Raw genomic sequence first — 72,089 nt, 5'->3', positions numbered from 1 at the left:
CAAAGGGCACAAAATACAATCATAAATTCTGCATGATTAAACTTACATCAGGTCTTTTCTTCTCCAGCACATTCTCTTCAAATGCGTATTCAAGTTGCAGGCATTTAATTGCCTGTTGGAACAAAACAAGAGAAACTTGGAAATACAAAATAAAAATAAAAAGTAAACATCTACTCAATATTTCACAATGTAAGCAGACTGTTGTCTACCGTCTAGTCTAGGATATACTGTATGAACATACCGTATCTTCTGAAATCTTATGTAGAAGTCCTACAGTATACCAGTATACACAATCTATGTATTTTGGATAAAAGCGCTATATAAATGCACCATTTACCATTTATCCATGTGGTTTGTTAGTAGTCTTCACAACACGTGTTAATTGTTGTGTCGTCTACTGGCAAAGCAACTCAGAACCTCATACTTGGAAATAAAATGGCTGTGACCACGGTCAATTTACTGCAGGGGTCTTCAACGTTTTTCAGGCCAAGGACCCCTCAGCTGAGAGAGAGAGATGAAGCAGGGGCCCCCACTACATATTGGATTCATGTTAAATATGTGTTTTCAGATATTTTGTGACTTAAACCCTCAATACCTTATAAATTTGACCTTTGGCTCTGAACTTGGTCTGCTCTTTTTTCCCCTGCACACCAAAACTCTTCGCCGAAAATAGCCGATCTACAAGCTCGTAGATCTGCTATGTTCGGCTAATGTTACCCCCGGAATAGGGATGCAAGGGTTCAAGTGGTTCATGTAAAAATACAAAAATGGTAGTCCCTAGCACACAAAGATTTGGCAGCCCCCCTGCAGTATCTCTGAGGACCCCCTAGGGGTCCCGGACCCCCTGTTGAAGACCCCTGATCTACTGTATGACTGACATAAGACCCATTTCTGGTACCCGTGTGTGTGTGCGTGCGCGTGCGTGCGTGCGTGCGTGCTGTAATGCAGAGAAATACAGAAGTCTTCTTTTCTTTACTTTCACCAACAGTGTTTATTATTACTTGTTCTGGTAACGCGGTTTTGTCCAGTAAAAGATGTCTAGCAAGAGGATTCCTGTTCAACTCCAAGCAGACCATACCTCAGTGATCCACACGCGCGCACACACACACACTCACACTCTCACACTGGCACATACACATGCACACGCATGCTCCCTTTCTCTCTCACACACACGCACGCAAGCGCACACATACACACACGCAAACACACTATGCCAATGTCGCCTCACCCACCTACTTTCTCTGGCCTGCTACAAATATAACCATCATACAGTATTTACACACACACATTCAAATATATACAGAAAAACGTGCGCTCAAGGACAATCTCACTCACACACACACACACACACGCATGTACACACACACTCACACACACCTCATTCTCAGTACATACAGTACAGCCAGTCAGGAAGGTGCAGGTCAAGTGAGCATTAAGTCAACCGGAGAAATGTCCACAAGTCGTTGTCCTGTAGAGGAGCGGTTCCCATTCTTCACGCTGTTGTCCGTCCAACAGCTGCACTCCCCCCAGCCGCCGGATAGAGTAGGAATAATTATCCAAACAAGCAGGACAAGGCATTCGACAGCACAAGGCTTCAGACTCGTTCCATTACTTAAGAGGGTGATGGGCAGGGAACCAGCGCGGGACAGAGAGGGATGGAGGGCGAGAGGGAGGGAAGGTTTAGTTTAGCCATCCGACCATCTTCTGTTTCTTTGGAGCAACAACGGGAATGTCTGGTTGTCTTTCGAGTCTCAGTGTGTTGTAGAATACTTTCCTCTTAGTCTCTCTCCCTTTCCTTCATTTCTCATAGTTTTATCTGTTTGTTTGTGACCGTCTCTGACATCTTGAAAGCCCATATGAGGGCCGCGACCCCAGGCTGGGAACCACCGTTGTGGGGTGAAGTGTTGTAAAAGCTGACAGAGTCTCTGTCTCTGCCAGGACCTAACCTCTCCCCACAGCAAAGTCTCACTCAGACAATGTTCTGAAAAGACCCCAACCCTCCCGTTCCAGTGAATCAACAGGTTTTGTGACGTCGCCATCCATGGTAACGTCACAGTAGGGTAGTCACGATAACCTTGTTGGGTTCTTTTCTCTTTTTCATTTTTTTTTGGTAATATTGCCGTAATGGTCGGTTCAAGTGCGGAATGCATTTTGTCACATCTAGAATCCCAGTCCTTCCAAGGGAGCAGAAATGTGCGTATTCCCATGGTGCGTCTCATTAATGTGGTGTACACACTTAATTGGCTACCAAGATGTCTTACTACTGAATGCGGAAATGACGGGATCAATATGAAATTAAACATTAACATTGTTTTTCTATAGATCTACTGTATTCTCCACAAATCAGACACAAATGGCAATGTTGTTGTTTTTAACATCTTCTTGAAGCACCCTTTATAAGACAGGCTTTTGTGTTTATGCCAAGCTTACCTATTTATTGTTAGTGGCCTGTTTTATTTCTTTGTCATCAGATTTGGATGTCAAGACAAGTTTACTGTTTATTCCATTAATGTTAAGATATTCTTTTAAAGTGTTATACAAATAAAGTCCGTCAATATCATTAAGTACTTTTTTCACTTGAATTTCTTGTTCTAGGGCCCAGAGGCCAAAAAGCAAAGCAAATAAAAACAAGATTGCACTGCCACATGTGAGAGGAGATTGTCTTTGGGCCAATGAGCATGGAGAACAAAGCCACATGATTTCCTGTTTAAACCATAGAAAGTAAAAGGATCCTAGAGGCGACAAAATATTTCACTACTCAGGCTGGGGTTTGTTGTTCTTGTTGTTTTGTTTTTTTTGCAAGTTAGCATCTTTGCTAACAGTCAGTTTTTTCAGTTCAGCTGCTCAGCAATGACATCACCAGAGAGGCAGAGTCTCCACATCCCCAAGCCCTCCCCTTCTCCCTGAGAGCCAAGCAGAGAGTTGGAGGAGGGTGGATCATCTGAAACTCCACCCGGATACAGAGCCGAGCTGAGGGAGCTGATTGGCTGCAGTCTTGTCTCCGGAGTGAGACTGTATCCAATCACACGTGTCAGTCCTCAGGTCAGCTGGTCAGGTATCAAAAAAAGAACTGTGAAGGAAAAAGGGAGATTCATTTAATCCTTAATATGTCTTTATATCAAAGAATTCGCTTAATTTACTTTTTTAATGTAATGGGAGTTGAGGTAATTGTGGCGTATAGTACATTTTGAACTTTTAGCTACGGCCAGGGCCCAGGGGGATAGTTCACCACTTTGTCGGTCAGTCGGCCTGTCAAGCACAAATCGAGAGCTGCTCGCAGCCGACATGTGCGTTAAGTTCTGTTAACTGCCATTAACCACATGAAAAGTGTCCCTTTTCTGGACATGTCTTAATCTACAAGCTCACTATGTGACGTGTTGTGAGCGTGTAGATTGGCTATTTCCAGCAAAGAGATTTGGTGTAGGGGGGAAAAAAAGGAAAGTACAGACGGCTGGGGGACCCCAGTCAACGAAGTATATATACGGTGCCTGCTAGAGCAAAGTACTTAAAGGACGACTTCACCGATTTTCAACCTATCTTCATATAATTGGTCCTCACTAATACTCATGATAAAATGGTACTATTTTTTTCTACTTGGTCTGTGTCTCAGAGGAGGGCTGTGGACAGTTCAGAGTCCCGTCTACCAGTGACATCATCGATGGGGAATCCAAGCTAATAGAAACTGCAGGCTTTCTATTCCTGGAAAGTTGCAATGCAATAAAAGAAGCCATTGTTCTCGTGTTAATACAAATCTAAATAAAAAATGTGAAATCTTGTTGGGAAAAAAAAATCATGCCTAACGATGATGTCACTGGTAGACGGGTTTCTGGACTGTCCACAGCCCTCCTATGAGACACAGACCAAGTAGAAAAAAAATAGTACCATTTTATCATGAGTATTAGTGAGGACCTATTATATGAAGATAGGTTGAAAAGCGGTGAAGTCGTCCTTTAAACCCCAACTGCAATAGTGGAGCTGCTCAGCTCCCAGGTGTCATTGAACGCAAGTGCATACTGTGAAACGACAGCACATGCTCAGTGTTTATGCATTAATCCCCCCAGGTGCCAATCACTCACATCAACCTATCAGGCTCCAGCGCTACGTTTGAGACTCCACCCCCGGCTGGCCATTCTGGTCCCTCTCCTTGATTGACAAGTACATCTCCTCCTCAGGATCGTAATAGTAGAACTTCCTCAGATAGACAATCAGTGGTCTAGAAGGAGGACGACCGACAGACAGACAGACAGACAGACAGACAGACAGACAGACGGAGAGAGTAGAATAGAATATTAAAAGGTTTGGTTACAAATGGATAAATTAACACTTCACGATTTTACTTAGTGTGAGCTGTGAGTAAGTCAGTTATGAATGGTAATTTTCTCATAATGTTTTTCTCATATATGCTCAGTGCTCACATTATCCTGCTTACATTCATTTGCTAAGTCTCCATAAATATTGCTAAAAATACTAAATGTTAGAAAGGAAAGGTCTTCAATGGTTCTCATTCATTCAGAGTAGCTACTGTATAGTAAGGTATTCTTGTCATGATCGGCGTCACTACAAAAATTACTATGACAGCTACAGCTCGTTAGGGTTATAGAGAATGAATGTACCCGCAAGTGACACATCTAGGCCAATCAGAAAGGTGTCAAATGAATTCAGGCTGCAGGCCGAAATGGTCAAAATGTGACTTTGTGCGGGCCGGATTACTTTTAGTCTGTGCATGCGAGCTCCCAACGCTGAAATGCTGTCATAGTTTCTGGTCACACAACACATGAAACATGATGGGTAACATCTTAGGCCAGGGGTCCTCAGAGTTACAACAGGGGGGCCGCCAAGTTGTGTGTGATAGGATTATTATTTTTTATTTTTTTACATAAACCACTTGAACTCTAGCATCCCTATTCTGAGGGGAACATTAGCCAAACATAGCAGATTTTGAACTGTTCATGATCACTAGTGTAACTATTGATCACGGATTGATTATAAAAGGTTGGATTTTCAGTGTGCGGCACCAGTCCGCAAACAAGTGAAATACTCCTTTAGAGAAAGACATGTTGCCTCTACGGAATACAAATGATTAAAATCAGTCGTGGCGACAGAGAACTTTAATCCATGGCTGCTAATAATATGGTTACAATCAGAATTGTTTATAATTATAAACAATTTTATAGTAGCATTTTTCATTATGACCCTCTTCTCCATGTTAAATAAATATCTCCATCTGCAGGTGGCATAATGTAACTGCTGCACAGCAGAAAGTCAGAAACAGTTTTGTTGACTTTCATTCTGTCCAGTGATGCCACTACTGCGACTGAGCAGGAATGCAAGAGAATCTTGGGAAATGTAGGGCAAAGTTATTGTGCGCAGCTACCACTTTGGTCAAAGTTGCCACTGAAAAGCCATATTACATAGTGTTGCTTTATACATTGCACTTATTCTGTGGTGAAACTTTTTGGGCTCACGGTTTGGTCCAAATTAAATCCATAATTGTGTGCTATTTCCTCAGTCAAGTTGGCCACAGTCAGCCTTGAAAGCGCTGGGGGAACAATGTACACAGTTGTGCACTCCTTCTCAACATGCCTACCTACTAGATTCATCAGTAAGTGCAGGTATGTAATTATAAGTACTACAGATGCTCAGGTGGACAAAATTCAGCAGAAATGGCACTCTGTACCAGTGAGTACCGGGCCCAATTACAGCACCGTCTGTAACAACTCTGTCATGTAGAAGGGTAGACTTTTGTTAATATTATTTTCAAACAAAAGAGCATCAAATTGCAGATGGCTGAGTCCACTGGCTTTAATAAAATGAACAGTTCTGATTACTACACTGGCATCGTCAATTCCAGGCTTTTGCTGAATAACACCTCAGCACCAATTCCACAAACCCCTCTGTGACGGTCAGAGAAGCATCAGCACACAAATTAATATTCCCACTTGAGCTTTATGAGTCATGTCTAGAGACATGGTCTAGAGAGGAGGCGACAAATGACATCACTTGGTATTTTAGCTGACTGTAAAACTCTCCTGCAAGGTGGCTCACCTGGTAAGACAGCACACCACATAAATAATAAGGCCATAGTCCTTCCTGCAGCTGGCTCGGGTCGGATTCGGGTTTGAATCCGGCCCGAGGTGCTTTGCTGCATGTCACCCCCGTCTTTCCTGTCTCTCTCTCATTGATACCATCAGAAATGAAGTAGAAATGTTGAGGAAAAGAAATAATAATAAAAGAAAAAATGATCTCCTGAAAGGTGCCCGATTCTCACGCAGCACGACACGCGAGCTTGTACATCGACTATTTTCGGCTTTAACACTAAAATGTTGACGTCCTCTGAAATATAAATGTGTGCGTGTGTGTGTGTGTGTGTGTGTGTGTGTACACATACGTTGGTAAGGGCAGCTCCTGGATGTGGTCTATACGGACCAGCTGTCTGATACAGAAGCGACAGAGGTGTTGCAGGGATTTCACACTGCTGAACCTGGACACTGGATACAACAACTGGACTGGAGTAGGGGGCAGGCCTGGGAATCACACAAACGCACGCACACACACACACACACACACACACACAATTTTAGTCAAAAACCCTCTGTAGCAGCAGTTCTCAATTTCTTGACTTGATTTTTCAAGTCAAGGACCCCCCAAATTGAAATGTATTTGGCCGCGGCCCCGTCCCATCTGAAAAGGGTTTGTGCCACGGACCCCCAGTAGAGAAGATTCAAGTTAAATCTTCTCTTCAAGATGTTCAATATTTTTCAAAGATTTTCTAAAATAGCTGATGTGAGCTTGTAGATCTGCTGTTTGTCAGGGTTAGTTAATAGGCTATTTTTGAATAGCCAAAGACATCTAAAATGACACAGATGCGTTCCCGGATTGAATGGATTAACAGCAGCAGCATCTGACACAGTGCGTCAGCCACAGCTCCACACGGATCAACCGCAACTATAGCAGCAGCACAGCCACCATGCCCCATAGCTTATGGCAATATGAGTGAAGCTTCTTTCACTGGGGCAGTGTTCATTTCATCGACTAAAACTATGACAGATTTTTTTTTCACTGACCAAAACTAAATAAAAAAGCTAAATAAAAACCAAGGTATGATGACTAAAACTACGACTAAATACATTGGTAATTTCGTCAACAAAAAAAAACTAGACTAAAATGTTAGGGAGGGATTAGCGGAGATCCAGTAGAACTAAGACAAGTCATTTTATGCCTGGTTGTGCGTGGGTGTCGAGCTCTGAAAATAGCAGATTTACACGCATTGTGAGCTTGTAGATGAGCTTTTTTTCCCCTGCACACAGCTAAGTATAAATCAGGCGTTACGACGCCATCATGGCCCGCCAAAAATATGTTTTTGTTGACTAAATCAACTGTAGATTTAGTTGACAAAGGTCTTATGATATTTAGTCAACTAAAACTAGACTAAAACTAAGGCATTGCAGATTAGCTAAAATAGGACTAAAACTGAATAATTATATTGAAAAGACTATGACTAAAACAGTAAAACTACATCAATATTTGCTGTCAAAATTAACACTGCACTGGGTTAGGGGCAGGGCTAGAGCAAGCCCACCATTACGATAAATATTACCGGTCATTTAAATTCTTAATGTTTAAAATACTTTGTGTTTTTACGATTTAGAATCAGATTTTTATCTTTAAAGATTTGAGCCGACAGCTTTTAAAGTGAACGATTGACATGTCTACCAAACAGAGTATATGCACAAAGAACAACAGATACATGGAAAGACAGATAGACAAATGAGTACACGGAAACAGAGTATATGCACAAAGAACAACAGACAGACACATGGAAGGACAGATACAGATGAACAGATGAATAGACGGAAACAGAGAGCCCTGTTTGGTGGATGGTTACCAGGGACACGGGAGCGCAGGAAGTAGAGGAACTTTCCATTCTTGGAGTGCATGATGGCTCTCTCTATGAACTCTACCACCGAGTGACAACGGTCTTCAAACTTAGGATGACACCACAGACTAAATGTACCTGGAGGACAGACACAGAGAGAGTGAGAGTGAGAGTGAAAAGATAAAGGAAGAAACCACAATAAAGTCAGGCATTTGATATGTTATTTCTAGGGGTGTGATCATTCAAACATTTAAATTAAATTGGTGTCTCGTTAAAGAAGCACAACAACCTTTTTTATATAGAAAATAAATGACACCTTAATATATATACACACACACACACACACACACACACACACAACTAACATGAACAGATTCTGAAAATGGAGCTTTGCTTTATATAGGAAAAAAAGGTGGAACACAAAATACAGAAACAATCTGACTTAGACAGAAGTCACCAAGAAGTATATGTTTTGAACCAATGTTTTGCCTGAATGTGTGCGTGCGCGCGCCTTACCCCTGTAGTGCTCCATGCGCGTGTGGTGTGTGACTCCCTGGGACCTGAAGCTGAGGCTGAGGATGTATCGAGGATCAGAACTGTCCCGAACCAGGAAGGAACCATCGGGTTTACCCTTCAGCTTCATCTCCGCATCCTCCCAGTTCATGGGACCCCAGTACCAGCCACACTGTAAAACACATCACCTCAACATTACACTCATACGGGTATTACGGCACATGGCCTGAATCCGCCATTCCTTCAGCGGGTCAAACAACACAACTTTCACCATTGGAATTGCATTACGGAACATTTACACATTGTATGGATTTCCTTTTGTTATAGCGCAAAACTATGGTGACGTATTGTAGTGCAGGTAATTGCAACAACCACCGATCTTTGAAGACAGCCAAATATTAAAAACTTTCTAAACGCGATTCTGCCCATAATCATATACCCAAAAGAGGGACACCAGTTTAAAAGCAGTTTAATGATTTTCTCACAAGTTTTCATCTGCTATTTTGGACCTTTTAAGACAAAAATAAGTAAAATCAGTCGTTTTGGGATGGTTTACAATAAAACAGGTGCAAGTATTTACAACATATATCATATCAACAACGCAATGGCTGTTGGTAATCAACACTAGCAAAGCATGAAATATTTCAAGATTTGAATGAATTAAGTACATTTAAGTACTACCAGGAGACAATAGGTCGACACAATACAGTAGGTCTTCCAGGAAGAAGACCTATTGTCTCAAAACGTTAGTGTATTAAATAAAAAAAGTTATTGCATCGTGGCTACTAGTTGTGTGAGCTCCTCTCCTTTATAAAGCGTTTTAATTAGTGACATCAGCTGGTGTGTTGCTTGGTTGGAGTGAATACACTCTGGGTCAAATTGACTTGCCGGTACTTAGCATATCGTTTTAGATGCATTCTGTTCCCACAAATGTTTTATTTAGGTTCACTAGCCTAGAACACATTTTGCTTGTCATTTTAAGCCCACTTTGTCTTATCTTGCCCTCGGTGCAATGCAGGCAATGCCTTATGCAATATTACACCAGTGTGCTATGTTTGTTTTAACGCAATGTGTCCACAACCTCTAAATAGAATAAGACATTGTTCCCACCTGGGTGTGGGGGGGTGGGGCATGGCAATGCACAATCAAGGCGCAGGAGTATGTTTCATTTGAGCATAGCAACTGTGCATAAGACAAATCAAAACTACATCATAAGCCTTATGTAAGACATCATATTGCTATTTTAAGGGCACAACATCTTATATAAAGTGATGCGCGCCCACATGGGTGGGCACACAATTCAAGTACACGTGCTCGACACACACTGGAGCGCATACTAGCAAGGAACATACAAATAAAAAGTTTGTTCCATTCCTAAACTTAGTCTAGCGACGCAGATATCTCCCAGTAAAGTCCATCAAGTCCGTCAAGCCTCAGCAGCATGATTATGACAGTAACATACCAATGAGTAGACTTGTGAGAATCTGCACGTCACCAGAAATATCAACTTTCTTGTATTTATCCCTCAACTTGATCCAACAGCTGTCTGACCATTACATAAAACCTTGCTGCCTGTTTACAGTGTGAGTGAGGAATGAGACAAACACATCTAAAACCCAAATAAGTGCACTTAATTGTAGTAGACAGATTTCAGATTTCAAGTACACTGGCGGAGGAGAAAGAGGATGATTTGGGATTGACCATTATCAGTTTCCCTTCACACAATTTGTAATAATAACTGTCTAAAAATGGTGTTTACAACGTATCTGATAAAATAAAATAAAAATTGACACAAAAAAAACAACTTCCAGGTCAGCACCATGGACAGTGCCGACAGTCACTGAACTAGTGGTACAGTATTCATGGGTCTCCCAAAACTCTGAGATTACACCCGAGACCCGGCGTACAGATTCGGTTCCATGTTTTATTATGGTCTATTGGCTCCGGGTTGGGTCCTATTCTATTACCAGAAGTCCAAGGTCTGTTTTTCATTATGTGTAATACCCGAGTGGATCAAAGATGATGATCAGAAGAGAAATGGATGAAGACCTGGGTAACTTGCGGATGAGAAAAGTTGAGAAAAGTTGAGCTGCGTACCAGTGAGTTGCGTCAGAGCAGAGGAAAGGTGCATAGTAAAGATGGATCTAATTGTTATATGCACTACTGCAACTATTTGTTTAATCCTTCATTTAACATGCAGTTTAATTTCATAGTCACTTATATTCATAACCAGGGCAGGAATTTCAGGGAGGCCACGAAATTTCAGGGAGGCCATGGCCGTCATTGCCCCACAGTTTGGCCTTGTACCCCACAAAAAATGACATGCCCTGAGGCCACAGTGGCCTTAAAGCCCCAGCGGACTGTACCACTTTCTCCTCTGTCTCTTTCTTCTAGTCAATATGTAGACACCAGTGTCTCTTTCTGTCCAGTGTCTTTTGTTGAGATTTTGAATTCTTCACTTCCCTGAGTGAAGAATTCACTCACTTCACTTCCTCTTTAAACCAATCCAGTGACTTTGATTGGTGCAGGGCTGAGCATGGATCCGATTGTAAATACCATAATTTATTTATTTCACAGCAGATAGTCTACATATTACATTTAAAATCATCCATAACCCTTAAAGTCAATGAATTCTTTGCAATGGACTAAAATCTTATTTATTTGATGGCCTTCCTGCCCTGGCATTTGGCCTTTGTGCCTTCAAAACATGGACAACATCAAAGGCCAAGTGGCCTTGCCCCTAAAATGACGAAATTCCAGGCCTGTTCATAACAGAAGAATGGATCAATAAATGTAGGCTGCTACATAGCTGATAGATTCCATTATGGAGTAGCCTATAGCAGTGGTTCTCAAAGGGGTTGTCCGAGGACCCCCAGGGGTCCTTGGGGGACTTCCAGGGGGTCCCGAGCATAATTAGCTAATATAGCGTTTTTAACCCTAAATTATACTTTGGCTATTTTGGAAAAATCTGGGTCCGCGGCCAAAATAAAATCATTTTGATGGTTCTTGACATTAAAACGTTTGACAATCACTGGCTATCAGTGTCTATCATCTACTGGTAGAACGGCATTTTAATAGCAATTATAATCATTGGGTTTGTTTGTATAGAATACTCTCTCAGATCCCGGGTCTCTCTGGTCTCTCAGACAATGCCGGGTTGGTTCTCCAATATATCAACACCAAATGGATCACCGAACAAATGTCATAACATACAGTAGCAATAGACCAGGGTCTATTAGTCATCCCTCATACCAGATTAATAACCAAAGGCGACAGAGCCTTTCAGTATGTAGCTCCCAGACTCTGGAATGCCCTTCCACTGGTCCTGAGAGCTGCAGGCATTTTTAAGAACCACTTAAAAACACTTCTGTTTAAACAAGCATTTGCGGAATGTCCATGATTTATTTTCTTCTGTGTGTGTAATATGTCTGCTGTTTTTGTTCCTGAGTTATATTGTACAGTTTGTGTTTATGCTAGTGCTATATAAATAAAATGTACTTACTTAAGCAATGTGAACAAGTGTAAGCGGGATATAAAGGTAGTCTGATTGGTTTGCTGTCTGTTCCACCAAAACCACACCTATGATTCATTAGGCTCATTAGTCCACAGACTTAAATTGCAAAGGGGCTTTTGCATGTCTGTCTCCAAATTAATGAGGTGTCGTTGCCAGGCACATAAGACATTGCGATAAGGCATTGTGCATAATAATGACAAAATAGGGCCCTGTGTGCCTCTCTCCTTTATGCGCATTTCACTGGATTTGCTAGTGCTCACTCAATTTGTGGGGGCCGGCTCTGCGCGGAATTTCTTTGCCTCCAAGAAGCAGGCGCACATTAGCAGGCTATGTTAAAGGACTCGTGTGATGGGGGCGATGGCCTTAAAGCTCCCACACAATGACGGCAATAGTCAAGCTCCTCCCTGCATCTCGAGTCTAAAATAGAAATAGAATCTACAATAGCACCGCACCTGGAATATCACAACCCACACTGTTGTGCTTGTACCAGGTGAATTTGTTTACAATGCACAAACAGATACAGTACAGTCAAGGACAACATTCAACGCACTAAACAGAAACAGAGAATACAATGAATGATTGTCATTTTTGTAATACAAGACACCAAATCATTTGTCCTGTCCTTTTTTTCTAGGAGTTTGTTTTGTTATGCAACTCCAGTCCAACCGCATTTCTTTTATGAGCAAGTCACCCAAATTCAATTTCTCTCAGTTGGAGGTGCATTGTGTCCTCCTCAAAATGTGACAGCATTCTCTTACTACATTTCAGCATCACTGGATTTAGCTTTTCTGTTTATTCTTGTGCTGGTTGAGCCAGTCCACAGCAACTTTTAAAGTTGAGCTGAAATTAAAAATGTGTTTTGAGATCACATCCCGGGTCATATGTGCTCCTACTTAACAATATGTGCCAAAAAGAATTATATATATCAAAATCCAATCATCATGTCACAAAACATGACGCAGTCTTACGTCAGCAAGTACCAACTATTTTCAACCAATAATAAGACATCCTCAATCAATCTTTCACACAAAGCTCAAATTAACATGCTACAGACACTAGAGGGCGGTGCTGCATGCAGTATCCAACATGGCAGCTGCGTTATAAACAACCTAATTTCACACCTACAAACGTACACCAAAATATTTTTCTGAAAACATTTTAAGTGAGAAACAGTCAATGCAGTAGCAACATCTTGATTCACATTTGATCAGCACTGCCTTGATAGTTTTGTTGTAGTAGATTCCATGCCCGAGGTGAGCAGCCATAATAATAAAGAACGATTTCGTCCCCACTCTTTTGGGGTATTTGTTATCACCGTATATTTCCACACATGTGAAACTTGTCCTCTGCATTTACCCATCCTAACTATTAGGAGCAGTGTGCGCTATTAGTACAGCACTCAGGGAGCAGGAAGGGGCTAAGAAGTTGTCTTGCTCAGATACACTTCAACACATAGACCGGGGCTGGGGCCGTTTCCCAGATGGCCTCTTTACCCATTCAGCTATGGCTTAGAAAAAATACATCACAACACAGAAGTTAGATACTGGCAAAATGTAATTTCAACCTAACTTTAAGCTCTGCTTCAAACACAGCCAGAAGGCAGTCCAAAGCACTGCTGCCTTTGTAAAAAATCAGACATTATTATTCCACGCACCTTGGGAGCGCACATTGCATTTAAGGTGAAGGGCAATTTGCGCTGCACCTCTGACGCACGCATATAAATCTGGGCCTCTGTCCTCTGTGGCAAAACATGACAGGAGAACAACTGCATGACCTACTGTACCTTCTCCAGCTCTCTGAGGCTGGTGGCAAAACTGCTGGCGTCGGGTCTGCTGAGGGGACAGAGGAGAGGCCGGGGGGTCAGCCTGGGAGGAGGGGGCTGGCCGTCTGGACGCAGGGGCACCGGCCGAGGCAGACCACGCAGGAAGGTGTCTGGAATCAACATACACACAAATATATCAAATCGTTGCTGTCGGGCAGAAACCTCCCATCTCCATATTCTAACTTTTTGTGTGTTTTTCGTAAATCAACGCCCTACTTGATCATAATACAGCGTCACAAAAAAGTATCAAAAGTAGCATATCTGCAAGCTCAACACGCGTTTTGAGCTTGTCGATCTGCTTTAGGACATCCGACAGAGACGATATAGAATTGAGAAAATACTGCACAGATATAAATAATATAAAACTGCACAGATATATAGAATATGATGCCTAAAATAACTATTATGTAAAACTTTACTCATGAGCTATGTACGTTTACAGAGCAGCGTTTGTTTTCCTCTCATAATTCTCACTAATTTAATATACACCGGAACTTCTGATCATATTCATTTTTTAAATGACAAGCAGTGAACAGATTTGGTTGTATGAAGGTAATGATGCTCTCTGGCACTGGTGTTTATCTGAACTGCTGTCATGGTGATTGCCTTTATCTGTATGGTAATTGCTGTCATGGTGATGCACGTCTGTATAAGGTATGTATCATTATGAAACTGTGGTGATCTGCATTGTAAACTGTCACTAAATAAACCCCCCTCATAGGACAATAACATTTATTTTATCATATTTGAGAGCTGTATGGGTTACCATAGGTTGTGAGCATATCCCCTTGCCTGTGTGTGTGTGTGTGTGTGTGTGTGTGTGTGTGTGTGTGTGTGTGTGTGTGTGTGTGTACCGTTGAGGCTGAGGCTGTGCTGGATGGTGCTTAGGGTGGGGGGGAGGGCCAGAGGTCGTGGGGGCAGGGACTGCATCGAGGCCCCCACACTGCGGTCCAGGAAAGGCCCCTGTTGCTGGGGGGGCCCACCAAAGTCATCTGGAGGAACAAGCATCGTCGTCAATATTTTTGCAATATTTTCCACTGCCCATACCGTACAACTAATCCCGAGTGCTGATTTGATTCAGCATTCACTCAGCATTTTGCAAGGATCATCAATTATAGTAGAAGCCCGGCTCCGAAAAGTCTTTGCTCTGAGAGAATCTGGCCCCGGGTCAATTCTATTTTATTGACCTGTGTTCCAATGCAGTGGTTTTCATGTCAAGGACCCCCACATTGTATTTGGCTGTGGACCCCCATCAAAAATGTTTTGTGCCTAGGACCCCCATACATGATGTGTTTTTTTTTTTTTTTTTTTTTTTTTTTAAATTTTTATCCCACGATTTTGTAACCCAAATTTTTTTCCCCCAGTGCCAATTGCCTATGTAATCCTGGGCACTACCTACCCTCTGCCAGCCTAGGGAGAGCCCAAGCTGAAGCTCATGCCTCCTTCAATGCATGAGGAGCAAGCAGGCCGCTTCTTATCACCCGACAGGGGGGAGTTTCCCTGGTTGGACATAGCGCGTGGAAGGAACACGTTATTCCAACCAGTTCCCTTCTCCTCCATCAGGCGCCCCGGCTGACCAGGGGGAGGCAGAATAGTGACCAGGATTACTACATGTTTTTGTGAGGGTATTAACTACCCTAGGAGACACGGGGAGAACATGCAAACTCCACACAGCGTAGGCCCTTTCACCAACCCCACCTACATACATGATGTGTGTTGATAAACAGCTTTTTTTTTTAAATAGCCTATCTACAAGCTCACAAGGATCTACAAGTTCACAAGCGTTGTGCGCATGTAGATCGGCTATTTTCAAATAGCCAATGTACAGAGATTCAAAGTGGTAAAATTGATTGATTGATTCAAAAAAATGTATCTGGGGACCCCACTTTGAGAACCACTGTTCTTATGCATCCATCTATCCATTTGTTCATATAATTATGTATCCACGAAGCTAGATGGACCACCCTTCCATTTATTCATGCATCATGCAGTCATCTGTCTATCCAATCACAAATTCTGTCTTACCCAGGTCACTCCTTTGAATTTACATAATACATATATAAAAAAAGGGGGGAAAATGCAGATCAGCATTTCTGAGTTATTTTACATTTACATTTCACAAGTAAATTACACCTTGCAGTGTCGACTCATTTGGAAAAATCCCCCTATTTGCAAATTGATGGAAGTGAATTAAGAGTTGGAGCTAAAAGCACCTCACATCACATTAAAAGGGACTTTTGATGATTTTATAGACATCAGAATGTTTTTTTTCCTCTTTTCTTTAATTTAGAGCAAACAGTGACATCACTTAGCTAATCTGTGTTGCGCACTCTGGCGTTACTCAACACTTCACATGCTGTTATACTCCACATGACAAGTAAATAAGTTTAGAGGTCTGAAATCGGCGACGTGTCCTGTTGTGACTAGAGCGAGCGAGTCCGTTTACCGAAGTGATGCAATTTCCTAAGGTGTAGCGCTCACTCTAGAGACACACAACACTTTAAAAACATGTTTTACTCCAAACTGAAAAAGAAAAACACTCTAATATCTAAGATCACCACAAGAACCCCTTTACGGTACGTTATGGGTAAGTTATGAGAGAAAGATTGGACAAAAAGGAAAGACAGAAAGAAAAGAAAAAGGCGAGAGGGGGAGAAGAGAAGTCAAGTGTACCAAGAAGACTGAGGCTTCGTCTGGGAGGCGGAGGGGGGGTCGGAGGGTGCTGACAGCTCACCCCCCTCCGAGAAATATCCACATCAACTAGAGACACCGTTTCACCTGCACACACACGTGCACGTGCGCACACACACACACACACACACACACACACACACACAAACACACACACACAGACAGACACAGTGTACACAGGTAGAAAGGAAAATCCGAGAGGAGAGAAGTGAAGAGGTGTTAGATGTTAACAGCTTTGAAAAAACAGAAAGTTAGCTGACTGAACAGCTGAAAAAGAATGCGCTATTATTATTATTATTATTATGAAAGGAGGAAGAGAAGAGAAAGAGCAGCAGCAATATGGGAGCTGACAATATTAAAGTTGACTATTTGACTAGCATTTACCAATATCTATGATCAGATATGGAGTTTCACCTGGGTAGTTGTTTTAACCACTTAAGGCCTATTTTATCATTTAAAAAAAAATATATATAAACAAATCTAAAGCAGCCGATCTCCAAGCTCCTAGCGTATGTGTCTTTGGACATTATGCCCAAAATAGGGACGACAGGTTGACTGTGGTTAATGGTAAAACTAAGTCTGCACACTGGTTCTCAGATCCACTTCTTTTTATTAGGACTTTATTTTCATTTTGTCCAGCACCTGCATTAGAGATTGGATGTGCATGCACTTTCTCCTTTGACTGTGGTTAATGACCAGCTCATCTGAATGTGACAAGAGTTGTTTATTTCTTTACTTCCTACCACTAGCACTGCAATGTAAATAGCTGATCTAAAAGCTCACAAGCTGTCGTGATATGACACACTGTGATTGTTGTTGCGTTGTTTTAATAGTTTTACTATTTTTGTCTTATTTTAGACAATTCTTGCCTAAAATAGGGACACCAGGTTGAAAGTGGTTAAAACAGCAAACCATCTGTTAGATGCAAAACAGAGCCTGTTGCAACTCTGTCTAAAAACAATAACAATTCAAAAGAAAATGTAGGAAACACAAAATTAAGGGATATTTACTCGCGACCCATAAAAATGTGTCCGCGACCCACAAACGGGTCCCGACCCAGTGTTTGGGAACAAGTGTTCTACTGTATCTATCAAAAGGGTAAAGGACGGGGCTTTAGAGAGGCGGGTAAACAAGGTTCTCCGGTACATTGGGATGACATTACTGTTCCTCTGTAAGCGGCAGCGGCACAGAGGAGAGACAAGTCACACAATGTCAGGTAAAAATACCTACACTGCCTGCACCCAACACAACACAGAGTTATACAGGACTATGTATGCACACGCACACACATACACATGTGTGCACACACACACACACACACACACACACACACACACACACACACACACACACACACACACACACACACACACACACACACACACACACACACACACACACACACACACACACACACAGGACGATATGAAAATTACATGTCATGATTATTGTGGCAATAAAATAATTGTGATTAACGATATTGTCACGATAATGAAGATATGCTTGAAATTAAAAATGCCACTTGAACCCCCAGCATCCCTATTCTGGGCTGAACGTTTGCCAAAAACAGCCGATCTACAAGCTCTACATTTGTGTGAGTGAAATAAGAGTGTACCAAATGCGCTATAGGGTATAAGTGGTACTGAATTTGAAGCTCAATAAAAGCCAATTCATCCTAGTGTATGACGGAGGACAGATTGCATGATAAATTGAAACCTCTGCATGATTGTGAGCAGTTTTTTATCACAATAAACGATAATATCGAGTATCGTCCCATCCCCAACTACAGATAATGTGCACATGGACACAGACACACACTCATTCAATGCTGATTGATATACCCCATTGCATGGATGCAGAAATACACTTGTGCATGTGCACGCACACGCACACACACACACACACACACACACACACACACACACACACACACAAACCTACCAGTGAATGGGGGAGTGAAGGACACAGGTGCAAAGGCACTCTGGGGCCTGGAGACCTGCAGCCTAGAAGACAAACAACACACATGGTAAACACGCGCACACGTTATTTAGCTGACAAACCTAGAAAGAGTCAAAACAGTTGGAATGCGCAGAAGAACAGCACAATCATTAAGGCCATGGTGTTGGGCTTTTAACATAGTAGTTCTGTGTCCTCGGAAAGAAACAAAGATTAAGAAAAAGTGAGTGGAGAGAGAGAGAGAGAGGCATTGAATGAGAGTAACGGTGAAAGGAAGAAAAATAAAACGGGAAGAAAAAACGACTAAAAAACGACATGAGTGCAAGGATGATGCACTCTGCACTGTAGTGTGATGACATCAGTAGTCAGTACCACTGGCATGACATGAAAACAGCAATGATGCCGCTGCGAGTGTCAGTGCCTTGAATAGTTTTCAGCAACTGCCGCCACTGGAATGTTGGACCGAGCGCGGGCTGCCTCCTTCGCCATGGTAACGCATCGCTATATCTGCGGATCACGAACTGCGCCGATGTTTATTTCCATGACAACATTACATGAGGTTCTACGCCCGCTGTCCTAAAGGCATTGTATCCAAGTGACCACTAAAGAATGCATTTAAAATTCTTGCCACTTAGCTGATGCCTTTATACAGGGTGAATGACAGTGCATGTGACAGTGTCACCGCCGGCGTACACTGAATGTCTTAAAAAGGTTTTGTTTTTGAATTTTGCATGTTATTTCTATTTGTAGTCCACTTTGTTCTTATACCTTGCTACAAACATGTTGTCAACTCATTCCTTTAGACGCTAAATAAATAACAGAGATTGTTATAAGTAGAAATAGTAGTACTGGTAATAGTAGCACAAGCAGTAGTATTGTACTAGTAGATAAATGCACCTTAGTAATAATAAATAGAGCAGTAGCACTAGTTGAATGTCCCGCCCTCCAATGTAGCTTGCAATTAGTTCAGTAACTTTATGTGTAACTTTATGTATTAAAGTTCATATTTCCAATGCACACCCCGATCAATTATGTTTCACCTGTTATTTCCGTTGGTGCTTCCTCTCTCTTACCTTGCGCTGTCCTGTTCCTGGTTGCTGGAGGAGGACCCCCACACATCGAGCAGACTGCCCCCAGAAGAGGTGGATGAGGCCAGGGATGGTCTCTTGTCCAGAAGGCCTCCTGACCCACCGCTGGAGCTCTTGGTTCGGAACAACTTACTGAGACGCACCTTCAGAGATCCCCCCTTCCTTGACTTCCTCCGGGGGGTCTTGTCTCCCTCCGCTCCTCGTCCGCCGACATCCCCTTCCAGGACAACCAGGGGGGAAGCCGACCGCCCCGCTCCCCCGGAGCTGATGCCCAGCTTGGGCGTGGTGGCTCGGCTCTGGGGCTGCGAGCGAGACTGGTGTTGGGGCCGGTGGCCGGCGGGACCAGAGCTGGACGACGGGAGGGAGTCTGGCAAGACCTGCAGCCCGGCCAGGGCTGCTGCGGCCTGGGGAGCTTGAGGCTGCACAGGGTGATAACAGGGGTTGGATGCGGAGACGTGAGCGGTGTTGGCGCCGGTGGGAGGGTTGCTGCTGGTGGTGGTTAGGTGTGGGTCTGTGAGGGGGCCAGTAGAGGGACCTAATGACACAGCGGCACCCATGACAGCCAGCGACTGGCGGCAGTTCTGGTCGGTGCAGACGCCCGCCTCCTCCGCCAGCCGGTGGACCTGACGCATCAGACCACTTAACGTCCCACTGGAGAACATAGACCCCGCGCCTCCCATCATGCCTCCTCCTCCTGCCCTCTCGCCCTGGTCTGTGTCCCCCGTGTCCCTGTCCTCCACCTCTCCTCCTCCGCCCTCACCGAGCACGCCCACGTCTTCAGACCCGAGACCCTCGAGGACCAAGAGAGCGTCGCTGGTCTCACTCGGGTCCTCGCCCGGGCCCATGCTGCCCGTGCCCGATGTCAGAACACTGTGGCAGGAGCACCTGGGCAGAGGAAGGACCATCTCTCCCTCCCCTCCTCCAACTCCCTCTCTCCCCTCCTTCGTCTCTACGCCGTGTCCCAGTTGCCCCAGCCTCCGGGCCAGGGCGAGGACAGGGTCCTCCCCCCCAGGAGCACAGGTCTTCCTGGGGTCCAGGAGACCCAAACGTAGTGTCTGTTCCAAGAGTCCTGGGGGCCACTTGGCCAGCCGATCTGTCAGCAGTAAGCGGTGCCGGTGGCACAGAACTGGACCGGACTCAGAGTCCAGGAGCGGGAGAACCGGCTGTGTCTGGGACTCCGACACAACCTTGGACAATTTCAGTACCGGGTGCCACTGGAGGTGCTGCGGTTGTTGTTGTTGTTGTTGCATGTTGTCTTCTGCAGAGGAGATGCAGTGTGTGTTGTCCTTACCACCGCCGAACCCGGTAGGAGACGCAACGCCGCCAGGTGAGGTGATGCTTCCTGAGTCCAGGTGATGCTGAGGCTGCGATCTGTCAGCCTCCCCGCCGCCGGTACCCACCGGGAGATGGAGGTAGCCGGGAGGCGGCTGCTCTAGCCCGCATTCCAGAATCCCATCACTGGATCGGAGCAGGTTCTGGAAAACCATCAGCTGTGCCTCCGTGCCGAAGTCCCCGGCTCCGGGCGGCGGGGGGGACAGCGGAGCTTCGGACCCCGGCGAGGCCTGGCTCAACACGACCCCGGTGTCCATCTCTCCTTTCCTGGGCAGCGGCGAGCTGTAGTGCGGCGAGGCCGAGCCGAGGCCCGTGGACGGGTTGCCGCTCCGGTCCAAGTCGAAGCCGTTGTTGATGTTGTTCTCGTGATGATGACCCAGCGCGGCTTTGACGGCACCGAACCCGCCGCCCCCCGACATCAACCCGCCACCCCCTGACATCCTGTCCTCCGGCTCGTCCAGCCGGTCGTACTCGGCCGCGGACACCAGGCGCATCAAGACGAAATCTGGAGACATATCTTGTTGCGCGTTACTCATTATTATTTATTATTACGACTAGTTTCCGTATAGCTAGCTAGGCTACAACGGGGCTCCGTTCTTACATAACATTGATATAAATAAACAGCTCGGTAGCTAGCTAGCAGCTGCAAGCACATCCTCCTAGCTAACCTAACGCTAGCCTGGTATAGATAGCCCACCTAGCCTGGCAGCGGCAGCCCGGCGGAGAAGAACCGCACGACAGCCATTTAAAGTTCCGACCCGGTCGTGTGGGTGTAAATAAATCCACTCAACGCTGCCGTGCGGAGAGATAAACAGCGATATTACGGCCCGACACTGCATGTGAATGAATAAGTGGCCAGGCTAAAGGCTCAGGCTAACCCTAGGATAGCCTCCTCCTACAGAGTCCTCTTCCTCCGGAGACAACATGGATGTAATGGGCGGCTGCGCAGCAACGGCGACATCAATAATGGGTTTTTCCTCTGATTGATGCCGGAGGGGAGGCTGCTTGCTCTGCTCTGTTCTCTGTGCTCTCTACCGACGGGCTGCTGCTGCTGCACCCTGAGCCCCCCGCGGCGAGCAAACCCCACCAGTTGTTGCCATGTCCACGTATTATAAGTGACCTTGTGCTTGTTTTTCTGTAAAGTATGCTTGTAAATATTGGTAGTGAGTTGCATTGTGGGGGGGGGGGGGGGGGGGGGTTTCTGAAGTGTAGTGGTTGCTTATTTGGGCTGGTTTCCTAATGTACCAGTTGTTCTTTTTGAGCAGTGACAGCCGCTCCAAGTGACTGAGTGCTTGTATGTATGTATGTCTGTATGTATGAGCACCAACAACACAACAGCTGCAGCTGATTGTGATTGCAACACAAAGATGCAACCAGTTACACTAATTAAACACAAACAGAAGACAGTGCAACACATGCATACACTTAAAGGCAGACTAGGTAACTTTGAGCCTAAAATTAGAATATATATATAGCCTATATATTTATTTTTCCCCTGTTTTCCTGCAGAAAGATACACATCCCTCTTGCTGTATTTTTGTTTTGTTCCACTGTTTATATTGACATTCATCTCTTACAGGGACTGAGAAGTTTTTGGGGAGAGAGGGGGGGGGCTTGGCCGGGGCTCTTAATTGATCCCTTTGAACTTCAAAGGGGTTGTGCACTGAGTTGATTGATTGGGCCATAAAAGTGCTCTCTCTAATCAATGAATGCATCAGAGACAGCAATCACTTTGAAACCTGTCAGAGAGGGGGGGGTGTGTACACACACAGATCTGAAAAGCTACCTAGTCTGCCTTTAAAAGTAACTAAATGAACCTTTACACATACTGTGGCACTACAGCAGTGTTACAGCAGTTTCTAACGTTTCAAATGTCCATAACTCGGTGACCATTGCTCTAATCAGCGTAAATAGAGTAGTACTGCCTGAACCCCCCGCCCCCACCCATCTGAAAATATTTTGTGCCAGGGCCCTCCATACAAGATTTGTGTTGGTTAAAAAGATTATTAGATTATTTTCTTTAAAAAAAGAAAATAGCAGATCTACAAGCTCACAACACGTTGTGCCTTGTGAGTTTGTAAATCTGCTATTTTCAAATAGCTGTAGCTAGTCGCTTTCTTTTTGGGCTTGTCTTCATAGACCTATAGTTGCTTATTTCTCTCGCAAAATCTGGCAACACTGAACCCCACCCGCTGTACTTCCGTGTACTACACTGTAAAGACCCCCAGTGTCGATTTAACTCCGAGAGTGTACAGACTGTACACATGGAACCAAATGGACTCAGGATTTTACTGTGTATGCAGTTACCCACCACCAGACCCCCCTGTACACCCCCACTGTACACAATTCAGCCTCTCTCCCTCTCTCTCACTCCTGTGTGTATCATTTAAAGCATTCTGTGGTCATATGAAACATGACTTAATATGCGAACAAAAAACCCATTGATTCAACAATGGCTTGAGGCATTGTACCAATTCACTGTCAGGCATCTACATTAATTATTATTATTATGAACACAGTGTCTTTGGACTGGGTAAAGTTGCCTCCAGACCAGTAGAACATCCCCTTGAGGTTCCATCCATATGCTATTAGCCAGACAGCTGTGCCACAGTGCTGATAGATAATATCTTCTATGATATCTTCAAGATATCATCTACATTACTTACTCTGTAGAGTTCTGCTACATGCTTCATGCAGTTGATGTCAGTAATACCCGCAGAAGATGGTTCAAGCCCACAATTTCTGTAACTGATACAGAGGAGAGGTAAGGCCACTCAGTCTATGTCATGGTGGGGAAGGTCATGTATATTTTTGGAGGATTCAACTAGCTGACAAATTGTTGTACACACCCTCAGTATGTTACTCTTCCAGGTTTACAGGCAAGATTTGCACAACGGTACCACGGACAGATCTCTGTCAAAGTTGCAGGACCCATGCTCAGGTGCAGGTCACACACCTGTGAACCTTACAGGTTATACCCCGTTGTACAGGTGACTAATCAACGATAACAACAATATAAAATACAATGCCATGCATTAGGCCTACTGAAGCGGAGAAATAACCACCCGAATTAAGTTTCCAAACTTTTACTGAGGAGTTTATTTGGAGGCTACAACTATGACTTATACGACATCAGGGTTTTTGCCACAGAAACCAACTGCTGGCTGAGCATGCCTAGCCTGGTAAACCCTCCCTCCAGGGAGGGTTTACCAGGCTAGAGCATGCCTGCTGCACAGCTTCTTCCAGAAGGACCCTGGCATCATTCAGTCTTTGCCTACAATGGAGAGCTGTACATTCTTGGTGGCAACTTGACACTTGCACTCCTCAGGAATACACACCCAGGACCCATAGAAGGTCCTGGGTTCGATTCCCGCCGGGGACGCTGTGGGCACTGGGGAGCGTGTTCTCTACTCCGCATCATCAGTGCCCATAACCTAGGTGGGGTTGGTGAAAGGGCCTCTCTGTGTGGAGTTTGCATGTGCTCCCCGTGTCCCCTAGGCCTAGGGTAGGTACCCTCACAAAAACATGCAGTAATCCTAGTCTCTATACTGCCTCCCCCTGGTCAGCTGGGGTGCCTGATGGAGGGGAAAGGAACTGGTTGGAATAACGTGTTCCTTCCACGTGCTACGTCTAACCAGGGAACCTCCCCCCTGTCAGGTGATAAGAAGCGGCTTGCTAGCTCTCATGCATTGAAGGAGGCATGAGCTCGGCTCTACTAGACAATTGGCACTGGGTGAAAAAATGGGTTACAAAATCGTGGGATAAAATTAAAAAAATAAAATAAGAAGGAATACACACGCCAAGTTTGAAGTTGATTGGTTGGACGGTCCCGAGATATGCAAAGGACAGGCATACACATAGACACACACACACGATGTGGCAAGTTTGTGGAATTTATAGAGACTAGGGCAATGCCCGTTGGGAACACTTGCCCCTCGGTTATGCAATACCCATTTAACCAGTTGTCAAGAGTTCTTAGTGCAGTATCCATTTTTATCATAGTAGTTACAGGCCAGTCTATCACGTCATGTGTTTGGAATGCTTATCCCTTCGGTTATGCAATACCTGTTGTACCTGTTATCAGAGTACTTAGTCCACTAAGTCCAGTATCCATTATCATAGTATTTGGAGGCCAGGTCTGATGTCAGTACTGTGACGTCAAAATAGGAATTCTGTAATTAAGTACTCTTTCTGTTGGCCTTATGTTGACCGGATGTTTTTGTCTGATGAACGTTTTTTGTCACATATGGTATGCACTATGCAGTGTCTCAGGGCCTAGACTGACTCAGTTGTTTTTGGCCCATAGTTGACCTCTTTTTTAACAGCCTTTATTACAACCTTTTCGGCAACCTACGCTCTTATAGGGTTTAGTTCAATTGTATTTTTCTCCTTCTCCGAACCACAAATCGTTTCACATCCGAGGCCTCTGGAACCACCGGCTTCGAATGCTAAATGCATTGATAGCATCCGAATCAGGTGCTGGAACAGGTTTCCTGCTCTGATGCACTTGCAGTTGGAGTAGTTAGCGAGGAGCAGGATGTATTCTGTGATGTGCATATGCTGTGTGGGCAGAGACTTAAGTTAAGTGCGTAACTTATTTAAACTCTGACTTGTACCGACTTGAGGCAAGACTTGTACTTGCCTCAACTCTCAACCTTGTAAGCTTGGTGTAGAGAGGAAGACAGGAAGACATCAGCGCTGATGATGATACATCTTTCCTATCAGATTGCATCTTGTCTCCGGAGTGAAGTTTTGGTTATCACAGAGCTAACTCACTGGAGTTAATAAATCTCTATAACAACTTAATATTGATTCAATTCAATTCAGTTTTATTATAGTGCCAAATCACAACAATTTGTCTTAAGATACAAGCAATAGCAACAGCAGTAGTACAAACTATGACAGCAATAACAATTGCAGCTGCCTGTAACATCATTATATAATATAATAATAGTGTAATATAATGGTATACAGTAGCAATTCACAGTCGTATTGATGACTGATCCCACCAACTTCCCACTCGGTGTCAGCACTGCACTCCCTCGGGTCCTTGGTGGAACACAAGCCAAGTCTGAAGTCGATCGGTCAGAGAGTTCTCCCCAAAATTTGGCACGCTCCAGCTTTGCCACACTTTCACGTAGAAGACAGAACTTCATTTGAGTTCAGAAATGTTGCGTCTCCTTTGTTATTGTGACATGTTATTTTATCAGATGACAAAAAGCAACAACAACAACAACATATCAGCATTATATATCGGCCATCAGCCACCCTGCTCGGCTGCCCTCTAAATATCGACCTCACATATCAGTCGACCACTATAAATGCAGACCATTAACTATTTATGCCACTCTGCAATGACTCGATTGTACTTTAGAACAGTGGTTCTCAACCTTTTCAGGCTGTGACCCCCCAAAATAATCATATTTGAACTTGGGACCCCCCACCCTGATAAGCACTTGGACTGTATAGGAATTGAGGCATTACATTTGGTTTGACTCGGTCCACAGATAAATATGGTGAAAATAGCAGATCTACAAGCTAACAACGCCTCTTACTTGTTTTGTCTATTGTACCGTTTGTATTTTTGTCATAAGGACCCTCTCGAAAACGAGATGGCACATCTCAAGGGGTTATCCTTCTAATAAAGGTACTATATTATAATATTTGACAATTTGGCCAATGTTTGACCAGTTTTTATAGTAGTTTGTCGATTACTTGATGCAGTAATGGTCTTCTTTTCTTTCTTTTTTTGAGGTATTAAAAGGTGTTAAAAGTCCTCAAATTGTCACTTCACTGTCATCTGGGGACCCCCAAAAAAACAAATCACGTGGGGACCCAATCCACAGGTTGAGAACCACAGCTCTATAATTTGCTAGTCATTGTCACAATAACTCCAGCACTGAGCTACATGAGCGCATGATACAGCTCACATGTCTTTTGTATTCAACAACACCGCTTTATGTTGCTCTTAACAAAAGAGTAAAAGTGGGTTCAGATCATTTTTACGATCCTGTGGGTTGTTTTGAACCAATCTCAGTGAGGGCAACGGTACAAAACAGTCTTGTGAATTTAGTTTTGAATAAGAGATAACAGAGCTTCAAATAAAAAACACAAAAAGGTTTCATGGACAGACTAGAAAAAGTGCTCCTCGGAGCACAGGTCTCTGCCAAGTCAGGTAGGTTATTGTGGCCTCCTGGTGGCGCTATAACCGGCCAATGTGAAAAGGGTGGCATTTCTTCCTTGGTCTAGTGGGAATGTGCGTGCAAAATTTCACGGAAATCGTTCATGATTTGGGTCATTTTGTTCAAAACGGACCAATCCTGTAAACTTTGGAAGCCAACGTTAGCCAATCAGGATGGAATATGAAAAATCAGACAGATCCGTCTTGATCACATGACTACAGTATACTGTGTACCGATTTGCGTGATGTTTATAAAGTAATATCAAAAAACATATTTTGCAAAAAATATTTCGCTATAACAGACCGATCTGAAATATTCAGGGCAGAGGTTCTGCTCTGGTGCCCAGAGAGTGTGCGTGCACAGTTTCGCTGCGATCGGGCCAACAGTGCCGGAGATTAGCTGCTCGCAGACAGACAGACGGACGGGGTGCAAAACTCTGCCACGCCTTCGGCCTGGCGGAGACAAAAAAGATTTAAGACTGAGCTGAACTCCTCAAATGAGAACAGCAGCAATGATCTAAGAAATAGCCTACTATGCAATAATTAAAATGACACTGATAACCGTTTGACTATATAAAGTGATGACGGATAGATTTTCATTTTAGAAAGCACAGGAATTTGGACAGAGCTCAGACCTGAGGATCAAGACATCACATGAGCAGCAGCTAGGACTAAACTCACCCAGTACAACGGAGTGACATCACCTAGTATGTATAATGCAGTACCGATTTTTGACCTTTAGATGCCAGGCTTTACACAGATTTAGTTTTGGAATATTCTCATATACTTGCACAAAGTATAAAATTTCATGAATGTGTAATGCTACAAATGTGCGTCAAGAATACTTTACTGACCTAAACTAACATGTTTAGCTGTCAGAAAAGAGTTTAAAGAGCTTATGTCAATTTAAAGATGAAAAACGTGAACCTAAATTAATTCCATACATACGCAGTTCTGGTTGGTTTATTATGCGGACGAAACTCAAGGATTAAAAGGAGTAATGTCAGCACAGAGGAATAAAACAAACCTCTTCCATACCAAACTGGGTATGGATGGAATTCATTTAGGTTCATGCGCAAAATGTCTGTATGTCTGTCCCCAGGTGGGGTATGCAATCCCGACTTGCATCGGGATTGCATCGGGAAACTTACATCGTTTCTGACAAAAAAAAAAGTAAACTCCTGTCCAAATGCCTCAAAATCTGCTCTTAACCAGGTGTGCAAAATGATTAATCCCACTTAAATTGGAGGGGCATGGTTGGTTGCTTGTTACATTATAAACACTATTAAAGTGAAAATTGTATATGTGGGAAGCTTGCACAAAATTTCACTTATACCTGGTGTAAATTTGTGACAACATCCTGAAGGTGATATGATTTTCCTGCCGTTACAGGTTTGCCCTTTCACAACAAACTTTTCCTAATAGGTTAACTGAATATTCCAATGGATTACTTTCCATAATGTCCTATATGCCCGCATACTATGTACACACCATAAGAGATCTATAGTAACATTTTCCTTCAAGTACAATAGGCAGCAGTTCAATAGATTGAACGGTTTCTCAACTGTAAGGATTAAAAACAAGTTTAATAGTCTCACAACTCGTTCCTCTACGAGGAATAGACAAATGGAACTCGCCACAGAAGACAGGACCAAAGTCACTTACTCCCTACGGGCCGTGTGGTCCAGTCTTCCGGTGAGTTCCATTTGTCTATTCCTGGTAGAGGAATGGGCAACCACTGTCCCTCATCGAACAGCTGAATGTAGGCACGGAACGACAATAGTTCGTGATATTAAAAACCGCTCACAATAATCGTATCGCAGAGATTTCAATTTATCGTGAAATTGTCATACACAAGGATGAATTGGCTTTTGTTGAGCAGCAATTCAGTACAACTTAAATTGTCACGCTACGCAAATCGATTTGCCAGAAATATCACATCTACAAGCTCACAACGTGATCACACTTGTAGATTTGCCATTTTTGGCGAACGTTCCCCCCAGAATAGGGAAACTGAGGGTTCTATTTAACAAAAGTGGCATTTTAATCGCATTTTGGTTATCACGATATCGCCAAAATAACCGTGACATGTAATTTTCATATTGTCCCATCCCTAGCTAAATGCAACACAATCCTTTACAGGGAATCACATTAATTCACCAAGTCAGTAAATTATCTAGCAGTGATACATCTCAGAGGAAACAAGGAAAAACTAAGTGGTGGTACGTTTTTTCTTGGCACTGACTGGTGGGCACACACTGCTACTTGAAACTATTATTACTTTACTACCAGTGTATAAGCATAGGCTGAACATGGCCAATTGGTTCCATGAATATGACAGCAGTCAGTGTATATTTACATCCATGAACATTTCCTCTGAATTGGGAGCTTTTGTTCTGAAACTTATTTATGCCACCCAACAAAATGCTTATATTAAAATTGCCTATACCGTTGTACTCACCGCTAACATAACAGTATACAAATGTTCAACGTCTTTAAGCCTGATTTATATTTCCTAATATGTCATGAGCCAAAAATAGCACATCCACAAGCTTACATTGCAACGTGTGGTAAGCTTATACATCTATAAGCTAGTCAAAGTCTGGTGGTTGTGACCCATCAGAAGGAGGAGGGAGCAGCAGTGTTCAGTACAATATAGATTTTATTAGTTCACTAAGATTGAATACGAAATAAAAAGCAGATTGGCTTTTAAATGATTCACAATTCAGTAATGATGGAGTTGCCAGGTTCATCATGTCAACACAGTTTAAGAATGTTTTTCCATGGTGTGACAGCTCCAAGCTCTGACCCGGTAGGTCAACAAAAGCAGAAAAAAAGCCACCAAGGCCTAAGATCACTTTTCACTCAAAATGTAAATTCTGATTTAATAACCAAGCGCATTTACCCTTGTGTTCATCAGATTTGGGTATGATAATCTTTCAATTACAAAAACTATTTCCCTCCAATATTCGAGTATAGCTCCAACCCATTTGCTGGCAGCGGAAAGTGAAATAACCCCTCCAACCCCGAACAGTGACACAGACAGACAACCGTGTGTGCGTGTACTGGGGTATCGTGCTGCTTGAAGGCCCCTTGTTGTACAGTAGAGATCATACCAAACTTTTGATTTACATATCATAAATAATCAGCATGTCCTATCCAAGTCCCGATCTGTACCTCACCTCCCGAGTGGATAAGCTTTACAAGTATTAAATCGTATAAATTTGTGACACACGGTTCTTTGTCTGGCACTCACATTTGGAAAAAAAAAAGTGGGAGATGGCCACCAAAATCAGAGAAAAAACAAACATGTCCAGCGTCATATCAAATCGATACCTGCCTCTCTCTTTGCGCCCATCAAGTGCAGAATCATAACAGTCTAACAGGAGTTCATTTCCTAAGGAACCATCTCTCATCTCAACAGTACAAACAGGGAATCAGACCAACGCACCAGAACTGCTTGGGGAATGTTTCATATCCTTTTATTTTTTCTTTATTTTTCATAGCAATGGAAAAATATAACCTTATACAAACTTCAGTTCAATTTTTTTTTTTCAAACAAGCAAAAATGGTGAGTGACCCTTTTCCCCAAAACCAAGTGCAGTGAAAGGACTACAACCAGCAGGGAACTGAAACAACTCAACTCAAGCACAAGGTGTCCAATTGGACAGGTTAATTGTGTATGGCTCAACGACGACATGGACCAACGGCTAACTGGATATCTCTCCCATGGCAGGCAGGCGTTCTGCCATGGACACCTGCCTATTCAGCCTATTAACCAAGCTAGACTTGCTAGTAATTTGGCACTCTCTTCTCCAGGCCCATTTCAGCCCTAGTACATAGGAGATTTATTAAGTGTTAAACATTTCCTTTTTGGGGGGGTAGAATTTAGTGCTCAGTTTCTTTTTTTTTTCTAAGAGCATTCCTGTTGGTTTTGAAATGTTAAAAAAAATTGGTGCTTAACTCTCCCGGACAACGCGGTCTGAGGCCTGGTGAGTCCCAACAACCGGGTCAGGTCAATCTACGAAGCCCACACACTGACAACGAGAAGCAACTTAGGATGCAGTTGAAATTAGAACTAAGAAATTAAAAAGAAAGAAAAAAAAATAAGGGAAAAAAAGATAAAAACCCAAAGGAAAAGAAGAAATGGGTGACTGATTTCCGTGGTGGTAAACAGGGTTCCTACTACTGCCAACACACTGTGCCTACATAGGCCTGCCTGTCTCCCTCAACTAGAAAAACAGCAGAACCAGTGCCCCGGTCTCTCCAGGTTTACTAGCTGATTTTAACTGACCATTCTATAAATGTATTCACTTATGTATTAGTTTTCAACTAGTGGAGGACAGGGCAGACAGGAGCTCACCCTCCTTCCACCACCCCATCACACCAGACAGACAACTTCTGCGGAGTGCAGGGGTGGCCAGCTGTGGGTTCTTGATGGGTAGAAGACCATTTAGAGAGAGGGTGGCCTCACCTCTCCCCCCGTCTGTCTGTCTGTCTGTCCTCCCAAGAGAAGACGAACCCAGACAGTTTGATTCAAGTTCCGTTTTTTTTTTTTAAAGTATCTACAAGAGTCCTTCTCCGGTTCAAACTCTGTCCAATTCAGACCATCTCTGCAATGTTGGGATTTGTGTGTTTTCTTTATTATTATTCAAAGTCCATAACCATAGAGTGCTTGGAAGAAGAGAAAAATAAAAAAAAGAATAGCAACAAAAATGAAGTAGTAGAGTAATCCACAGATCAGTCATAGAGCAACAAAGTCCAGAGAGTCCTGTTCCACTTGCTTCCTCATCAAGTGTTGATTCCAAAAGTCTTGCTTTTTTTTTCCGTATTGTGATATTGTCTTTTTTTCTCCTGTCGTTTTTGTTTCGACTCCAAAAACAACTGCCCCCTCCCCTCCCTCTGCCACCAGCCCTGTCATTATCATGTAGGTTGCTGGCAGTTGGTCTCTGGCGGTAGATGAGGATTGGTTGGTGACGTGTCGTATCGTAGCAGACTGCTATATGTTAGTTGGCTTGTCAGGACAGCGCTATACAGCTAGCCTAACAACAGCGAGGAGGAGGAGGAGGAGGGGGGTCAAGGGAGGAGGAAGGTTGGGATAGACTAATTTGACAGGAGGGGGCAAGTCCAGCTCTTCAGTGGGTCTTTTTTGGGATAGGTGTGTGTAGACCGAGTTCAAATACGTCAACGCAGAGGAGAAGTGTTTGATTGGGGTTGTTGTCCTAGTCAAGATACAGTTCAGTCCACAGGCCGTCAACAGAGGGTTTCACGGGAGGTCAAAGGGCTTTTGAAGGGGGCGGGGGTGGGATGGGGAGTCGCTGCTAGTCTGCCGGCGACTGCTGGAATTGTACTCAGAAGGTGGTGTGATGTCATTCATCTCTCGCTCGCTCACACGTTTCTCGCTCGTGCTCTCTCTCGTACGCTCGCTCGCTCTCACACACAGACACTCATCCCAGCGCACACTTCGCTTCTGCTTTGACCCGGCCACATGCGCGAAAGACAGAAGATTTAATTCCAGTGGGGCAAATTTTTTTCCTCATTGTTCACTGATGTCAATCTCTCTCTTCCCCGATAGTGCCACATCTAGATGGAGAGAAAGGACAGGACAGGTTGGAGTGAAAACAATAAAAAACACTAGATCAGGGCAACGTAGAGCAGCATTTGCTCTATTCAAATAGTGATGGTGCTACAAAAGAGCAATAATTGCCATCACTGCTTCAGAAAAATGTTACATTTCTCCATATTACAGATGTTCATTTAAAATCCATCAATCATAAAGGTTTCGAATACATTGAGCGTGTAGGTCTCAGATACAGTGGAAAGAGTTATGCATCAGACTCTCAGCGTGGTGCATGATTTTTCATCACAGACCAGACACAATGTAGAATGTTTTTCTACCAATATTACTAAACTTGAGCAATTTTTAAATGTGTTCTAGTGCAGACTGTGCAGAGAAACTACAGTCGAGGGCTAACTCCTAGGACCTACATGTTTTTCCAAAACTTGGCTTGTCCTGTGAAAGGGTCTACGTTTGATGGGTAAGGTCCAATAAAGTTCTGCAGTGTCAGACGTTTTTTCGCTGAATTGTCCTGTTCAGGACATCACATTTGCAAGTGGGATGTTTCTAAACACAGTAGCAGAGAGTACACTAGTTTAAGGGCTCCCTGGCGTGCACTGCTCTGCCATCTGGGCAGGGTATGCACTCCATTTAACACAGGCCTTGCAGACAGCAGTGTTCTAACCTGCCTGCTTTGAATGAGCTGTGAGAAGCCGTCTTCTCAATCAAAACAAAAAGGCCACATGGATGGCAGAGAACCAATCAAATGGGCAAACTCACGCCATCGGCGGCTATGTTTCGCCATTCCGGCATTGCCACTCAACATACCGTGTGAGCAAGTCTTTAGTCAGTGACTGTGATGTAACAGTGACTGGGCATTAATGCATTCACCGGTGAATGAATAGGATTGTGTGGCTTTAGACATGACCTGCCTACTAGCCTGAAGACTGTCCATTAAAGTAGTGTGTTTATCTATTTGATTAAATGCGAAAATATTTGTGAATATCCATTGAGTGCCTTCATGTGTGTGTCGCCACTGACCAGGCCTGGCTCTTCAGCTTGCGGAGCTCCTTGGTGGCCCAGGTTGCTAGGGTCTTTGTTTTAGAGGTCTTGGAGCGCCGTCCCTCCGTCAGTAAGTCGTTGATGAGAGGACGAACCTCTACCAGCTTCATCACGTCCTTACCAAACGCAGTGCACAGGTCACTGTAGAGACAGGGTGGAGGCAGGTAGCATGAGGACACATCATGAGGAAATTAGAGAAGCTTTACAAAACTAATTGGTTCCTCTCTAGCGTTTCAAAAATGATCAACTGAAAAAAAAATAAGTGACAATTATTTTTTGTAAATGCGTTGTTTGACAAAGCATGACATGCCCCCTAACACCCCTGCTACATATTACAGACGGTGAATTAAAATCAAGTAACCTTAAAGTGTGTGTGTAGGTCTCAGATAAAGTGGTAAGATTTATACATCAGGCTTTCAGCGTGGTGCATGATTTTTCTTCACAGACCAGACAGACATTCTTAGAAGCGTCACTTCACCTAGAAATCCCAATATTTTCCTCTGCGTGCACACCTCTCTTGCAATACAATGTTACATTTGGGCCAGACAGCCGACAAAATCAAACACAAGGCAGGCTTCACCTCCTTTCTGTATGCGTGAATCAATTTTGCCTCACTCATCATCACAACGTCTGACTCATAGATGGAGATTATTCATAACAATATGACTGACTCTATAGATGGAGGTGACTCCTCATAACAATATGTCTGACTCTACATATGTGACTTCCCATAAAAATATGTTTGACTATAGATGGACGTGAATCTTCACCGCATTAAATATAGCCAACGTGGGTAATGGCCTCTGGGAACATTCTACATTGGACAGTTTTTTTCCTCCCATCTCGTTCATAAATATATTTTACACCCGTTCTTGACTTGCGAGAGACCCACCCTTCCTCCATCCCCTTACCCTATGAGGCCAGCAGCGTTGGCCACCACTCCGTCCGAGTGATCCTCATCCTCCGCTATGTGGTGGATGAAAGACAGGATGAACTCCACCCGCGGCTGCACCAGCATAACATCAGCTGTAGGGACAAGAGAGCACCATGAAACCACTCAACAAGATCCACCAAGAAATGTTGCGCAAGTCTAACCATAGCAACAGCACTCAAAATTAGAAGTAGAGCCTGACCAATGCCACAATGACATTGTCAAAAAGTGCAACAACATTTAACTCGTAAACAATTAAACATAAAATTAAAAAGTATAAGCCTGCATGTTTGCAGATGCCAATGTATCTAATTACAACTGTACCACATGATTAAATTAACTTTAAATAGTTGCCGAGTCAAGATATGTGCAGACAGGGTTTTCATTAGATTTTCTTTATTGCTAGATTCTGCATAGCAGCAGAATGTCTTATTTAGGAAGAAATCTGATATGACCGTCGCTTGAAGGAAAAACTGTATCTTGATATCGTTTCTTTATGCAGCCCCGATGCTGAAGTGTGACCGGCACAAAAGGAATACAGCTACAGCATGAGAGACTTCTTTTTAAGCATACATTTGTGTGGGGTCCCGCAAAACCATAAGACTACAAGTAGACGGGCCCTGCCGTCTGAAGTCTCCTGGGTGAAAGAGACCCTGGGTTCAATCTGTGACGTCATAAAATCCACACTGTAGAACTCACGACAGGCAGAGGAACTGACGTCAGGAGGCCAGTGTGAGAAAGTTGACGTGAATACTGAGTACATTTCAACCTAGTGGCCGTGTGCATGTTGTGTTTAAAACCCATTGAGACCTGGAACGCATCTGTGCCACTTTAGATTTCTTTGGCTATTCAAAAATAGCAGATATACAAGCTCATAGCGCGGCACCGAGTGCAGCGCTATGAGCTTGTATATCTGCTATTTTTGAAAAATTGTGGGACATTTTTTTCAAAAAACTGTTAGGATTTAGAAAATGTCTAGAAGCGGCCTCAGGTCTTAATGGGATAAGGGAGTAAATGTAATCATGAGTGTCTTTCTTACGGTGCACATTCTCCTGGTCTCCCTTCAAGCCCTGGATGATTCCTGTGTAGGCCTCCAGACAACCCTCCCTCAATTCATTCAGGTAGTCAACCATGTCGTAGTCCGTCTAAACACACACACACACAGCACAAATTACATTGACAATAAATTAAACATAAATAATAATAATTACATAATAAGTTGCAATAAACACAGTAAAACAATTACATGTGTGCGTTTGCTCACATGGATGATAAAACTTCTAAGTAAACAGAGCGGGTGCAAAACAGAATAATAAACCTTCTGTTAACTTAAGAAGTCCATTTCCTTTTTTCTGAAATGTTAACCTGGGGCCTGGTCGTGTGCACTGCCTGCGTTTTTATGTTGGGTGTGTGTGCCTGTGTACGTGGTGAAACGTCAAAGAGGAAAAATAAAATCAACAAGTGAGTGTTACATTAACTTGTCCGACCAGACCTGGGCGGAATGATGCAGTGGGTGTATAATGGCGGCAATAATTTGCATAAGAATGGTAGGATGGGACATTGTGACAACATTTTAAACATAGCTCATCGTTTTCAGCACATTTCTTCCAATCAGGAAACACTGATTAGAAGCATATTTCCGGGGGATGCATGATGCCCCCTTCTTCCCACTAGACTAGTAAATGTGTCTATTGTTGTTTTACATCGTTTACGAGTGTGTTTATGCACCGATGAGTGAACAGAGCGAGAAAGAGCATATCGTTGCTGTCAGACAGAAACCTCTTATCTCCATATTCAATAACTTTGTGTTTTTTCGTAAATGATCAAAATTAGCAGGTCCACAAGCTCAAAGCGACGCATTTTGGGCTTGTTGATCTACATTTGAATCCTGAAAAGTAACAGTTTTGGACATACGAGGTTGCCACCCAACAGACGATATAGGCGTGTGTAGGTCTCAGATACAGTGGTTAAGATTTATACATCAGGCTTTTCAGCGTGGTGCATGAGTTATCATCACAGACCAGACATACTCGTTTATTCACGCTGCACCTGTGAACCTTGTAGGGCGTGCCGTGAGTCGTACCTTGTGCACCTGTGAGGCATGCTACAGCGTGTGTGTGTGTGTGTGTGCGTGCACACGTGTGTGTCCTACCTTGTCCACCTGGGCCTGTGAGGCTTGCTGCAGTGTGTCCAGGACAATGTCCAAGTATTTCTTGAACTCTCCTCCGATGGCCAGAGCGATGTCACCGAACGCCGACAGAATCTGGGGCTTCACTGACCGGTGGACATTCTCATTCTGCACACAGAATAAAAATGTACTACGTCAATAAGAAGAAGCTGTAGAGTATGTTTAAAAAGACTGCATCAAGCTGGAGGCGCGTTTTTTAACTAAATCCATAGTGATTAAATTCCAACATCCATTTATTTTACATTGTTGCATTTTTGTCATATTCTGCATTATATTCTGCACAAGGTGCTGTCCGGTGCCGTGGGAAAAAGTGAGTATAGGTCTCAGATAAAGTGGTAATGGTTTATCCATCAGGCTTCAGCGTGGTGCATGGTTTATCATCACAGACCAGACACACTTACACGGTTTGTTAGTATCATGATTATACTGGTGTTGAGAATGCAATGTATGAATTTGACAGAATTATATTATCTAGTTTTAAGTGCGTTTAACCCATTAAAATATGGGAAAGCACCCGTGTCATTTTATACTTTGGCTATAAAAAAATAGCAGATATACAAGCTCATGTAGATCTGTTATTTTAGAAAAATCTTGTGCAAATCTTTGAATATATTCATTTTTTAAAGCAAACAGTCTTTATATTTTTTGAGATGGTGGTCAGCGGCCAAATACATCCTTGACATGAAAGTTTGAGAACCACTGATCCTCACCCCCAGGTTTTCCAGCAGTAGCTGCATGATCTCGTCACAGAAAGGCAAGATGTTGGTCATCAGAGCTCTGCACAGGTCACACACCAGACCCACCGCAGCAAGACACACCTGGAACAACACAGCAGGTTAGAGGGAGGATCACAATCATTTTAACCACTTTTTCCATTTATATGTTGGCAATTAAAAAATAGCAGATCTACAAGCGAGCTTGTACATCTGCTATTTTTCAGGAAGTTTGAATAATGTTGAATTTTTTTAAACAAATCTTCTCTTCTGGGGGTCCCGGGGGCTCAAAACATTTTCAGATGGGGGTGGCCAAATATTTATCAATTTGGGGGGTCCTTGGCACAAAAAAGTTTGAGAAACCCTGTCCATGTTTCAACATTTAAGCTGTAATCCACAACTTTGTAGGGGGGAATAAAACGATATTTTATACAACCTGAATAGTAGTCTATGTTAATAATATAACTGCAGTGGTTGGAGGTGATATACCTGCTCATCTAAGTGCAGATCCTGTGGTCAAGTGGGACCAGTAATTGTTGTAAAGAGTTATTGCATGAAGCTCAAGGACTAATATCAACAGGACATACGACAGGCTTTCCATCTTAGCTCAGCAGTAGACATTTTGGCACGTGGGTGGACCAAGGTTGCATTCGCGGGTCTGACATAAATCTTACAGATTGCCGATTTAAGAAATGACCAAATTCAGAGAAAAGATTATAATGGAAAATCGATCAACTAATCTATGTGGTGGATTTCAAACTCATTTCAATACACCAACAAGCAGAGACTGAAGTTAAGACGCTCAAAAACACTAATCTGTATTTAAGACCGTATAACTTTTGGAAATTATAATAAATTGGAAGACAAGGAAACATTTGCAGGCACACTGTCCTAGAGGTGTGCATGTGAACAAACGGCCATGCAGAGGAGACGTTTCTAATGTTGTGTGGTTGGATAGGAGCATCTGCAATACCTTAATTGTAATTGACCAGTCGATTGACCCAAATTCCCTTTCAAGGTCAGATTAAGAGCCATGAACCAGTCAACCTACAGGTTAAGTAGTGCAAACCTCATACTTTAAGTACATACAGTATTTGTGGGGTCCCGCAAAACCAAAAAAAGACTACAGTAGACAGGCCATGCTATCTTAAGTCTCTTGGGTGAAAGAGACCCTGGTTCACTCTGTGACATCATAAAATCCACACTGTAAAACTCACAACAGGCAGAGGAACTGATGTCAACTGATATATGAATGAGAGAGAGAAAAGGTGAAAATCTGAAGTTTCCCCACCTGATATTCAGCATAGTTCTTGAGTCCAATACCCAAGAAAGGCTTAAAGGCATCCATATATTTCTGGAAGTCACTGCCCAGCACTGAAAAATAATACACGCACCAATTAGTTGACGTGTAACCTACCAGGTTCAGAGAGTTTCAAAAAGTGTGTAGGTCTCAGATCCAATGGAAAGGTTTATACATCAGGCTTCAGCGTGGTGCATGGTTTATCATCATGGACCATACACAACTTTCACAGGGTTTGTGTTACTGGCGAACAAGTGAGCATTTAATTCAATCTTTATTTTGATGGCGTTACAACCATGTTTACATGAGAAACATTGATGTGCAAAACATCGCTATACTGTCACATGTAGGGCCGCTATGATTCATTGATTACGTTGATCATGTAAATGTGTTTTTTTTAATATACATATAAATGCATCGATGTGATTTAAAGCAGGAGAGGCCTGACCTGGCCCCTCTGAATTAGAAGGATTGTGTTACACCCCTGTACCGTTACATTGTGTGGCACCGTCTTTAGAAATAGAATCAAAGCGATCATCCAAAGTCTTAACATATATGTATCGATATTTGTGTGCGAGTGTACCTTCCACCAGGGTGGATACGGCCATGAGAGCATCTTCCTGGACCCCTCCAGAGCCCGCAGTGCTCTGGAACATTCTCAGCAGGGAGGCCATCACCACATCCGAAATCTGCAGGGCATCCTGGTGCTGTACCTTACGAAGCACATTCTGCAAAGCACAAAGTCACAGCAGGCTCAAGTACCAGTCCAAAACCATTGATTGATAGATTATATTGCAAGATTTGGGTTTTATAATAATAAAAATATAAAATATATTTAAGTCAATAAATATATAATATATAATAATAATACATTTAAGTCAATAAACTGCATACAGAGTCCAAACAAACTAATTTAAATCAACAACAAACAGACCAACTGAACAGTTCAAAACCAGTCAAAACAGCTGGCACATTACAACATTCAACTTCATCTTTAAATTGATTTGTTGAATACAGCAGATGGGACAGTTTCGATGTGGCAGGTAAAAATAATAACTCCACCAGGGGCCATATGTATCAATGGTGTGAATGCATAAAGATTATGAGGAACTATATACACAAAGATCGCCAAGTAGTAGTAAAGGGAAACTTGAAATCAGATGGTGCAAAAGTATAATAGTTTTTGTTCAGAGTTCAATAAAAATGTAATTGCAGCATTAACATTTATCCTTTTTAAATTGGTGTCTTCGACTCAAGGCACATTTTGCAGACTTGGATATGCATCGTTGCATTTTGTAATATTCTGCATTGTATTCCGCACAGCTTGCTGACCGGTCGGTGCCGTGGGAAAAAGTGAGTATAGGTCTCAGATAGTGGTATGGGTTATACATCAGGCTTCAGCGTGGTGCATGGTTTATCATCACAGACCAGACACTTACACGGTTTGTTTGTATCATTATACTGGTGTTAAATTATTATACTGGTGTTAAAGTGAGCATTTTAAGTAATCTTAATTTTGATGAGTGTCTATTGCATACATGCATATTTACGTTTCATATTTAAGAACTGGTGAACTGTGTTGCTTTTACTTGCTTCTTAGTGATGCTTAAAACATGCACCATTCAAAAATGTACAAAGTCAATAGCAGTCTGTGATTTGTCCACATACTCTGCAGGTGGTGTACGCTGACTTTTAGGCCGTGTGTTTCGACGACAGCGTTCCGAGTCCAATACAAAAGCATAGCAAGCAACATTCATCCATTTTAAATTGGAGTCTGCTACTCAAGGTCAAAAGATGAATGAATTACTTAACCAGCAATTATATTTGCATGAAATGGAAATGTCTCTTTCGTTCAACGTACTTTACTTGCTGGTGCAAATCATTACAAATGAATGGGCCGATACGGCCGTCAAAGAAACTCCCTGGACATTGGTGACTATGCCCAGGAACCCAGAAAGGAACCCAGGCCCCAGGTATTGTCGTTTTTGTGTCATGGTTTTAGAACCAGCAGCTGGTTTACATCAGGTGAAAATTCACATAAAAGGCACAAAACAACAAACAAAGAATTGTTCATCTCAATTCATGGCCATTCAAATTTCAAGTTCAAGTCAACTGGATCCAACATAATAGTGTAATTTTGCACCTTGCACTAGAGAAGGGGGAGAGGACAGTGGTGTGTGTATTCTGACCTGTAGAGTAGCGCACAGTAACGACTGCAGATCGTTGAACTGGATTCTGTCTGAGGTGCTCTGAATGTGGGACTGAGAGAGAGAGAAAGACAGAGGGGGTACAGGATGTTATATTGTTAGACAGGAAATGGCATCACAGCACAGGAAATGCTACCACAACAGCAGCAGCGGGAGGATTTCTTCAGAGGGAGAGGCGGTCAGCTTCAGACAGAGCTGCCACCATCATTCAGGTGTACAATCTGATGCATTGCTTCATCCATTTCTCTATGCGTCCCTTTGTCCATTCATCCAATCTTTCTGATTCCTCCCACCCTCCATTAGGCATTCATTCAACCCCTCTCTAGGGCAGGGCAATATGTCCACATTTCAATATTGTGGTGTGAGACCAAATATCCTCTGGGATTTTGCGAGTGTTGACTTTTTCTGGTTTTATCAGTTGTGCTTAAAAGCTCAATAAAACTATAAAAAATGTAATAGCAACATTAACATTAACCCTTTTGTATTCGACTCAAGGCACAGTTCACTGACTTGGACATACGTCGTTGCATTTTTGTCATACTCGCCATTGTATTCTGGACAGCTTGCTGGCCGGTGCCATGGGACACTGTGAGTATACGTAGGTCTCAGATAGTGGTATGGGTTATACATCAGGCTTCAGCGTGGTGCATGGTTTATCATCACAGACCAGACACACTTAAACGGTGTGTTTTTATCATTATACTGGGTGTTCAAGTGAGCATTTTATGTTATACTTTCAAAATAATCTATTTTTTGGACTATTTTTTTTAAATAGACGATCTACAGTAGAAGCTCACAACATGCTGTGAGCTTGTAGATCTGCCATTGCAAAAAATTGAACTTAAATGAAAACTGATATTGTAACAATACGATAATCACCACAATAGCTGATGATTTCTTCCATATCACCCCCATTTCCCCCTTTCCATCTGTCCAGTCCTTTCCCTCCCAGCTTACCTCCATTTGTAGGACCTGCTGCAGTCTCTCCATGATGACCAGGGTGGTCTTCTGGACGGCAGGGTAACAGTCCTTGGCGCTGTTCTTGACAATCTCCATCAGAGCCTCATAGGCCGCTGAGCGCAGGTTGTTCTGGTGGCCGTCAGGCCTGGAACACACAAACATCAGTGTCAAGCCAAGCTAGTGTTAAAAGATAGCTAAGACCCTACCGGCGTCACTACAGGTCAATGCATCACGGCTTCATCCATATAGTATATCAGACCATTTTCCCATTAATGGCTTTATTTTTAGATTTAGCTTTGTAATGTCCAGTTCTTAAATTACCTGAATCATTGCACATTTTATTATCTCATGGCTGTTTGAATTTCATCGGTAAAATCAAGATTTTCCTCAGGTACTATTTTAATACTAATACAGGTACTTTCAAATCAATCTGTGCTTTAAACTGCAACGAAAAAAAGGAAGTACATTTTCATGCATTATAATTTAACTTTGTAAGTTTTGAAAAATGGTCGGCAGTATTATAAAGTACATCTTGAGTCATTGTAAACGGGCAAAACACGCCAGACCACCTCCAACATCCTATTAAACTTTCAGGAGCAAATCTGTGTATGCTTGACAACGAGAGCTCTCCCACTCAATTCTTTATATGGATTTAATAAGGGATAAAATAAATCCTACTGTGTGTATTGTATTGTGGATGTGTCACAAAGCCAATTGAAAACCCCACCAAAAAGGTGAAACCCACTAATTTGTTGACGTGTCATCTGCAACAGAAGCCAGGTTCAACAAGCACGAATAATTTGAAGGCCAACTTCGCTTGTGCTTTGCCGACTTGCCCATGCGCTATTGCATTTTGTCATTGCATTCAGAGTGTACCGAATTTCATATTTTATACCCAAAGTTTGCTGGCCAGTGCTGTAGAAAGAAGTGCGTGTAGGTCTCAGATACAATGGTTAAGAGTTATACATCAGGCTTCAGCGTGGTGCATGGTTTATCATCACAGACCAGACACACTTACACGGTTTGTTAGCATTATTACAGCGTGATCATTTTATGTAACCTTTTTTTGATGAGTGCCCATTTCAGACATACATATTTACATTTCATATTCAATCTATTATTTTTGGTGAATCGGTCTGGAAAGGAAATGTAGATATGAATTGAATACACTTTTTTGATTGCAAACACTGTTGCCAAACACTGAGTGTCTCCTCTGTATTACCACTGTCTGGCTTTGTACTGAAATAAACAAGAACATTTATTATACATAATGAATGTTGGGAGAGAAGGAGACAACAGGGCATTGAAATACAGAGAAAAGCTCCTGTTTCAGCATCTGCAGGCATCAGCGCTTTTAAATTTAAGACTTTGAGACCTTTTTAATACCACCTCGAGTGCAATCAATTTTGCGACAAAACTATTCATCACTAAATCCATACCAGTCATAGCAAGGTCAAAGTATGGATTGGTTGGAGGGGGTACATTTGCAGACACACTGTATGACATGTTTACTAGGTAAATTTTATGTATTTATTTTTTTTAAACAAAGGTTTAAGGCCGTTTCATATTCATAAGAGAAGTGTTTGTTTATATCGTCAGATAATTTGAGAGACCAAACAGCCCATTGTATAAATTATATTGTATTAACATACTCAAAAATGTTTTACATAGAGCTTTAAGTAATCCATTCTTATTCTATGCATCATCATGAGTAACCGTGTCATGATTTCTAGAGAGATGTTGAGCTCTGTTGTACTGGGATGATGGCAGACATCTCCATGGCAAAAAGCTCAACTATCTCGATGGATAGATGGCACTCCATTGAAGAACAAGGCTTTTTTGGGGGTATTTTGGGTGACATGCCCCTTTAAAAGCATGACTTTTTAATGTTAACAGGAAATGGTTGAGAAAACTGCTAAGTGTTTTTTGCTGTATGGGAGTTTGTCTGACCCGTCTGTCTGACCTGTCTGTGGTCTCTAGCAGTTTCTGTACGATAATTTCGAAGGAGGAAGACAGGCAGTATGTGGCGGGCTCCTCCTGGTCTTCAGCTGCGTCCGTGGCCTCGTAGGCGGCCTCCGCCAGACTGGAGAACGCCTGGAGGAGGAAACAACCATTCATTCCATTTGTATTATGTATACGTTCCTGCCAAGACTTCTTACATTTCAGCATGCAGAGTCCCATCAGCGCAATCACTTCTGTTCTCACCAGAACCATGCGCTCAATGTACAAGGAGGGACCAACTCTGCATTTCCCGTTTTAATTTCAAACCCTTTGTTTGTTTTGCTGTAAATCTTTAACACTTCTGTAATCTTGTTGCATTAAAGAATGTGTTATGGTTGCGTAACCAACTGATTCAAATTCCTTGCATATGCAAACTTACTTCAAGTCAGTCAAGTCAAGATTGCTAGGTAATTTTCCAGTTTATGATTAAGTCTTTGGTCGTCAGTGTGCATCTATAGTTTGCTAGCATTCAATTTAACACCAATAATGGATGTGTAATGTACATGTAAGTAACCCATATCACTGTAGCTCTAAATATGACATGACTGTGGGTCTACAACTAAACACACTGAAGTAACTTGTGCCTGTGACCTGAGATTGAAAAAACAAAATATTTTTCATTCCTTCTTAGTTTTCTTGAGCTGTATTGAGGGATTTCCTTCGTTCAAGTGCTCCTAACTTCAAAGACCTCAGAAGAATCAAGTCTATCTCATAGAACTTTAAAGATATTTTAATACACTGATGGTAACCGTCACACTTAAGACAAATCTCACGTTTCAAGCATTGAAGCGACATTTCAAGCATTGAAGCGTGGGTTTTAAAAATCTCAAAAACTGTGTGTAGGCCTCAGATATACAATGGTTAATGGTTATACATCACTATTTCAGCGTGGTGCATGGTTTATCATCATAGACCAGACACAACTCATCATCATTACTAGCTTTGCTTTTATATTACTAAACTTACGAGGTACTGTGGTTTTATTACATTGCTCTCTCACAGCTCGTTCGCAATTTATAAAACCGGGGTTACGTAAGTAACCTATAGTTTCTGCAAAGCAAGGGTGTTGTTGAATATTCAACCTAAACCTACGGTTCTGATGCCAGGTCAGAGGTGCAATGCAACATTGGTGCTTTGCATCCATGACACCATGGATGCAATGAGATATTCTCCTCGTTATGGTAGTATATCATATAGCCATTTTAAAAGTAGTAAGTCTATTTTATGCTTACAGTGTACAAGAACCGTGTCTAGTAAGGATAATGATTAAATACGTAATCATGTAAGCTTCCATGTACATTCTGTGTGTTGCTTACCCAGCAGACATTTGAGGCCACTCGGGGTTCGGCCCCGAGTCCTTCTATCAGACACTGCAGCAAGGGGGCCAGGTAGACCTCGTTGATGGCTGCCTCGGGCAGCAGCTCACAGATCCTGCCTACTGTCCAGGCTGTGGTGTCCCTCACCACCACACTGGGGTCTTTCATTAGCTCTATCAGGGTGGGCATCGCCTGGGGACAAGGAGACGAAATGTACAGAGTTGAGTTAACCAAGTAGTTAGCCGTAATGGGACACTTAAGACAAGACTTGAAGCGTTTGTGTAAAAATCTGTGTAGGTCTCAGATACAATGGTTAAGTTTATACATCACTCTTTCAGCGTGGTGCATGGTTTATCATCATAGACCAGGCACAGCTCTCCATCACTAGCTCTGCTTTCATTATAAAACGTATGAGGAAGTGAGCACCTTGTGGTTTAGAGAAGGGCTGTGACATATGGAATGTTTGTTATCTCAGCAAAAAAGTACAAACAAAAAGGACAAAAATATATACAGGATGACCCTCTTATTGACTGATAGACTCCTGCACAGCCATGCTGTAAAAACAGTCTAAGTATAATTTAGGGGAAGTGAAATTGTTATACTAGTGCAGGCCCCTACCCATGTCTTCTCATTTAATCGTAGCGCATGCCAATTATGGAGAACCGCTGAGCCACTGTTCTCCCTTGGGGTGTCAGCAATACGCACACGCTAAAAGTGAAAGCGATTCGTTCAGCGGTTCTCAAGATACGAGGAGGCCAGAGACACTCGCGCGAAGAGATTTGTGGAATTGATAGATTACCAGAGAAAGGGAGAACGGTGAGCAAGGGCGTTCGCGAGTTTACAGACAGACGCCATATATCTCATGCTGTGTGAACTGAACACAGCCAACAAAAGAAGTTTAAGTATGGAATCTTCTTAACCCATTAAGACCTGGAACTGTCATTTTTAGATTTGAGCTAAAAAGCATTCTTTTACACTTTGGGCTATTCAAAAATAGCAGATATACAAGCTCATAGCGCGGCACCGAGTGCTGCGCTACGAGCTTGTAGATCTACTATTTTTGAAAAATCGCGAAAATGTGTGCAAATCTTTGAAAATATATGTTTTTAAAGCGAACATTTTAACTCAAATCTTTGCTTCTGGGGGTTCCTGGAAAAAAATATTTTGATGGGGGTCCGCGGCCAAATACATATAATTTTGGGGGTCCTTGACATGAAAAATATTGAGCACCACTGATATAGAAACATACGTTTTTCAGAATACTGTTGAGATGTAGGAGACATGTAGAATCGGCTTCAGGTCTCAATGGGTTAAATAAAACAATCCGAACTTTGATAAAGTGAATATCTGCAAAACCATTAAGTCAAATCTCAACTGCATCAGATTCATCAAGTATCTGACATTTAGCACAGCCCAGCTCTACATGCATGTGCCCATCATACTGCATCACTACCTGGTCATCACAACAGTAACACATCAACTATAGCCGTCATATCACTAACCAGAAAATAAAAATGATTCAGCTTCATACGATATTCCAACTCAATGTATTTTTAAATGCCTACTTGCTCTTTCCCTGCAAATGAATGTGTTACAAGACACCAGCAACACATAAAGAGGCCTCAATAAATTAGAACAATCGCATTGCAATATGTAAAACCTAATTTGGACAATCAGTTCTGTTAAACCATCTACAATCTGAATTGAAAACGCAACACGATTTTAATAAAGGCTTTAAATCATGGGCAAGAGTCAACATTGTTCTCATACCCAATATTTAGATTTACATTTGTGCATGTATTTCTTCTATCTTACAGGAGCCTCCAGCACATCTGGCCTTTGTGCATAAATGCCTGTTGCAAATATAATGCTTCTGTGAGTAGGGCTGTGACTGCATAGAATTTCTATGCTGGTGTTTGACCGTCATCGACGTTATTGCTCACACAATGCCTCACCCAAATGAGCCTGCTGCACCACGACGTCCGACTCAAATCCAAAATGGGCCGAATAATGAGACTTAACATTTGGCTAAGAAAATGGGTCAGCTAGCTTTACCACATAAAGTACCACTTGCACTCCGACTCCAACTGTTCATCCTTCCGTCTTTTGTGTGTATATATATTCAATTGAATGTTATCAGCTGATATCAAGTACTCAAGCCAAGAAATGATTTATAATCTGACGCCAAGAAATGTATCGGACACAAACAAAATAAATTATTATCATAGCTCCTCCCCCTTGGGAAGCTGAAGAATATAACTTAATTGATTAGTGTGTTCATGGTATTCAAAACATAAGCACTTCTGCAACTTTCACTAGCAAAAAACCCTAAATGAGGACAGTGAGAATGAGCTCAACTCTGCATTATGTGACTGTGTCAAATAACCACAGTAATTGCCCCAGCGCCAACTGTGATGGCCATATCAAATAACTTTTTTTTTAAATAATCCAATAGTGGCCTAAATCTAAGTTCTTAGTGAATCAGATCACCTGTATGACGAGGGGTTTCAGCTGGTTGAGTTCAGGTCCTTCCAGGATGGAACCAAAGGCCATGACCGAGGCATCACGGTAACGCCAGTCAGGGTGCTTGATGTGCTCTTTGATGAAGGGCAGGACGTGGGGAACCACATCATCCTCACAGCAGGTGGCCAGCAGCATCAGACACACACCAGCCGCTTTGCACGGGTTCCAATCATCGTCGTCGTCATTCTCATCCTGGGAGGGTGGGGGGAGTTGTTTTTAAGTGCTCTTGGCCGTTATAGCGGTCATTACAGGTCATTCACTTTGGGACTTTCTTTGGATGTGTATGGGATCACTGTACCATGTCAGTAAAGTACACTTTGAATTTGAATGAAACAGAAGAGAAAGAGGACATGTGATAAGAGTGAAAGAGGGGGATGGGGTATGGGTATATGTACAGCAGGTTGAGACAGTAAGAGAAAAGTAGGGTGGGACGAGGCAGAAATACTGCTGGGGAATGGCTGGACTAGTTGCCAGCCATTCGTCATCTATGATGTAAAATCATTTAGAACCTTAATGAAAACAAAATGTACTGTAAAAATGTAATCATTTGGATCTCGGGATGCATATGGGAACGGCAACACTCCAATGTGGATCTTTGACTTTATGTGGCCAGTAGTTAGTTATCTATGATGTATGACTCCACGTTTCTATTTCATAGAACTTCAAAGCTATTTGAATACACTGATGGTAACCTGCACACTTAAGACTTCACACAAGAATTAAAGCGTGTGTAAAAAACTCAAAAAATGTGTGTAGGTCTCAGATACAATGGTTAAGTTATACATCACACTTTCAGCGTGGTGCATGGTTTATCATCATAGACCAGACACAACTCACCATCACTAGCTTTGCTTTTATTACAAAAGCTTGTGAATCTGAGATGGAGAGACAGGATGAGTGAGAACGAACAAAAGTTTGAAGGAACAGGTTGAAAAAAAAACCTGTCTGTTTCTGCAGAATATTGGGCAGAATACTGGACAAACAGGGAAAGAGAGAGAGACAAAGCATTAACAGACATATGGTTCCTACCTGTTTGGTGAGTGTCTGTGTGAGGATGGGGACCAGGTACTGCAAGGCTCCTTTGGCATAGAATTTACTGGTATGCTCAGGGGGACGGCCCTGCTCCGAAGCCTACCATTGGATATGGAAGGACACAAACAGACCAAAGTTAAAATGACAGGGGTGGTTTTAACCAGTAGTGCTGTAAACACTGCTGGAGAGATACAGTGAGCAAGCTGACCAAGTCAGGTGCTGTTAACACATTGGCTGCCATTGACGCAGATCTGCGTTCATTCGCGCAAAAGCCCGTTGGCTGCCATTGACGCAGATCTGCGTTCTTTCAAAAAATAAAAGTTTTTTTTTTTTTTTTAATTCTTTAAAAAAAAACAAAGACCAAGGAGATATGATTTTCCGAAGAGTTTTGCTCCCAGACACTTCCTTATAACTGAAAACTTAAAAATTCTGTATCTCGGCTCCTAAGTGCTTTTTTTTTCTCATTGAAAAAGTCTGGCAGCCAGCTGTAGGTAAAAATTCAAAAAGCTGGCAGCCAATGAGTTAATAGGTCAGTGCTTCCCAACGCTGGTCCTCAGAAGCCCCTTACTGCTGGTTCTCCCATTTAGAAATCAAGCAGTACTAGGGGTCCCAGAGAAGCGAGGTTGGGAACCACTCATCTAGGTCAGTTCAATTCAAATAGTTAAGTCAACAGGACAGGAACCAAGTAACTTAAACTACAGCACAAGTAAATGGACAAAATCATTTTGCGTTACCCACTTTTGAGAAGCTCCAAATACATTTGCTTTCAATAGCCTTAAAAGTAAATACACGCCACTTACAAGACAATCATAATAAACATTTCAAACAAGCATGAAAGTGTACGCAAGTCCCAAGATACATTGGTGGCAGTTCAGACATCACACATAAGGCGTGGTAATAATAATATTTATTTGTATTGCACTTTAAAACATATAATCAATCATAGAAGGTTAAAAGCAGAGTTTAAAAATGTCAAGCAAAAAGAGGATAATTGCCGACATCGGTTACACAACAATTTAACACGACAAGGCCTTCCGAAATAAAAAGGCCTGTGGTGCATGATTTGGTGCATGATTTATCATCATGTCAACAAGATATTAAGAGACAGTGAGTGATAGTAACGGATGGATGTCTAAAATTCAGAAGAAAGGCCATTTGTGGGGTCCAGCAAAACCAAAAAGACTACATTAGACAGGCCCTGCTGTCTACGTCTCCTGGGTGAAGTAGACCCCGTTTCACTCTGTGACATCATAAAATCCACACTGTAGAACTCTCAACAGGCAGAGGAACTGACGTCAGGCAAACAGTATGAGAAAAAGAGCTTGAGAGAGATATCTTAAAAAAACAAAAAAAACACAACTCACACACACCTCAGAGGCTTCGATAGCTAGGTCCATCTCCTCGTCACAGACGTTGGACCAGAACTCAATGCCCTGTAAGGCCACCTCGTCTATGTCACTCTTCATGGCTTCTATGGTGATCTGGGGGAGGAGGCGAGAAGACGGTTAAGTACAGAGGGACGTAGAGGAAGACATGTTTTCTTTATATTGGTAGACAAGCTGTAAATGCCATTTCATGTCAGGCTGTTTTTTTATATATAATAAATAAAATCATTTAGAACATAAATGCAAACAAAATGTACTGTAAAACTGAAAATGTAATCATGTGGATCTCGGGATGCATATGGGAACAGCATCACTGTAATGTGGATCTCTGACTTTATGTGGCCAGCCATTAGTCATCTATGATCCAAACTTCTATCTCATAGAACTTTATTTTAATACACTGATGGTAACCTGCACACTTAAGACAAATCACACAAGCATTGACGAGTTTGTGTAGGAATCACAATAACGATGTGTGTAGGTCTCAGATACAATGGTTAAGTTATACATCACACTTTCAGCGTGGTGCATGGTTTATCATCATAGACCAGACACAACTCACCATCACTAGCTTTGCTATTATTACAAAACGTATGAGGAACTGAGTACCTTGCGGTTTAGAGTAGGGCTGTGACGTAATGAATGTTTTTCATCTCAGCAAAAAGTAAAACGTCCAGGCAGTTTTTATTCAGATTACCTAGCTTTAGCCCTTGTTGAACAATTTGACTTTCAAAAAGTATAAATGAAGTGAAAAAAAGCACAATCTAAGTTGGCTGATAGGTCGAGCGGTTTACTTGGCTCCGGACAAACGGATACAGAACCTCTTATGGACTGCTAGACTCCTGCACAGCCATGCTGTAAAAACAGTCCTGCTACTTTAAGGGAAGTGAAATCAACAATAACGACAACAATAATAAATGTATCCGTTACGACAGCAGCTCTACAACACTCCCAAAGACCAGAAGAAACCACAATATTTTTTTCTATGCTGCTTGGAATGTAGAGGTTGATGTATGCAGAGTGTCTCACCGCAAAGAGAGCAGGGCCCATGTAGGTCTCCATGTACTGGTAATACAGAGACATGATCTTCACCAAGTTCTGTAAGGCCGCCACTCGCACCTATACGACAAACAGGAACAGTTAACATAGAAGTAAATTAAGAAAGAAAAATAACTGAATGTGTGAACGACTTGACTTGATGGATGAGGTCCAACTCCAAGTGTAACGAAAACACCCTTAGACCAAACACAAAATGGAACCAGTTTAAAGTTCTCCCAGTGATGCATGTAAATAATATTCTTTCCTCTATTGTGTTTTGTTTCTCCATTTACAGACAGTGCTTGTTTGATACTCACTCTGGTGTCAGGACACTGTGTTGCTTCACACACCACCTGCATGATGAAGTGTCTTTCTGTCTGCAACACAAAAACACATTAGAAAACTGTATTAAAAGTAGTGGTTTGCCCAATGACCAAACTCAATACCTTATACTGTGACCTCTACGTTCTAACCCTCCTTTTCCGGACGGTAAAGGACAAATGGTAGCAGGAAGATGGAGAGACAACCCTAGCTCCTTACCTCCTTGTCAAAGTTGGCTTTGGTGAACTCCAATGAGTTGAGCAGGGCGTTGGTTGCTGCCAGTTTGACATTGTTGCTGGGTTCTTCCTTCCTCATTCCCTGGATGATGGCTGTCAGGATCTGGTTGGCATTGTCCTGCAGCTGTTCTGGGTCCTGAATACACAGCAGCAGGTTAGACGCGCGTGTGTGTGGTGGGGGGGATTCATGGTTTCATTTATTTTCATGTAGAAGAGTAGCAACATGCAGCATCTAAATCAACAGGAAATGTCCTGTCTCGCAGAAAAGGCGTTCCCAAATCGACTATTTTGGCCCAACCAATATGGGATGTAGGGAAAAACTTGTATTGTCTGCCAGTATATAACCGTCCAACCGGTGTATATTTGTGTGGGGCTGTACTCACTATGTCCTGAAAAGAAAATGTTATCATGTGGATCCCGGGATGCATATGGGAACAGCATCACACCAATGCGGATCTCTGACTTTATTTCATATAACTTTAAAGATATTTTAATACACTGATGGTAACCTGTACTTAACACAAATCACACAAGCATTGAAGCGTTCACAAAAACTGTGTAGGTCTCAGATACAAATGGTTAAGTTATACATCACACTTCAGCGTGGTGCATGGTTTATCATCATAGACCAGACACAACTCACCATCACTAGCTTTGCTTTTTTATTCAGATTACCTAGCTTTAGCCCCTGTTGAACGATTCATCGTTTCATTTATTCTCATGTACAGAGTAGCGACACAACAACAACATCTAAAACAACAGGAAATGTCCTGTCACGCAGAAAAGGCGTGTCCCGAATCGACCAATATGGGATGTTGGGAAAATCGTATATTGTCTGCCAGTATATAACCGTCCAACCGCTGTATATTTGTGTGGGGCTGTACTCACTATGTCCTGACAAATGTATCCGATGGCCTCCAATGTAGACTCCTTCATGTGTTCCGTGCTGGAGGGGTCGGTTACATTGGCCACCAGCTGGGGGATGAGCTCGGGCCACTGGCTGACTGTGATCTCAGCGCAGGCGATCCCTGCCACACACTGAGACGCAGAGCTGGGCCTGTATGTCTCTGTACCTAGTGTCTGAAGAACCTGTGGTGACAAGAGGTGGAGAAAGCGATCAGATACACCCATCACTTTTATGTTTCATTTTAGAAGATAGGGGGAAAAATGTCACTTTCAAAAGCTATGTGTGTAGGTCTCAGATACAATGGTTAAGTTATACATCATACTTTCAGCGTGGTGCATGGTTTATCATCATAGACCAGACACAACTCACCATCATTACTAGCTTCGCTTTCATTACAAAACGTATGAGGTACTATGCCACCGCACAGATTAACTAAATCAGAAATTGTAAACACATCGTGCTTCCTTACAAAGTTCTTGATCTCGCGCCGCGCGTTGGCATCGATGGCCAGCCATCTCTGCTGGTACCCAGTCTTGACGTCGGGGTCTTTGGAGGTCAGGGAGTTCTTCACCTGCAGGCCGGCTGCCACACGAGCCACCTGGGTGTTCCCTGGGTTGGCTAGGACCTTGGACAGCTCCACCAGAAAGGTCGGCTGGATGGGGAGGTGAAGGGAAACATTATTAGAGAGACAAGAGGATAAGAGTGCCTTTCTCTCAGAGGGTAGAGGGCAAAGGGAGAAAGAGGAAGATAGAAATTTAGGGAAATCAGTAAAGAGAGAAGAGGAAGAGCAGAAAGCATGGGGTGATAGCATGAGACCGTCAGAGGCAGAGTGGGGGGGGCACCGATGAGAGTCAAGGAGAAGATGTGAAAGGAGGTCAAATATGCAAATATAAGATGGACTCTGCATGAACACAGCAGAGACCAGTGAGCTGTATTCACACAAGCTTGTCATTACATACTGTATAATATATATTGTATATAGACAAACATTACACACATCTTCATCCCCCACGGCAATAGACTTCTTCAGAGAGGGCTCTCGCAAGCTAAAGCCATAAATATCTCCTCTAGCACCACTGCTACACAAGATTTTTTTTTATGCTCTGCTGCTCTGTGTTGTTTCCTACTATGGTGAAAGTAAGGGTGAGGGCACTGAGGCCCAATGACATGCAGAGGTCAGTGACTCGGTGTCTATGGCAAAGATACAACATTCTTTGAGGATTATACAATAACAAATATGTCTTATTAAACGATTATTAGACTGCATGTCAAAGTAGCTACTGGCCCTCTGATGTTTGTCCAATGCACACTGCCTGATAGCTGCTTTTCAGAGCGTTAACCACTTATCCCCCATATGCTTCCTTGACCGGGGTCTCCCAGGGGTCTGTACTTGGCTAGGAATGGGACTATAATCGTTATCGTGATAAAAGAAAAATGCAATCGTATCGTGGAGATTTCAAGTTATCGTGAAATTGTCCTTCGTCATACACTATAGGATGAATTCGCTTTTTGTTGAGCTGCAAATTCAGTACCACTTAAACCCTCTATACTTGATAAAACAGACCTGTAAAGATCACATTTGGTACGCTCATATTTCACTACACAAATTGATTTGTCAAAAGTAGCAGATCTACAAGCTCGCAGCGCGTTGTGAGCTTGTAAATCGTCTATTTTTGGCGAACGTTCCCCCCAGAAAAGGGATGCTGGGGGTTCAAGTGGTTAACAAAAGTGGCATTTTGTTCAACTGTGTTGCGATGCATTTTGCATTGTGAGCTTTAAGATCTATTCTTTACCAAATGTTCACCCATTATGACTCAGAATAGGTAGGAATACCACTATTTCATGTGCTTATGCTGGAAATCATCTTAGGTCACAATATTATTGCTGACTGCAGAATAGAAACTACTGCATAATACTTAAGCATGAATAGCCAATCATAGCCACGTTTACATACATGTTCATGTTTTATATTTTTCACCATCTAAGCTTTGCTATAAACAAAACTATATGTTGTGCTTACTCCCAGCCTATGCTAATGTCGAATATGACAACTCGGCCTAGATGACTATGCAAATACAGTAGCTCTTTTTTGTGCTTTACTTCCTCTTCTCTCATGTGCAACCTGGTTGAGTTTATTTCAGGCATCCAACCAAACATATTTTTAAGAGACCTTTTCAGGTTATGCGCAAACTAATACAAACACAATCCTTTATGTTTCCCCAGTATGTTACTTCTGAATGAGTGTCACATTTCTTTCTCCAGACTGCAGCAGCATGCTCTTCCTTTAAAAAGACATGCATCCCTCTTAGGCCACCCACCCTCTTGGCTGTGTTACCAACCAGGCCTCTAAAAGCCACAGAAAACGCTGCGTTGGTTTGTCTTACAACTCGGCCTCCCCTCCATCTCCTGTCTAATGCTTCAGACCGTTGCTGACTGGAGCATTGTCGTGCACTTTCCAAGTGAAGTCATCCATAAGGAAGACTTCCATCCCTGGGCACGGATCTGGCATTTTGGTCTAGAGCCACAGTGGATCATTACTCCAAAACTGAATGTCATTTTTGGCATTGTACTAGTAAGCCATATTAACCACGTAAGCCCAGTTTTATGCTTCGTTGTAGATCTGCTATCTGGACAAACGTGACATTTTCACCTATTATGACATGCATAAAATAGGGACACTAGGTTGACAGTGGTTAACACCACTAGATATATTACCTCTGCATGGTGGTCGGTCACCTGCTAGAGTGCCTAAAAGAGCAGACAAACTCAACTGCCACAGCAATTATTTACCAGTATGTCCAGTGATCATGTCCCACATTGATTACATCTAATCTACAAATGCATATTTTGATCTGTGTCCACATTTCAGGTTTTTTTTTACTCTTTGATTGATCAATTTTCTTCTCAATGTCTAATGTTGAGTTGTGTCAACTAATTTGTCCATATGACGCATCTATAACCATGTCCATTGTCAGAGGTTACTGTATCATGTACAGTATATTAACAGCTGGCCTAATTATCCAGTAGGCCAAAACACACCTTCCCTACCTGTGGAGATCTGTCTATCCAAATGTCACAGTACATTATATTTAAATAGAACTTGTATATGGGGTAACTATAATAATGATACAGATATTCCTAGAGGACAGTAGATGTATTCGAACATAAAAGGTAAATCGCGTGTTGCAGGCAGCCCACAAACTCCAGCCCTTCCCTGGTGGGATTGGGGTGTATCTGCCATGGAATGCTAACGCTAGCAAGCTTGGGCTGTCTCCCTTCATTCAATGCTCAAACTGATGTCTGACTCTGTGTGTGGGGTGTGTGTATGTGGGTGTGCGTGAGTGTGGCTACTAGTCAGCCATCGTGTGTAGGTGGGGTGTGTGTGGCGAGTAAGGGAGGGAGGGCCCCAGCCCAGGGAAAAGCCGGGCGGGTCACTCACCGCTAGCTATAGCGTCCTCAATCTGGCCACCATACTTGTGGCGCTAACCTACTTTCACATCAGCAGTAAAGAGGAAAAAAACACATAAAAAAACCCCAGTACTGACCAGGTTCTCAATCGCTGCCTGCTCCAGAAACTTCTGTGCCGCTTCCAATTCATTTCGATCTGAGAGGGAGGGAGGGAGAGATGGTTACTCAATGTAATGCTAGCTAATTTAGCTAGCTGAAAAATGCTAGCTAAGCATGCTTGACAGACAGTAGTACCGAAACTGAAAAGTGCACACTAGCCGGCCCTTCAGATGTGGGACATGATGGGACAGTGTTCAGTGTGTTGGTGGTGAATTCCATTCAGTTTGGGGTTGGATGAGGATCCATTGACACTGAACATGACGTTACACGCCAGGGATGAAGGATGCGGTGGTTCTGGTGCCAACAACATGCTTTCCCAATCCAGACCTAAAGCTCGTCAGTCAGTCAGCTAGCTGGCCAACTTTTCACCCAGATCTCGAACTTAAAACATTAACCCGATTAAAGTCTACAAAGATCAATCAACACTTACACTGGTTCAAATATCAACGACATCGCCGTTTAACCGGCTGGCTGGGTCGCACATATATACATATATATATCTCTCGGATGATCACTTTAGGTGCTTAAAGTTAGCAAAGGGAAAAGGCCGACTCATTTTTTTTTGCACATGAACAGCCCAGCCTCACAGCAAAGCAGGCTGCTAACCAGCTAAATATACTAGTGGAACGCCCGGGATTCGAACCCGGGTCTCTCTCGTGGAAAGCCATTATCTTAATCCTAGAATAAAAGGTTATTCCCTGTAGACCGGGGGGAGATATTAAGTTTTAGGTCATGATCAGGCAGAGGCTCAGAGCCACTAACTAACTGCTACACCAGCTAACACACACCAGCAGCATGGGCAGCAGGGTGGGTCGCTGCTACCGATGCAATGCAGCTGTCACAATCACGCTTAGTCACGTCAAGAAGCCGCTACAACCACCCGTTCATTATGACATTATCATATAGATGAGATGTGAATGACAGCCGGGCAAGGTTCCTGTACTGTTTTAAACTCTTGTGTCGGACCTGCAGCCGCCGCCGCCTTCCGCCAACATAACGCATGTTTAACGACAGTTAGCGTGTTAGCATGAACGGAGCCGCCGCATCCTGCAGCGAGCAGGCCGTGTGTGTGTGTGTGTGGCTAACTTAGCTAAAAAAGCTAGCAGCAACATTTTAGTTGCGCGCCCGGCGTCGCGCGAGCGAAAAAAATAGCCGATCTACAAGCCCACAGCGCGTGGTTTCGCCACGCGCTGTGGGCTTGTAGATCGGCTATTTTTTCCGCTTGCGCGACACCGGACAACAAATAAAGTATAAACCCCGGCTATACTAGCATCAACATGCTAACAACTTAGCACCGCTTCAACACCGGTTCCCCCAACTTTCACCGCTTCTCCAGCCACATTGTAGCCGGGTTCCTGTCGACTAAAAAGACACATAAACAGTGGTGTGTTGGGTTAATGTCGGGTGTCGTTGTCACCTGGAGAGACGGTTTTCTCGAGGATAGTGATGAGCTCCATCCTGTTCCCCGGTCGGTCGGCGGCCGCTCTCTCTGCTGCTTCTTCTTGCTTTGCTGCTGCTTCTCCCGGGCGGGCGGGTGTGGGTGAAGTCAAGTCAACTTGGTCGCTATGCTAACGAGGCTAACGGGGTGGGCTAAAACCAACCGCTAACACTAGTTTCGATTGCCCGCGCAACAACTCAAACCGGATTAGATTTCCTCTTCAGCCCCGATGCTGCTTGCTAACTAACTAACTAACTAACTAAACGGGGGAATGGATGAGAAGTCGGCGGAAAAAAAACACACCCGGCGAGCAGAACGGCGTGTCCACTCACTCACTCACTGCCCCCCCTCCCGGCACGATCCGACTCAGTTGACGGTTTTTTTTGTCTCTACTGTCTGTGAACGTGGGATAAATGTGAGGCAGCCTGGACCTTATAGCGTGTTTTCTAAGCAGCGGGGCTGCCTGTTCGCATCCTGTGTGTGTGTGTCGCTCGGTAGGGAGGGAAACTAAAGGGCCGCACTTGTCTCCCCGGCGGAAGGATATGATGATGGCTCTCCCTCCTCTCTTCTCTTCTGCGGTCGTTGGTTCACTAGAGAGACACTAGAGGCACCCTGCGAAAAGGACGGAAGTCCCGCTTTAAGTTGAGGCATGTCTTCTTACCCCTTATGCCCCACTTATGGTGCCAACATTTCTCTTCACACCCCCCTTAAACATTTGTAACATTTTTATCCTGGGATCAAGACTATCATAGATGATTTTTTTATCGATTTGATTTCATTCATAATTATTTTTCCTAACATTTTTCATTTGTTTCTAAATGAAGTTTAGGCATGGGTTTAACCACGTATGCCCTAGCTGGCGTACCAAAATTCCTCTCTTTTTTTCTTTCCCAAAATATTCGAAATTCTTAAAAGTTTTTATTCACATTTTTCAAATTTTCTTCTAAAAATCTTCAAACTTTTTTTGAAAATAGCACATTTACACACTCACAGCTTGTGAGCTTGTAGATCTATTTTTTTTTTCAAATAGACAAAGACAGTACAAAATAGGTAAATTGATTAGTTTATGCATGGGGTTAATACTTCATTAACTTTAATCCAGTTTATACACCGTAGTGTTGGTGCAATTTAGGTTTAGGCATGAGTTTGGTGCGTTTGGTGCAGTTGAAGGATTTGGGGAGGGCGGAACTTCCGTCCTCTCTGGGGTGGCCATGGTCACATGACCATTCTTTGCTGTTCCCGCGTTGGTTTGGTTGCTCTTGCGCGCGCACGTGCGTCAGCTGAGGTCAAGCTTGTTTCTTTCTTTCTTTCTTTCTTTTATTGCTGCTGCTGCTGCTGCTACCTGCTACTAATAATTGTAATATGTTTATCATCACATTTCATAAACAGCCCCGTGTGTTTTTAAATATTATTTTAACTGTTCTCTCTCTCTCTCTCTTTCTTTAGGTTTTAAAAAGATATATTTTAAGTTCAAAACCTAATACTCAGGGTAGATGGCACCTGATAATTACTCAAACACTTTCATTAATGCTGATTTTCATATTAGATGCTGTTTTGCTGATATCTTTTTGTTGCTTATCTTATCTCAGTTTAGCTGGGGAAGACAGATTTATTGATGACCCAAACTGACTCAGGTGATTAAGAGGATATGGTCCACAATTTTGACAGTTGTTTCTTCATAGGGACATGACCTGAAAAATGGGTTATCATCAATCATAAGGTATTCTCAAATGGTCACATGCAGGCTGAGAGAGCACCTCACATAGACAAACTTTATAGACCTTTTAAATTGACAACATAAACATTCAAACGTTTATTTCCTGTTGCAGTGTTTGAATATCAGTAGCTGACAGGAAATAAAATTGGGTCCAAGCGTACTCTCCATCCACTGAACTCTGATACTGAACAAACACTCCACAGAAATGATCACTGCCACAATACAGAGCCCCAGCCTCTCCTAAAAAAAGTACAAATCACTTGCACTACCATCAACAATAAAGGAAAATTACCCACAAGTCTCCTCTGTTATAAACGTTGATTTTGTGTTGTAGTGTTTGTGAATATCAATAGCTGACAGGAAATAAACTTGGAGCCAAAGCTGTTCCCTAGCAACACAATTTCACTCAAGGTAAAGCTAATTTAGGTTAATTGAATAATTGGGTATTATACTTTGTTGTACAATGGTGCCGTGCAAAAATAGTGAAAATAGCAGATGAGCTTGTAAATCAGCTATTTTTGATTTTTTTTAAATAATCTTTCATTCATCGCAATCGAGTGAAAAGTTTTAAATAATCACATAGGCTATTGATTTTAAGTCATATTCAGGGTTCATCGCCATGTGGTGAACATTTTTTTCAAAATATTTTTTTTGCCATGGACATAAAATACACAAATATTACCAGAAACAGAGCAGACCTAAATGTATACTACTAGTGCTGTGGTCCTCAAAGTGGGTTGAGGGACCTTCGGGGGTGGCTTGAAGGTGGTCCAAATGGACCATTACGGATCTGTAACTGAGAGTGTACATTTGTATACACACTCAGAGTTATGGGAGTCTTTGAAAATAAAAGGTTTGAGAACCACTGTACTGGACTCCTAATGTGCCATAGTGTCATAACAAATCAGTGTCATACATATTCTGAGGAAAACCTGGAGACTGACATTCAGTAATTGGGCCTTATGATCAAAATAAGAATATTATTATGTAAAAACATAATCTAAAATCTCAAAACATATATGTCTGTGTAATAAGGACATATTGATGACCCCTGGTCATAGTGCGGGCCCAGCCCTAACATACAGTGAAATGTGGCCTCTGCATTTAATCCGCTATACGGCTACAGCCTACAGGGCAGCACCCAGGGACCAGTTTGGGGTTAAGTGTCTGTCTTGCTCAGGGACAAACCTGAACCAGGGCGCAAACCTGGAACCTTCTGTTTCTCAGGCAGCCTCTCAGCTCTCTACCCATTCAGCTATGGCTGCCTGTAGAGATCTTTGTGGAATTTCATACCATTTCCCCCATTTTCATCTAGCGCAGCTAAAAGATAATGTATTGTTTCAGCCCACAACAATGACAAATTTGGATTTCAGAAATCAAACTCACACCAACACATTGCTCTATTCTGCATTGATGACAATCTATGAGTTGAAGCTTAGTCTACTGTTCCACTGCAATCATCAATAACGAAAAGGTATTCATCATAACCTAGAAAACAATGATTGGGACAATCATTTCATTTGCCAAGTGTCCTTTTATTGTCCTGTCATCTCAGTGAATGGGTTTCAACTGGTCTTGCACTGGGATCCAAATTTTACCATGAAGTCAAGAACCTAAAATCACATGTCATATTATATTACACAGTATTGCTCTATTAAAGCTATTGATAGATTGCAAACATGATGTCGGAACATCACAAGCCCCCGTAGGGGCCTAATGTACTGATTGAGAAACACTGATGTTGTTGTTTTTGGACACCTGTCTCCCAAAGGTTTCTTAGTGTAGTTAAAATAGCAGAGGCAGAGACACAAGATTGTAAAAAACAACCCCATTGTCTTTATTCAGTTAGTCATTTTACAGTAGTCACTCGTAAGTAGCTGCCTTGAGTTGGTCTTTCACTGTCTCTTTTTTTTCTCTTCTCATTGTTCCAACTTCTTCCTCATTTTTGATCAACACAATGGAGGAGTCCATGGACAAAGTATAAAAAAAGACCAAAAAAGTAAAACAAACATAGAAAACAAAAAAGAAAGAACGTGATAAAATGCCCCTTTTCACAAAGAAAACAGGAATTTTGGCAAAAGGTAATGGCGATTATGACAATGATGATGAATATCCAGTGCATCTTTAAGGTGTAAATGTTGATAATGATATGCAAGTGTGGCTGTTGAGTTCTTGGTCAACTTTACTAAGATACATGTGAGACTGGGCGATGAGGGGCGTGACATGCGTTATGTCCCGGTTCCTGATTGGATATGAGCTTTTGGGATTCTAAGATTATCTTCCAATCATGTTTGACCTCATCAGACAAACAGTGACTCGATTCTATGGAACACTGTCGACAGTTCTCATTGTTGATTTGCATCAATAATATGCTAGGCTCAGGGCATCAATCCCCACGTTACAATCACAGTTAACAGAAAATAATAAAAAAATATATATAGACAAAAACAATAGAAAAAAAGGACCCATTCAGACTTTGAACAATTTCACACATTGAAACATTGATCTGGTGTCTATGGCACAAGGCAATTTTCTGCCACATTGGGCATGAGCGTGGCTGGCCTATCTGTCTGTCAGCCACCCCCAACCACCCCTCCCCGCAGCCCTAAAACATCACAGTACATTTGATATGGCAGGGCCGATAAGACGAGCAGCACAGCTTCATGGCAATTTGACGACAAATACTTTTCTTCTAATGGCCTATATAGTGGGTGTCCAACCTCCACTAGCTAACATGGAACAGGTTAGGTACAATGGAACCGTGCTACACGCTATGTGGCACGGGTAGGCCCTTCTAGCTAGTTCTACGTTGACAAATGTCTCTATCCCTCATTTGGCCATTTCACGATTTGTCCTGGTGATGTACATTTTAGAATATAAGAACAATCCCTTTTGATCCCTTAATCAGTGCCTCTGCCTTCTATGATAGGCCATTAATTCACACATTTTGCTACATTGACAGATACCATGAGTGTAACCTAATTTATACTTCTTCATATGAACTTGTTGCTCGCCGATAATTATTTTTAAACTACAAAATATTTGTTTTAAATTACATTTTGTGGGGGCGAGTGACACAGTGATACAACGAAGTATAAGTTAGACTTAAAACAATGAAATGAAACACAGAGTCAGGACCAGTATTGAGAGGTGACTGGAGACATTATATAGGTCTGCTTTGTTTGTATTGCCAGCTCTACTCTGAAATATTTTATTTCTTGCCTCACCATGTGACACTTTATCTGTGGCCTTGTTTACAAAATGATACTAATGCTCAAATTTCTCATTCGCGACACAATCCAAGGCTTTGTAAACAAATACAAGTTGCAACGATGCCGAAATCAGTTGTCAGCACTGATTCTCAACTTTCTGAATATATGCTTGAAAAGTTAAGACTGTTCCATATCATTGTTTCTTTACAGTAATCAATCCACACAACCCAGGATAAGGTCAACCTGACCTTTCCACCAACTCCAAGACAGACAAAACAGATTCATGGAACTTTGCAATGTTCAAGAACATGATCAGAGCATTTCTTTAAAAAAAACAAAAAAGACACAGGAGGTAATGAGAGAATACAGAATCAACAATAAATGGATGGGAGTTGTTGCATCCCCACCACACACACACAAAGGAAAATAAACCATTAATGGAGGCAGTGTGGAAAACAGTAAAGACAGGAATGTTTCCATCAGAAATTAAGGTCATTGCCATAATAAATGGCACAACTTACAATTATGATTACAAAAACAAGAACATTAATCAAGAGTGCTGTGGTAAGAAAAAAAAATTATACACCTGAGAAAACATGACAAATCACATCCCTACACATGGATGGAAAATGAAACATTGTAATGGCTGCTTTCAGAGCCAATGTGGGTTGGCTGTGCAGAGGGGGCAAAGACAATGATGAATGGACAATGATGTGTAAAGCTTAATTTATATGCCATTGCACGACATATGCATGGTGCATAAATTAGGCTTCAGAGGCCACAGAAGATGATGCGATGAGGGCTTTTATGGTGCATGTGGGGACTGGGGACATTTCAAATAAAAGAAAATAAGAGCGAAAGGAGGCAGGAATCCATGATTGAGGCGAACGTTGAAGACATTGAGGCTCAGTTTCTAACACCCAGAGCTGTCGGTATGATTTCTAACACTTGCGTACACGCGTGCGCACACACACACACACACACCCAGTCACACTCACACACAGACAGGTGTACCAGGAACAGACACAAAGGGGAATGCCGTGGCCAAAAACCAACCAGAAGTAATATTCACTCCTAATGCTATAGAGAAAAGTGCTGTCTACACCAATACTGTCAGCGCTAACGTGTACAACCCCCAATAGCAGCTCTGAGTTATTTAGTCAGATGGAGCCGGGTAGCTATGTGCCCACTGGAGCTTTACAGGTTAATAGTGCGAGGCGGTAATACCTATGTAGAGATCGTTATATTTTTATAAAACAACACTGTGCTGGACCAACAGAGGCTATATGAAACGTTTTGTTCCAAAATGAGATGGACTGTGAGAAAGAATGTCAAATTCACAATCAATGATTGATGAAGTTTGGAAAAGCCCTTGATTGGCAAAATGTGTACATTACACCTTAACAGACTGGATGAGGTAATATTCTCCCCCTCCCATCAACAAAGCATTTTGGAATAGAACTCTTCATATAACCCGGCTGAGAATATCGAGCAGTAAATCTGAACCCTACCATTTTGGGGCTGCCTGGGCTTGCTCAAATCATCTCAGTACCAAGATGGTCCTAGTCCCATTATGGGAATCAAGCTGCATTGTATATGCAACTCAATGTATCCCTCAGACTTTACTAAACAGTTTATACATTCCTAAAGTCCACGTCTAGTTCTGTGCCAGTGTTGCAGCCTCACTACGAAGAACACAGAGACGGAGGAAGACAGAAGATGAGAAACCACTGGATCCCCTTGTGTATTTACAGAGTAAGCAGCATGTCCAGACGTGGAGGGATTCAAACCTGCAGCGTCGTACGGTTCTGGTTCTGGTTCTTCAGGGTGAAAGCCTGCCACATCTGAGGCAGATAACAAATCCGGCATAGGTCAGCCATTTCATCTCCAGCCCTCCCTATATCTATCCACTCATCCAAACTCATCAGACACCCATCATTTTGCAGCCTGCCCCTTACATGAACCTCGATTGTTACCGAGATGATGACAACCCACTTTCAGGCTGCAGCACATAGAAGTCGATGAAGCGATAACGATGGCACATTGGAACAAAGGAAATAGAGGAGTGACGGCAAATAATAAAGGCTAAAAAGAGGACAGTTGAAGGAGGCATATGTGAGGAGTGCTGGTTCTCCTGGAGTTTGTTTGGTGTTGGGGGGGGGGGTAAGGTGTTTACACGGAGCCTGGGTGGGGCTGTAATCTTTCGCTTTTAGTCTGAACGCTTCCTTGCGTCTTGTCTTTCATATTAATTGTCAGTTTGTATGTAAGCGGATACTGTGCGTCCTGCAGGCTGTACCATCTGTACCGTATTGTATTGCAGACTAGAAGCTTAAACCTAATTTATAATTTGTCGCAAGACTGTCGGTGAAAATAATCACTTCACCTGTTCAGTTGAAAATAAGTTATTTCTTGGCAAAAGCGTAATGGCATTGCGATGAAGCATGAGTTAGGCTTTGGCAGTCCTGTGCACAGTCTTAGCTTCTCTCCATTTTCTTTTCAACGTCACTAACTTTTAACACTGTGACGCACCTCAACAAAGCCCACACACTTCCCAGCTCCCTGACTCAGACCATTGGTGAGAAGGTCAGAACAGGGGCAGTTCCACTGGGTGTGCTACTCATTGGGGCAACTAGCTAGCTAAATCAGGGGGAGTGTTGCAAGCCACTGAAGAGCTAAACCTTTGACTCTGCATACAAACAGATGTTTTTAGCTAGGTGACTGCCAGGTGAGACATTAAAGCTACCGCTTGATAGGTCACTGGCTAGCAATATCACGCCACAATGTCAGCTTCAGATGACTTGTACACTGACAAAAGGAGGAAACGTCAAGATGCTGGTCAACACGAGCCCAAGATGGTTGAAGAAAATGGATGGATGAGTTCTGGGAACATAGATTTTGCGCAGTGTGTGAGCACAGCTAGTTCTGTGTCTACAATGGTGGAGACCATGACTCATGGATGAAAACTATGCCCAACCTTTTATGCAACAATTTTGCATCATGAATCCTGTCACATTACCCACTAATTTAACCCAACTTGCTCCTAGAAATACTGCCCATCTCCCACTTTTCTGACATTTGTGTGTCAAAGATAGGGCTGTCACAATACCAAAAGCTGCGATACAGATATGAGCCGGTTGTAACTTGATGGCTAGATCAGTCTCAGTGACAGAGGCAGGTTAACAGCACAAACTAGCATTCATATTTCTTCTCAATTTCTTTGGCTTTTGTATGAAGCAACAAGCAGGATTCTGTAAGTGTTTATAGACTTATTCTTTGTTGCCTTAGTTTAAATCTGGACAACGGACCACCCACCCACCTACCCACCCATACACACACATACATACTATATTAACACCCTCACTGTGAAGAGTTGTCTTACTTGGGACATTAATTTGGATGTTTTGTCCTGTATCGTGACAGCATGACAGTATTCAAAGTACACAATAAAATCTTCAATGTTAATTTATCCATTTGTAACTCTGACTCTGGTTACATTTGTTAAATTAAACAATCAGGATTTTACAGTGCATTGTTCACAACCATAGCTAAGACCTGGGGAAATCACTTCAGCTCAGAGGCATATGATTAAGCCTTCCCTGCAAGACCTCCAGGCAGAAGTTGGTTTCATTTTAAAGACATACCTCACTCTGGAATACAATTTCAAAGTTTTCACTAAATACTTTAACCTTGCCGTGTATACTGATCCAATATTAGCTGATACCAAACTAAGAGTTTGAACACAAATAAGTCTGGGCCATAAGTAAAAACAACACTCTTAAGCATAAACGGTTCGGTTAAAAATCTTCAACCATGAGTGTCTAAAGAAGGGGGAAGGGGGGGAGTCACCGTTCCAACCAACAAGAGTGCCAAATTGGAGGAGTGTGAAGTAATCGGGACTGCTTGGACAGTACAGCTGGTTCCCAGCAAAATATTTGCAAGAACATAAAACACTTTCCCTAGATAATACAACTGGTACCAAGCAAAAATGTTTTGGAAAAAGAATAGAAAATAAATGAAATACTGCGTTTACCCTTTCCCGGGACTGCAGCTATTGGCTAGCAGATGGATGGCCTTAAGTGGTGATTGGTTGGGTGGAAGGGAGGGTTCAAAGGTTAAGGTAATTTACAGTAAACTACAGATATATACACACACCCAAATTGTACAGAGAACAAATATGTACATGCTCAGGTTTCATTTTTTCATTTTTTAAACTTTTTCCAAGACTTCTCTCTTCCAGCGCGTCCTCCTACTCTCTGTCCGACACAAAAAAAGCCCTTCCCAAAAGTAAAAGTTGCGAAGTTCTGTATTGGGCTCACGCTTTCTCTCTACCCCCAGACTGTCCTATTGCTGCCCCCTCCCAAATCGCACCTCCCCTCCCTGGTCGTAGTGTAACTTGGGACGAGAGGCAGAAGGGACGTGGGGCGGGGGCGGGGGTTGGGGGGTGGGGGTGTGGCAGGGGTCGGAAGGGGCCCGTTGCAGGGGTTGAAGCGGTTGTTCTGATGACATCATAAAAGGGCGCCTTAGCTGTTCTTCAGCAGTGTTCTGTCTTCTGGGGGACAGGAGGACGAGGAGGAGGAGGAGGAAGAGGAAGAGGGGGTGACTGTCGTGGTAGTGGACGAAGAGGAGGAGGTCGTGGCTGAGGAGGCCGTGGCGGAGGAGCAGTAGGAGGACGACGATGAGGAGGAGGAGGAGGTGGTAGGGTTCGGGGGGAACGAGAGGAGCTGTCCACTCTCGGAGGAGAGGAGGGAACAGGAGCGGAGGTCCACCGTCTGCAGAGAGGAGCAGCGACGCAACAACGGTACACACTGCTCTGTCACTTTAACACAACCTGGGGACACGAACACACACACACACACACACAGATTCAGTGGTAAAACCATACAGACTGCTCCATCACCCGCAGTTTTTTGTAACATTAATAATATAACTACATAGTTACAGGGTCCCCACACATTTTTAGCAATGAATTTCCAAAACTTTTCCAAAACTTTTCCAGAATATTTAGCCCAATTTCCAGGCCTATATAACAATCATTCGGCGCAATAATGTGTCTCTTACTCCTATGTAGAATGCCCAAAGATAGGCAGTGTAGCAAATAAAGTTTGAGACATACATTAGGCTGCCGTCACACAGCCCGTTCGGCGAAAAACTACTTATGTTACATATTTCGTGTAATATTATTCATGTTTATGAAAATGTTTTGTTTTAACAAAATCAATAGCCAAAAACAATGCATAGCCAAATATTTTTCCAGGACCCTTGATAAATTCCAGGACCTTTGATGATGTTTGATCAATTTCAAACCTTTTCCAGTACTGGATTTTTTAAAATTTTATTTCAAAATATTTCCAGGAATTTCATGACCGTGGGGACCCTGTAGTTATACTACAGCATCTATAACTGTACGTGTGTGTGTATAATATGCACTTCATGCTCATGTGCCTAGTTAACGTGTGAAGCCTGGTTCATGGTCGAAGTGCATGGTTGCAAACATTTCCATACACCCTGTGCCTGCCTTACATCCACATGTCCATCTCGCATAATTATGCTGGCGTGATGCGGTGATGGAAATGAAAAACCACCCCTTCAAAGAAAAGCAAACTATTACTGCTATGCAAAAGTGACCGTGAATTCTGTTTAAATGGGTTTCAGATGCCCGAAAAATAGACTAAATCAACACGTTACCAGGCAAGGAATTTTATCACATTTCTCTGCATATAATATCAAACTAAACCCATGGGGCACAATAATTATGTTATGTTCGTCAGTTTTTCAGCCAATCGTCACCACGACGGTTATTGTCAAGCCAATCATCCATGGGAGCATGCTGACATCACCGCACGTCAGGTTTCCTAGTTTACTTTTTATGATCTACGTACGACCTCCGTGATCGGTCAAGGTGGGCACGGATGAGGTCACGGGCCCACAAACCTGATATTAGCCTGGCATGGCCTGACTAATATCACTGCGTAGATATTAGTCTGGAATCTCTGTGTGGAACCAAGGGGCGGATTTAAAAAAAAATGCCTCTGGTGATAAACCCACCCTATATTTGCATACTGGGCCCCGATTGGTTCCCTTCAACTTCGGGGGCAGCAAAATCCAATCACAACCGAGCGGGGCCAGCTGCACTAATCTGCAGAGGGCTTTTTTTTTGTTGTTGCACTGGAAGATTCGTCTGGTTTCCAGGCTACACAAACACAGCTGCGCTGGGAAACATGAGCCAGGCCTTATGCTGCGTTCACACTAGCAGCTACAAAAGCTACAAAACGACCAAGCGTTGCCAGCTGCACTGCTGCTGAGTCACCTTTGAAGTGCTGGGTTACACAGTGCCATCGTCAAGCGTGCGTCTGACGAGTGAGAGAAATATAAAGGGGGAAAAAAGTATTGGGTTAAAAAGAACGGAACTGGCTTAGCCCCCCCCCCATTACAAGCAGGAATTATGTGGAGAAAAGTTGTTCTGATCAGTTTTGATTTCATGTCGCTGGCTTCGATTGAAAAGCGGCCTGTCGCTTTGTAGCCGCTAGTGTGAACACACCATTAGGCTCTCTTCACATACAGCCACAAGAAAGTAAGTGTGTTCATACCTGTTACTAATAGTTACCTGAATTATGGGAGGATTATTATTTTGTGGGAGTGGGAGTCTGTCTCTATCTCTCTAGTAACAATTGTGTGTCAGTGTGTTTGTATGTGTGTGTGTGTGTGTGTGTGTGCTTAGGATGTTGTGTAGGGTTAACGATTCCGGTTCCTTAACGATTCCCTTTAACGATTCCTATAGGGGGTTCCAAGAGAACCTGTAACTCTGAGAGTGGACAAATGGAACCAAATGGACCCTTATGGAACCCTTAGAAGTCTGTAACTCTGAGAGTTATGGTGGTCCTTGAAATTAAAAAGTTTGAGAACCATCGGTATTGTAATTGTATAGCAGACATGAAGTCCACATAACCAGCTCTGACAGTGTGATAAAAAAACAGTTCCGGAAACGGTTCCAAATGTGATGGGAGCCGATTCCGGTTCCTCAATTTTGGAATCCGGTTCCTTCGGTTCCAGATGATCCCGAGCCTAATGTTGGGTGGTCTGCGTACGTACCTGCTAGGTTGATGTGCGTGAGGCTCTCTCTCAGAGGCGATATAGGGGAGCTCAGGGTGTGAACCGTCTGGTCCGTGATGCTGCCACACTGACTCAGGTCCAGCTTGGCCAGGTGGGGAACGTAGCGCACCAACAGGCGCGACGACGCGTCCGTCAGATCCAGGCCGGCCAATCGCAGCTCCGTCACATTCTGGAACCGCCCTCCCTTGGTTTCTCCATGTGCTGCATTGCCAGTGACGAGGGAAGAGATTAATTTGAGGAGCAGGGATGCGTTCAATACATTTTGGAGTCAAGAGTCAAACGAGAAAAGAAAACAGAAAAAGGTCAGTCACTATTTCAGATGTTGTTCATCTTATGTATTGTTCTCTCTGGGGTTTAGAAAGCTCTTTCAGTGACTCAGCAGCAGTAGTAGTAGCATTTAAATGAGCCAATCATGTTCTTACTGGTGCCTGTGTCAAATGGAGATTAGTAGCTTTCTGAGAAGGAGGTTTTCAAGTCCAACAAAATAACAGCTTTAGCTTTTTACACGTATGCTAAGCAGAACTTCTTTTTTTCTCGTTGGTGATTTGTATATTTGAAATAACGCAACCATCTTAGATGATCAAGATCTAATTTGTGCAATATGCAAGAAGTCACAGGCACCGCTTTGAGACCTAAGAAGAGCGCTGGTCATCCTGCCAACAGGAGGGGCTGGGGATGTATGCTGTGCAGGGAACTCTGCAAGGCTTGGGGAGGCCCAATGGGCCTGGAACTGCCTCAAGAAACAGAGCCAGGCTTTTGTCTATGGCGGATGTCACAGGAACAGCTTCTTCACCAAAAAAAAATAAAAAAAGAGCGTGAGGCAAATGTCCCACAGCCCCAGAACAAGCCCTGTAAGACCTGTGGGGGCAGAGGGAAAATGGTGCCCAGTTTGTCATTGTGGGGTGACAGAGCTAATTGACCTGGGCTCAGGGATTGCCTGGTTTAGCCTAGACACGGTTCTATATTTGAATGTTGACCGAGTTGGTTACAAGCAATGACAGTGGCTCAGAGCGGCCGTCTTGGAATCGAAGGTTCACGGTGAACTCACAGCTTGAGAAACGGCATTAAAGTACTCATTACGTAAAAATAATACCAGTACATTACGTGTCGGTACATATGGATTCACTTTAACATCGGAACAGATATATAGAATTGTATATATAGAACTGTTTTTTGTTACAGTAGTTAGGAAGATAACTTGAGAACAGACATCCAGATTTTCAGGAAACCTGGAGGGAATAATCAGTAGGCTGCCCACAAGTCACTTTTGGGTTCAAGTGTCCTGTTTTTATAATATTTTTGGAAAAATAAATAAAGTAATTGAAAAAACACGGCCCCTCTCGCATTAGAAGGACAATATCAGTCACCAGAACCAAGGACGGGTGTCTACGATGAATCTGTCATGGTTAAAATGGAGTTTGAAGTTACAACGGGTTTGTATAAACTTGCCTTCATAAAAAGGTCAACGACCAATGTCGCGGTCAAGGTCATGGTCACCATTTGAGAAAGAATGGGCAGAGTTTCATTTCATAACATTTTGTGTCGAAAAAGGCAAAGATCAGGGTCACAATCGAGAACAAGAAATGCAAGAGCGGCCGGGCAGGGTTTGCACCCCAGGTGCATTTGTTTAACCCATTAAGACCTGGAACGCATCTGTGACACACTACACGACACACTTTGGCTATTAATAAATAGCAGATATACAAGCTCATAGCACGGCACCGAGTGCCGCACTATGAACTTGTAGATCTGCAATTTTTGAAAAATCTAGAAAATGTGTGCACATCTTTGAATATATATATTTTTAAAGCGAACATTTGTAACTCAAATCTTTGCTTCTGGGGGTCCCTGGAACTAAATATTTTGAGATGGGGGTCCGCGGCCTAATTTCATATACATTTTGCGGTCCTTGACATGAAAAAGACGAGAACCACTGACATAGCAACATAAAAAACTGTTAGGATTTAGATGACATTTGTACCTCAGGCCTGGGTTAATTAATGGAAGTAGACCAGATCGTAATTAGGGACACCTGGTGACATAACATACTACTGTAACTACATTGAATTAATGATTGAGAACCATGGAAGACTTTTCAAATGTAACGTTTAATGTTTTTGGCAATTATGGAGATGTATGCTAATTGCAAATTAGCCGTGGTATAAGCATGATAATGTACTGAGCGCAAGTCAGTTATGAAAAGATAATGGCACTTCAGGGATAGCAGCCTTCTCTCATGCGATTATTTTCTCATAATTGACTTGCTAACAGTGCATTGTTACATGCACTATTACATAATACTAGTGTAGTGCAGTATATATAGTACAATAATAGATTATAGTATGAAATGTCTTTCTTAACTGCTATATACCTCAGGGCTTCACACTAGGTCCCA

At 42.8% G+C, this 72,089-nt stretch overlaps 3 protein-coding genes across 5 annotated transcripts in view; all 3 read right to left on the bottom strand.

Moving 5' to 3' along the window:
- Window positions 1-983: 983 nt before the first annotated feature.
- LOC311056306 (uncharacterized protein) lies at window positions 984-21,839 on the bottom strand. Of its 2 annotated transcripts, XM_084072833.1 has the most exons (10): window positions 19,446-21,839; window positions 18,358-18,419; window positions 16,399-16,503; window positions 14,580-14,717; window positions 13,687-13,835; window positions 8,393-8,561; window positions 7,886-8,014; window positions 6,389-6,524; window positions 4,077-4,213; window positions 984-3,070 (listed from the first exon to the last, which is right to left on the bottom strand). In XM_084072833.1, the coding sequence occupies exons 1-9, from the start codon at window positions 21,326-21,328 to the stop codon at window positions 4,099-4,101; spliced, it is 2,886 nt and encodes a 961-aa protein (XP_083928959.1). In that variant the 5' UTR covers window positions 21,329-21,839; the 3' UTR covers window positions 984-3,070; window positions 4,077-4,098. The 2 variants fall into 2 exon arrangements, with proteins under 2 accessions (XP_083928959.1, XP_083928960.1); XM_084072834.1 differs by lacking the exon at window positions 16,399-16,503.
- Window positions 21,840-29,617: 7,778 nt separating this feature from the next.
- On the bottom strand, window positions 29,618-58,231 carry kpnb1 (karyopherin (importin) beta 1). 2 transcript variants are annotated; one of them, XM_084071378.1, is made up of 22 exons: window positions 57,635-58,231; window positions 56,196-56,254; window positions 53,120-53,302; window positions 52,632-52,832; window positions 51,727-51,879; window positions 51,504-51,563; window positions 51,178-51,267; window positions 50,128-50,244; window positions 48,761-48,862; window positions 47,699-47,923; window positions 45,209-45,400; window positions 43,855-43,985; window positions 41,889-42,036; window positions 40,914-40,985; window positions 39,308-39,452; window positions 38,716-38,798; window positions 37,422-37,529; window positions 36,676-36,819; window positions 35,563-35,668; window positions 34,504-34,618; window positions 33,572-33,733; window positions 29,618-32,556 (listed from the first exon to the last, which is right to left on the bottom strand). In XM_084071378.1, coding segments are annotated over exons 1-22 (2,637 nt in total). In that variant the 5' UTR covers window positions 57,675-58,231; the 3' UTR covers window positions 29,618-32,555. The 2 variants fall into 2 exon arrangements, with proteins under 2 accessions (XP_083927504.1, XP_083927505.1); XM_084071379.1 differs by having other exon boundaries at window positions 50,134-50,244.
- A 7,713-nt stretch (window positions 58,232-65,944) lies between these two features.
- fbxl19 (F-box and leucine rich repeat protein 19) overlaps window positions 65,945-72,089 on the bottom strand; it is a gene marked incomplete at its 5' end in the record, with an annotated part of 24,396 nt that continues 18,251 nt past the window's right edge. The window contains 2 exons of the mRNA XM_084070766.1: window positions 65,945-67,412; window positions 69,674-69,895. Coding sequence (XP_083926892.1) covers window positions 67,105-67,412; window positions 69,674-69,895 — 530 coding nt within the window. The 3' untranslated portion in view covers window positions 65,945-67,104. The remainder of the gene's footprint in view (window positions 67,413-69,673; window positions 69,896-72,089) is intronic.

This window comes from Gymnoscopelus microlampas, assembly GCF_963454915.1.
Source record: "Gymnoscopelus microlampas genome assembly, chromosome: 11".
NCBI lineage: Eukaryota > Metazoa > Chordata > Actinopteri > Myctophiformes > Myctophidae > Gymnoscopelus > Gymnoscopelus microlampas.
This window is presented reverse-complemented; position numbering and strand designations above follow the sequence as displayed.

What these genes read in the sequence shown, in the direction of transcription:
- LOC311056306 (XM_084072833.1), bottom strand. Translation starts at nt 21,328, where the DNA reads ATGAGTAACGCGCAACAAGATATGTCTCCAGATTTCGTCTTGATGCGC. An exon ending in ACGAAGCCTCAGTCTTCTTG is followed by an intron (nt 14,718 to 16,398) that starts GTACACTTGACT and finishes TTGTTCCTCCAG; the next exon opens with ATGACTTTGGTGGGCCCCCC. An exon ending in GCCTCAGAGAGCTGGAGAAG is followed by an intron (nt 8,562 to 13,686) that starts GTACAGTAGGTC and finishes TGTGTTTTACAG; the next exon opens with TGTGGCTGGTACTGGGGTCC.
- kpnb1 (XM_084071378.1), bottom strand. Translation starts at nt 57,674, where the DNA reads ATGGAGCTCATCACTATCCTCGAGAAAACCGTCTCTCCAG. An exon ending in AAGCCAACTTTGACAAGGAG is followed by an intron (nt 51,564 to 51,726) that starts GTAAGGAGCTAG and finishes TTTGTGTTGCAG; the next exon opens with ACAGAAAGACACTTCATCAT. An exon ending in CTGCTAGAGACCACAGACAG is followed by an intron (nt 42,037 to 43,854) that starts GTCAGACAGACG and finishes TGTGTGTTCCAG; the next exon opens with GCCTGACGGCCACCAGAACA.